Below are 71,574 nucleotides of genomic sequence, written 5' to 3'. Positions count from 1 at the left end.
GCTGCCGACACAGACTCTCAGAACTGGAGGACAGGCAGAATACCAAACGACAGACCGGTGGACACCAAGAAGCCAGAAACTCGACGAGGCATAGGCAAAGCCACCGGACTTCTGGACAGGAACGCTTCACGGCAGGACACGGGATCAGACACAGGAATCGACACAGGGACTGACACAGGAATCGACACAGGAAGCAGCTCGACAGACACTGCTACACAGGAGCTCAGGAACTGGCAGGTACAAGCTCAGAACTCAAGCAGACTGGAAACCTAAAAATATCACCAGCGTCTGTGAATTGCACTGAGCCAGCATATAACAGAGAGGCCTAATTAATAATGTCATGCAGCTGCCCTGTTGCATGACTCCAAACTGACAAGATGCAATTAGCAGCCAGGTGAGGCTGAACACATGGGAACAAGCTGCAATTACACAGACTCACCAGCGGCAGCAACCAAGAGTATTCTTAAACAGAGCAACGGGAAATCCTGGCCTGCAAAACAACTTATAAACATAAAATAGGAATGAACCACTACCTGTGGTTCATAACAGTATCCCCTCCTTAAGGGTGAGCTCCGAGCACCCCATGACACCCACGGGGAACATGAACAGAAGAATAACATAAAATACCTAACTGACATGCAAAACAGGAATGAGCCAACAATGGGAGATGAGAGGGGGTTGTGATTCGGACAGAGATAAGACATGGAGATGTTGGGGTGAGGCGGACAGCTATCAGAAATAAAGAGACCAGGTGGTGAGGAGGACAGAGATGAGAGACATAGAGACTGGGAAAAGAGGGCAGAAATGAGAGACAGGACAAGGTGAGGGGGCACAGATAAGAAACTGGGAGATGGGGGAATGAGGGGACAGAGATGAGAGAAGGGCCAGGAGCGGGATATCGATAAGAGATGGGTGGGAGGACAGAGGGGTGAGGCAGGCAGAGATGAAGAGAAAGGGTGGAGAGGGGGACAGAGATGATAGACGAGGAGGAGGTGAGGGGGCAAAGATGAAAAAAAGTAAGAAGGGTGAGCGGACAGAGATAAGTGACTATAACATGGGGGGCTGAAGGGGACAGAGGTGAGAGTCAGGAAGATGGGATAGCAAGGGGAACAGAAAATGGATATAGGGAGACAAACACAGAAATGAGAGACAGAAAAATGCGGATGAGATGAGGGGAACAGAGATAATAAATGAAGAGAACAAGAGGTGAATGGTATAGAGATGAGAGACAGGAATACATGCAGTGAGGGGGAAGAAATGAGAGACAGTAAGGCAGGGGGAGTTAGGGGGACAGAGATGAGAGACAGAAAGACTTTGGAGGGATGATGGGGACTGGGAAAGAAAGAAAACATGCAATGCTGGTCATGATAACCAGAAATCCAGTATATGATAGGTCCAAAGTACTAATTATAATGTTAATATTTTTGCTTTCAAAAAGTTATCAGTCAGATAGACATTAATGACAAAACAAAATTAAGATAAATGGGAGTGTTACTGGTTGGGGAGTTCTCCTTATTCTCATGGTTTCTGTACTTGTTTTTTAATTTTGTTGATTGTTCATGTTTTGTGAACTGCTGACCAGGGCTGTTTCTTGCCAATTTGGCTCCCAGTGCGAGATTTAAAAATGCGCCCCCCCCCCGTAGATATAAAGAGGAAAAGTGTGCGCTCCCGGCAAGGGGGCGTGGCCTCGTTAGAACGGGCGTGGCTTTGTTAAGATGGGCGTGGTCTCATCTGATCTCATCATCACGGCCACCACAGGATATTTAAAAAAAAACACATTATTTTACACATTACAGCAGGCACGCGACCCCATTTTACACAGCACGACAGGCAAGTGTCCCCATTTTACACAGCACGGTAGGCAAGAGTCCCCATTTTACACATTGCGGCAGGCAAGAGTCCCCATTTTACACATTGCGGCAGGAAAGTGTCCCCATTTTATACGTTGCGGCAGGCACGTGCCCCCATTTTATACAGTACAACAGGCAAGTGTCCCCATTTTACACATTGCGGCAGGCAAGTGTCCCCATTTTACACAGTACGGCAGGCACGTGTCCCCATTTTACACAGTACGGCAGGCACGTGTCCCCATTTTACACAGTACGGCAGGCAAGTGTCCCCATTTTACACAGTACGGCAGGCAAGAGTCCCCATTTTACACATTGCGGCAGGAAAGTGTCCCCATTTTATACATTGCGGCAGGCACTTGTCCCCATTTTACACAGTACGGCAGGCACGTGTCCCCATTTTACACAGTACGGCAGGCACGTGTCCCCATTTTACACAGTATGGCAGGCAAGTGTCCCCATTTTACACAGTACGGCAGGCAAGTGTCCCCATTTTACACATTGCGGCAGGCACGTGTCCCCATTTTACACAGTACGGCAGGCACGTGCCCCCATTTTACACAGTACGGCAGGCACGTGTCCCCATTTTACACAGTACGGCAGGCAAGTATCCCCATTTTACACATTACGGCAGGCACGTGTCCCCGTTTTACACAGCACGACAGGCAAGTGTCCCCATTTTACACAGTACGGCAGGCAAGTGTCCCCATTTTACACAGTACGGCAGGCACGTGTCCCCAATTTACACAGTACGGCAGGTGGTGGTTGGGAGGGAGAGAGAGGGAGAGGGTCTGACTTACGTTTGAAGCGGTTCTTCCCGCTCTTCAGCCGCCTCTCCCTCGTCTGCGCGGCTCCCCCTTCTCCCTCCTCCCGAGTGCCCAGCTCGGGGGGCGGGGTTTCGAGGAATGACGCGATTGCGTCGTGACGTCACGACGCAAACGCGTCATTCTGCGAAACCCCGCCCCCCGAGCTGGGCACTCGGGAGGAGAGGGAAGGGGGGATTCAAAGTGCTGAAGAAGTGCCGCAGCGGGCGCCCCGTGCGGTTGCATGGCTCGCCCGCCGCAAGAAACGGCACTGCTACTGACGGTAATAAAGTATTATTATTATTATTATTATTATTATTATTGTTATTATTATTATTATTATTATTATAATGCTTTACTCCAGATTATCACAACTGCAGCCAGGCTCAGGTTACCCAGACTACAGACAACACAGAAAGCTAACGATAATAGTAATTTACTAATTTGCAGTATAATAAACAGTAAAAACTATAGTGCATTGCCACTAAAAGAGAGAAACCCACATTAAAAACAAATAATAAAGTAATACAAATTAGTTTGTTTGGAGAGTAAAATAGCCCATAATAATACGCTTCCAGATAGTGCTTTAGACAAATATAGAAATTGGAATTGTGATGACAGTTCCTCTTTATAACTGATTTGTTCGTCTGCGGTGACAGCCCCAGATCCTCCCCACCGGGGACAGGGGACCTAGGAATGCTGCGCTGTTAATAGACCATTCATCACTCTTCTTTCTGTTTGTATTCTTGGAAGCTTTCATCATCTGCATGTGCACAGGTTGGAAATTATAGATGCTATGTAAATATATGGTGACAACAGGTAATTACTTATGTTCTGCCTCACAGCATCTGATGCCCCCGGGAGTTTGTAATGAACATCAGGTAGCAGATTACCCTGAATGTGTAATTAGCATTGGCCACTCAACCAGAAGGGACCTCCACATGGGGAAAGGATGGCACGGCCAAGGTGGTTATCTGCCAGAGGCCAGCGTGTATACAGTCAGCCTGAGGGTGCCATGGGGTGGTGACTGTATACTTACCTCTTGTTTCATGCCAAGATTCACATGACGCATTTCCCCACACGGTATCGGGAGAGGAACCATTAGTATAAGTGTGATTACCATTTATTAGGCCACAGCTGCCAGCTCATCATCATTACTTCCTTTGTAGAGGGGAATTTCGAATAATTAACATGTATTGATTAATGAGAACTGCCAGAGACAAACACAGGCTCTGTTGTTTTATTTGCATACCGGTCTAATTATATATAAGTATAGAATATAGGAATCCTGCCTTAATATAGTGAACAAAGTAAGTTGCAAAAAAAAATAATTTTAAATTGGCTATTGTGACTCTCAGTGGCCATGAGAGGTACTGCAGCTCTTTTTTTTTTTTGAGGGTTAATTCAAACCGAGGCTATAAAGTTTTTTTTTTTTTTTTTTGGGCTTGCTATTTCATACTCATAGTATCACCTAATTCAAAGAGAGTGCAGTTTTCGCCAAAGGTTCTGTGAGTAGTAAAGTTGTACACAAAACTAGAAAAAAGTAATGCAATGGGGGTGCACCCTTGAGCAGACGCAGTCCAAGATATTTTCCTGTATCCTCTCATCCCTCTTAACGCAGCCAGAAAAATCATTGGATAATTAATTAATGGATGCTTCAAAAAGTCAAACATGCAATGAGTAGGTCTTTTGTTTGTGTCTGCCCAATATTTTATAGGGAGAACAAAAATAAGGAAGAAATGGAAAGTTCAGAATTTCGATATAGACATTAGGTTGGCATGTAAAATGCCGACATTCACAGATATCAACATGGTTGAAACGACGGCATGTTCATAATGTGGTCATTTAACCTGCTGACACCAGAATGTTGAAGATACATTTGTGAGTTATTTTTAAAAGACACAATTAGGTTTAGGTGTAAGGTTTAGGTGCTAGGGTTAAGTATAGGGTTAGGGTTAGGTTTAGGTGTAAGGGTTAGGTGCTAGGGTTAAGAATAGAGTTAGGGTTAGGTTTAGGTGTAAGTGTTAGGTACTAGGGTTAAGTATAGGGTTAGGTTTAGGTGTAAAGGTTAGGTGCTAGGGTTAAGTATAGGGTTAGTTTTAGGTGTAAGTGTTAGGTGCTAGAGTTAAATATGGGGTTAGGTTTAGGTGTAAGGGTTAGGTGCTAGGGTTAAGTATAGGGTTAGGTTTAGGTGTAAGTGTTAGGTGCTAGGGTTAAATATGGGGTTAGGTTTATGTGTAAGGGTTAGGTACTAGGGTTAAGTATAGGGTTAGGTTTAGGTGTAAGGGTTAGGTACTAGGGTTAAGTATAGGGTTAGGTTTAGGTGTAAGGGTTAGGTACTAGGGTTAAGTATAGGGTTAGGTTTAGGTGTAAGGGTTAGGTGCTAGGGTTAAGTATAGGGTTAGGTTTAGGTGTAAGGGTTAGGTACTAGGGTTAAGTATAGGGTTAGGTTTAGGTGTAAGGGTTAGGTACTAGGGTTAAGTATAGGGTTAGGTTTAGGTGTAAGGGTTAGGTGCTAGGGTTAAGTATAGGGTTAGGTTTAGGTGTAAGGGTTAGGTACTAGGGTTAAGTATAGGGTTAGGTTTAGGTGTAAGGGTTAGGTGCTAGGGTTAAGTATGGGGTTAGGTTTAGGTGTAAGGGTTAGGTACTAGGGTTAAGTATAGGGTTAGGTTTAGGTGTAAGGGTTAGGTGCTAGGGTTAAGTATAGGGTTAGGTTTAGGTGTAAGTGTTAGGTGCTAGGGTTAAGTATGGGGTTAGGTTTAGGTGTAAGGGTTAGGTACTAGGGTTAAGTATAGGGTTAGGTTTAGGTGTAAGGGTTAGGTACTAGGGTTAAGTATAGGGTTAGGGTTAGGTTTAGGTGTAAGTGTTAGGTGCTAGGGTTAAGTATGGGGTTAGGTTTGGGTGTAAGGGTTAGGTACTAGGGTTAAGTATGGGGTTAGGTTTAGGTGTAAGGGTTAGGTACTAGGGTTAAGTATAGGGTTAGGTTTAGGTGTAAGTGTTAGGTACTAGGGTTAAGTATAGGGTTAGGTTTAGGTGTAAGGGTTAGGTGCTAGTGTTAAGTAAAGGGTTAGGTTTAGGTGTAAGGGTTAGGTACTAGGGTTAAGTATAGGGTTAGGTTTAGGTGTAAGGGTTAGGTACTAGGGTTAAGTATAGGGTTAGGTTTAGGTGTAAGTGTTAGGTACTAGGGTTAAGTATAGGGTTAGGTTTAGGTGTAAGTGTTAGGTACTAGGGTTAAGTATAGGGTTAGGTTTAGGTACTAGGGTTAAGTATAGGGTTAGGTTTAGGTGTAAGGGTTAGGTACTAGGGTTAAGTATAGGGTTAGGTTTAGGTGTAAGTGTTAGGTGCTAGGGTTAAGTATGGGGTTAGGTTTAGGTGTAAGGGTTAAGTATAGGGTTAGGTTTAGGTGTAAGGGTTAGGTGCTAGGGTTAAGTATAGGGTTAGGTTTAGATGTAAGTGTTAGGTGCTAGGGTTAAGTATGGGGTTAGGTTTAGGTGTAAGGGTTAGGTACTAGGGTTAAGTATAGGGTTAGGTTTAGGTGTAAGGGTTAGGTACTAGGGTTAAGTATAGGGTTAGGGTTAGGTTTAGGTGTAAGTGTTAGGTGCTAGGGTTAAGTATGGGGTTAGGTTTAGGTGTAAGGGTTAGGTACTAGGGTTAAGTATGGGGTTAGGTTTAGGTGTAAGGGTTAGGTACTAGGGTTAAGTATAGGGTTAGGTTTAGGTGTAAGTGTTAGGTACTAGGGTTAAGTATAGGGTTAGGTTTAGGTGTAAGGGTTAGGTGCTAGTGTTAAGTAAAGGGTTAGGTTTAGGTGTAAGGGTTAGGTACTAGGGTTAAGTATAGGGTTAGGTTTAGGTGTAAGGGTTAGGTACTAGGGTTAAGTATAGGGTTAGGTTTAGGTGTAAGTGTTAGCTACTAGGGTTAAGTATAGGGTTAGGTTTAGGTGTAAGTGTTAGGTACTAGGGTTAAGTATAGGGTTAGGTTTAGGTACTAGGGTTAAGTATAGGGTTAGGTTTAGGTGTAAGGGTTAGGTACTAGGGTTAAGTATAGGGTTAGGTTTAGGTGTAAGTGTTAGGTGCTAGGGTTAAGTATGGGGTTAGGTTTAGGTGTAAGGGTTAAGTATAGGGTTAGGTTTAGGTGTAAGTGTTAGGTGCTAGGGTTAAGTATGGGGTTAGGTTTAGGTGTAAGGGTTAGGTGCTAGTGTTAAGTATAGGGTTAGGTTTAGGTGTAAGGGTTAGGTGCTAGGGTTAAGTATAGGGTTAGGTTTAGGTGTAAGTGTTAGGTGCTAGGGTTAAGTATGGGGTTAGGTTTAGGTGTAAGGGTTAGGTACTTGGGTTAAGTATAGGGTTAGGTTTAGGTGTAAGTGTTAGGTACTAGGGTTAAGTATAGGGTTAGGTTTAGGTGTAAGAGTTAGGTGCTAGTGTTAAGTATAGGGTTAGGTTTAGGTGTAAGGGTTAGGTGCTAGGGTTAAGTATAGGGTTAGGTTTAGGTGTAAGGGTTAGGCGCTAGGGTTAAGTATAGGGTTAGGTTTAGGTGTAAGTGTTAGGTACTAGGGTTAAGTTTAGGATTAGGTTTAGGTGTAAGTGTTAGGTACTAGGGTTAAGTATAGGGTTAGGTTTAGGTGTAAGGGTTAGGTACTAGGGTTAAGTATAGGGTTAGGTTTAGGTGTAAGGGTCAGGTGCTAGGGTTAAGTATAGGGTTAGGTTTAGGTGTAAGTGTTAGGTACTAGGGTTAAGTATAGGGTTAGGTTTAGGTGTAAGGGTTAGGTACTAGGGTTAAGTATAGGGTTAGGTTTAGGTGTAAGGGTTAGGTACTAGGGTTAAGTATAGGGTTAGGTTTAGGTGTAAGTGTTAGGTGCTAGGGTTAAGTATAGGGTTAGGTTTAGGTGTAAGTATTAGGTGCTAGGGTTAAGTATAGGGTTAGTTTTAGGTGTAAGTGTTAGGTGCTAGGGTCAAATATGGGGTTAGGTTTAGGTGTAAGGGTTAGGTGCTAGGGTTAAGTATAGGGTTAGGTTTAGGTGTAAATGTTAGGTGCTAGGGTTAAATATGGGGTTAGGTTTATGTGTAAGGGTTAGGTACTAGGGTTAAGTATAGGGTTAGGTTTAGGTGTAAGGGTTAGGTGCTAGGGTTAAGTATAGGGTTAGGTTTAGGTGTAAGTGTTAGGTACTAGGGTTAAGTATAGGGTTAGGTTTAGGTGTAAGGGTTAGGTACTAGGGTTAAGTATAGGGTTAGGTTTAGGTGTAAGGGTTAGGTACTAGGGTTAAGTATAGGGTTAGGTTTAGGTGTAAGTGGTAGGTGCTAGGGTTAAGTATAGGGTTAGGTTTAGGTGTAAGGGTTAGGTGCTAGGGTTAAGTATAGGGTTAGTTTTAGGTGTAAGTGTTAGGTGCTAGAGTTAAATATGGGGTTAGGTTTAGGTGTAAGGGTTAGGTGCTAGGGTTAAGTATAGGGTTAGGTTTAGGTGTAAGGGTTAGGTACTAGGGTTAAGTATAGGGTTAGGTTTAGGTGTAAGGGTTAGGTGCTAGGGTTAAGTATAGGGTTAGGTTTAGGTGTAAGGGTTAGGTACTAGGGTTAAGTATAGGGTTAGGTTTAGGTGTAAGGGTTAGGTACTAGGGTTAAGTATAGGGATAGGTTTAGGTGTAAGGGTTAGGTGCTAGGGTTAAGTATAGGGTTAGGTTTAGGTGTAAGGGTTAGGTACTAGGGTTAAGTATAGGGTTAGGTTTAGGTGTAAGGGTTAGGTACTAGGGTTAAGTATAGGGTTAGGTTTAGGTGTAAGGGTTAGGTGCTAGGGTTAAGTATAGGGTTAGGTTTAGGTGTAAGGGTTAGGTACTAGAGATGAGCGCCTGAAATTTTTCGGGTTTTGTGTTTTGGTTTTGGGTTCGGTTCCGCGGCCGTGTTTTGGGTTCGAACGCGTTTTGGCAAAACCTCACCGAATTATTTTTGTCGGATTCGGGTGTGTTTTGGATTCGGGTGTTTTTTTCAAAAAACCCTAAAAAACAGCTTAAATCATAGAATTTGGGGGTAATTTTGATCCCAAAGTATTATTAACCTCAAAAAACATAATTTACACTCATTTTCAGCCTATTCTGAACACATCACACCTCACAATATTATTTTTAGTCCTAAAATTTGCACCGAGGTCGCTGTGTGAGTAAGATAAGCGACCCTAGTGGCCGACACAAACACCGGGCCCATCTAGGAGTGGCACTGCAGTGTCACGCAGGATGTCCCTTCCAAAAAACCCTCCCCAAACAGCACATGACGCAAAGAAAAAAAGAGGCGCAATGAGGTAGCTGTGTGAGTAAGATTAGCGACCCTAGTGGCCGACACAAACACCGGGCCCATCTAGGAGTGGCACTGCAGTGTCACGCAGGATGTCCCTTCCAAAAAACCCTCCCCAAACAGCACATGACGCAAAGAAAAAAAGAGGCGCAATGAGGTAGCTGACTGTGTGAGAAAGATAAGCGACCCTAGTGGCCGACACAAACACCGGGCCCATCTAGGAGTGGCACTGCAGTGTCACGCAGGATGGCCCTTCCAAAAAACCCTCCCCAAACAGCACATGACGCAAAGAAAAAAAGAGGCGCAATGAGGTAGCTGACTGTGTGAGTAAGATTAGCGACCCTAGTGGCCGACACAAACACCGGGCACATCTAGGAGTGGCACTGCAGTGTCACGCAGGATGTCCCTTCCAAAAAACCCTCCCCAAACAGCACATGACGCAAAGAAAAAAAGAGGCGCAATGAGGTAGCTGTGTGAGTAAGATTAGCGACCCTAGTGGCCGACACAAACACCGGGCCCATCTAGGAGTGGCACTGCAGTGTCACGCAGGATGTCCCTTCCAAAAAACCCTCCCCAATCAGCACATGATGCAAAGAAAAAGAAAAGAAAAAAGAGGTGCAAGATGGAATTATCCTTGGGCCCTCCCACCCACCCTTATGTTGTATAAACAAAACAGGACATGCACACTTTAACCAACCCATCATTTCAGTGACAGGGTCTGCCACACGACTGTGACTGATATGACGGGTTGGTTTGGACCCCCCCCAAAAAAGAAGCAATTAATCTCTCCTTGCACAAACTGGCTCTACAGAGGCAAGATGTCCACCTCATCTTCACCCTCCGATATATCACCGTGTACATCCCCCTCCTCACAGATTATCAATTCGTCCCCACTGGAATCCACCATCTCAGCTCCCTGTGTACTTTGTGGAGGCAATTGCTGCTGGTCAATGTCTCCGCGGAGGAATTGATTATAATTCATTTTAATGAACATCATCTTCTCCACATTTTCTGGATGTAACCTCGTACGCCGATTGCTGACAAGGTGAGCGGCGGCACTAAACACTCTTTCGGAGTACACACTTGTGGGAGGGCAACTTAGGTAGAATAAAGCCAGTTTGTGCAAGGGCCTCCAAATTGCCTCTTTTTCCTGCCAGTATAAGTACGGACTGTGTGACGTGCCTACTTGGATGCGGTCACTCATATAATCCTCCACCATTCTATCAATGTTGAGAGAATCATATGCAGTGACAGTAGACGACATGTCCGTAATCGTTGTCAGGTCCTTCAGTCCGGACCAGATGTCAGCATCAGCAGTCGCTCCAGACTGCCCTGCATCACCGCCAGCGGGTGGGCTCGGAATTCTGAGCCTTTTCCTCGCACCCCCAGTTGCGGGAGAATGTGAAGGAGGAGATGTTGACAGGTCGCGTTCCGCTTGACTTGACAATTTTGTCACCAGCAGGTCTTTCAACCCCAGCAGACCTGTGTCTGCCGGAAAGAGAGATCCAAGGTAGGCTTTAAATCTAGGATCGAGCACGGTGGCCAAAATGTAGTGCTCTGATTTCAACAGATTGACCACCCGTGAATCCTTGTTAAGCGAATTAAGGGCTGCATCCACAAGTCCCACATGCCTAGCGGAATCGCTCCGTGTTAGCTCCTTCTTCAATGCCTCCAGCTTCTTCTGCAAAAGCCTGATGAGGGGAATGACCTGACTCAGGCTGGCAGTGTCTGAACTGACTTCACGTGTGGCAAGTTCAAAGGGCATCAGAACCTTGCACAACGTTGAAATCATTCTCCACTGCACTTGAGACAGGTGCATTCCACCTACTATATCGTGCTCAATTGTATAGGCTTGAATGGCCTTTTGCTGCTCCTCCAACCTCTGAAGCATATAGAGGGTTGAATTCCACCTCGTTACCACTTCTTGCTTCAGATGATGGCAGGGCAGGTTCAGTAGTTTTTGGTGGTGCTCCAGTTTTCTGTACGTGGTGCCTGTACGCCGAAAGTGTCCCGCAATTCTTCTGGCCACCGACAGCATCTCTTGCACGCCCCTGTCGTTTTTTAAAAAATTCTGCACCACCAAATTCAAGGTATGTGCAAAACATGGGACGTGCTGGAATTGGCCCAGATTTAATGCACACACAATATTGCTGGCGTTGTCCGATGCCACAAATCCACAGGAGAGTCCAATTGGGGTAAGCCATTCCGCGATGATCTTCCTCAGTTGCCGTAAGAGGTTTTCAGCTGTGTGCGTATTCTGGAAAGCGGTGATACAAAGCGTAGCCTGCCTAGGAAAGAGTTGGCGTTTGCGAGATGCTGCTACTGGTGCCGCCGCTGCTGTTCTTGCGGCGGGAGTCCATACATCTACCCAGTGGGCTGTCACAGTCATATAGTCCTGACCCTGCCCTGCTCCACTTGTCCACATGTCCGTGGTTAAGTGGACATTGGGTACAGCTGCATTTTTTAGGACACTGGTGACTCTTTTTCTGAGGTCTGTGTACATTTTCGGTATCGCCTGCCTAGAGAAATGGAACCTAGATGGTATTTGGTACCGGGGACACAGTACCTCCAACAAGTCTCTAGTTGGCTCTGCAGTAATGATGGATACCGGAACCACGTTTCTCACCACCCAGGATGCCAAGGCCTCAGTTATCCGCTTTGCAGTAGGATGACTGCTGTGATATTTCATCTTCCTCGCAAAGGACTGTTGAACAGTCAATTGCTTACTGGAAGTAGTACAAGTGGGCTTACGACTTCCCCTCTGGGATGACCATCGACTCCCAGCGGCAACAACAGCAGCGCCAGCAGCAGTAGGCGTTACACGCAAGGATGCATCGGAGGAATCCCAGGCAGGAGAGGACTCGTCAGACTTGCCAGTGACATGGCCTGCAGGACTATTGGCATTCCTGGGGAAGGAGGAAATTGACACTGAGGGAGTTGGTGGGGTGGTTTGCGTGAGCTTGGTTACAAGAGGAAGGGATTTACTGGTCAGTGGACTGCTTCCGCTGTCACCCAAAGTTTTTGAACTTGTCACTGACTTATTATGAATGCGCTGCAGGTGACGTATAAGGGAGGATGTTCCGAGGTGGTTAACGTCCTTACCCCTACTTATTACAGCTTGACAAAGGGAACACACGGCTTGACACCTGTTGTCCGCATTTCTGGTGAAATACCTCCACACCGAAGAGCTGATTTTTTTGGTATTTTCACCTGGCATGTCAACGGCCATATTCCTCCCACGGACAACAGGTGTCTCCCCGGGTGCCTGACTTAAACAAACCACCTCACCATCAGAATCCTCCTGGTCAATTTCCTCCCCAGCGCCAGCAACACCCATATCCTCCTCATCCTGGTGTACTTCAACACTGACATCTTCAATCTGACTATCAGGAACTGGACTGCGGGTGCTCCTTCCAGCACTTGCAGGGGGCGTGCAAATGGTGGAAGGCGCATGCTCTTCACCTCCAGTGTTGGGAAGGTCAGGCATCGCAACCGACACAATTGGACTCTCCTTGTGGATTTGGGATTTCGAAGAACGCACAGTTCTTTGCGGTGCTTTTGCCAGCTTGAGTCTTTTCAGTTTTCTAGCGAGAGGCTGAGTGCTTCCATCCTCATGTGAAGCTGAACCACTAGCCATGAACATAGGCCAGGGCCTCAGCCGTTCCTTGCCACTCCGTGTGGTAAATGGCATATTGGCAAGTTTACGCTTCTCCTCCGACAATTTTATTTTAGGTTTTGGAGTCCTTTTTTTTCTGATATTTGGTGTTTTGGATTTGACATGCTCTGTACTATGACATTGGGCATCGGCCTTGGCAGACGACGTTGCTGGCATTTCATCGTCTCGGCCATGACTAGTGGCAGCAGCTTCAGCACGAGGTGGAAGTGGATCTTGATCTTTCCCTAATTTTGGAACCTCAACTTTTTTGTTCTCCATATTTTATAGGCAGAACTAAAAGGCAGCTCAGGTAAACAATGGAGATGGATGGATTGGATACTAGTATTGGATACCTGCCGACTGCCGACACAGAGGTAGCCACAGCCGTGAACTACCGCACTGTACACTGGTTGATAAAGAGATAGTAGTATACTCGTAACAACTAGTATGACACTATGACGACGGTATAAAGAATGAAAAAAAAACCACGGTTAGGTGGTATATATTATAATAATAATACAATTATGGATGGACGGACTGCCTGCCGACTGCCGACACAGAGGTAGCCACAGCCGTGAACTACCGCACTGTACACTGGTTGATAAAGAGATAGTAGTATACTCGTAACAACTAGTATGACACTATGACGGTATAAAGAATGAAAAAAAAACCACGGTTAGGTGGTATATATTATAATAATAATACAATTATGGATGGACGGACTGCCTGCCGACTGCCGACACAGAGGTAGCCACAGCCGTGAACTACCGCACTGTACACTGGTTGATAAAGAGATAGTAGTATACTCGTAACAACTAGTATGACACTATGACGACGGTATAAAGAATGAAAAAAAAACCACGGTTAGGTGGTATATATTATAATAATAATACAATTATGGATGGACGGACTGCCTGCCGACTGCCGACACAGAGGTAGCCACAGCCGTGAACTACCGCACTGTACACTGGTTGATAAAGAGATAGTAGTATACTCGTAACAACTAGTATGACACTATGACGACGGTATAAAGAATGAAAAAAAAACCACGGTTAGGTGGTATATATTATAATAATAATACAATTATGGATGGACGGACTGCCTGCCGACTGCCGACACAGAGGTAGCCACAGCCGTGAACTACCGCACTGTACACTGGTTGATAAAGAGATAGTAGTATACTCGTAACAACTAGTATGACACTATGACGACGGTATAAAGAATGAAAAAAAAAACACGGTTAGGTGGTATATATTATAATAATAATACAATTATGGATGGACGGACTGCCTGCCGACTGCCGACACAGAGGTAGCCACAGCCGTGAACTACCGCACTGTACACTGGTTGATAAAGAGATAGTAGTATACTCGTAACAACTAGTATGACACTATGACGACGGTATAAAGAATGAAAAAAAAACCACGGTTAGGTGGTATATATTATAATAATAATACAATTATGGATGGACGGACTGCCTGCCGACTGCCGACACAGAGGTAGCCACAGCCGTGAACTACCGCACTGTACACTGGTTGATAAAGAGATAGTAGTATACTCGTAACAACTAGTATGACACTATGACGACGGTATAAAGAATGAAAAAAAAACCACGGTTAGGTGGTATATATTATAATAATAATACAATTATGGATGGACGGACTGCCTGCCGACTGCCGACACAGAGGTAGCCACAGCCGTGAACTACCGCACTGTACACTGGTTGATAAAGAGATAGTAGTATACTCGTAACAACTAGTATGACACTATGACGACGGTATAAAGAATGAAAAAAAAACCACGGTTAGGTGGTATATATTATAATAATAATACAATTATGGATGGACGGACTGCCTGCCGACTGCCGACACAGAGGTAGCCACAGCCGTGAACTACCGCACTGTACACTGGTTGATAAAGAGATAGTAGTATACTCGTAACAACTAGTATGACACTATGACGACGGTATAAAGAATGAAAAAAAAACCACGGTTAGGTGGTATATATTATAATAATAATACAATTATGGATGGACGGACTGCCTGCCGACTGCCGACACAGAGGTAGCCACAGCCGTGAACTACCGCACTGTACACTGGTTGATAAAGAGATAGTAGTATACTCGTAACAACTAGTATGACACTATGACGGTATAAAGAATGAAAAAAAAACCACGGTTAGGTGGTATATATTATAATAATAATACAATTATGGATGGACGGACTGCCTGCCGACTGCCGACACAGAGGTAGCCACAGCCGTGAACTACCGCACTGTACACTGGTTGATAAAGAGATAGTAGTATACTCGTAACAACTAGTATGACACTATGACGGTATAAAGAATGAAAAAAAAACCACGGTTAGGTGGTATATATTATAATAATAATACAATTATGGATGGACGGACTGCCTGCCGACTGCCGACACAGAGGTAGCCACAGCCGTGAACTACCGCACTGTACACTGGTTGATAAAGAGATAGTAGTATACTCGTAACAACTAGTATGACACTATGACGGTATAAAGAATGAAAAAAAAACCACGGTTAGGTGGTATATATTATAATAATAATACAATTATGGATGGACGGACTGCCTGCCGACTGCCGACACAGAGGTAGCCACAGCCGTGAACTACCGCACTGTACACTGGTTGATAAAGAGATAGTAGTATACTCGTAACAACTAGTATGACACTATGACGACGGTATAAAGAAAGAAAAAAAAATACCACGGTTAGGTGGTATATATTGTAATACAATTATGGATGGACGGACTGCCTGCCGAGTTCCGACTGCCGACACAGAGGTAGCCACAGCCGTGAACTACCGCACTGTACTGTGTCTGCTGCTAATATAGACAGGTTGATAAAGAGATAGTATACAATACATACAACAATATACTACTATACTGGTGGTCAGGCACTGGTCACCACTAGTCACACTGGCAGTGGCACTCCTGCAGCAAAAGTGTGCACTGTTTAATTTTAAATTAATATAATATTATGTACTCCTGGGGGCTCCTGCTATAACAACCTGCAGTGCTCCCCAGTCTCCCCCACAATTATTATAAGCTTTGCCTTTTATACATTGATGTGCAGCACACTGGGCTGAGCTGAGTGCACACAGACTGAGTCACACTGTGTGACTGGCTGCTGCTGTGTATCGTTTTTTTTCAGGCAGAGAACGGATATAGCAGAGAACGGATATATTAAAATAAATAAAAGTTAACTAACAACAACTGCACTGGTCACTGTGGTAAACTCTGTCTGACTCTGCACAATCTCTCTCTCTCTTCTAATCTAATTTCTAATGGAGAGGACGCCAGCCACGTCCTCTCCCTATCAATCTCAATGCACGTGTGAAAATGGCGGCGACGCGCGGCTCCTTATATAGAATCCGAGTCTCGCGAGAATCCGACAGCGTCATGATGACGTTCGGGCGCGCTTGGGTTAACCGAGCAAGGCGGGAGGATCCGAGTCTGCTCGGACCCGTGAAAAAAACATGAAGTTCGTGCGGGTTCGGTTTCAGAGAAACCGAACCCGCTCATCTCTATTAGGTACTAGGGTTAAGTATAGGGTTAGGTTTAGGTGTAAGGGTTAGGTGCTAGGGTTAAGTATGGGGTTAGGTTTAGGTGTAAGGGTTAGGTACTAGGGTTAAGTATAGGGTTAGGATTAGGTGTAAGGGTTAGGTGCTAGGGTTAAGTATAGGGTTAGGTTTAGGTGTAAGTGTTAGGTGCTAGGGTTAAGTATAGGGTTAGGTTTAGGTATAAGTGTTAGGTGCTAGGGTTAAGTATGGGGTTAGGTTTAGGTGTAAGGGTTAGGTACTAGGGTTAAGTATGGGGTTAGGTTTAGGTGTAAGGGTTAGGTACTAGGGTTAAGTATAGGGTTAGGTTTAGGTGTAAGTGTTAGGTATTAGGGTTAAGTATAGGGTTAGGTTTAGGTGTAAGGGTTAGGTGCTAGTGTTAAGTAAAGGGTTAGGTTTAGGTGTAAGGGTTAGGTACTAGGGTTAAGTATAGGGTTAGGTTTAGGTGTAAGGGTTAGGTACTAGGGTTAAGCATAGGGTTAGGTTTAGGTGTAAGGGTTAGGTACTAGGGTTAAGTATAGGGTTAGGTTTAGGTGTAAGTGTTAGGTGCTAGGGTTAAGTATAGGGTTAGGTTTAGGTACTAGGGTTAAGTATAGGTTTAGGTGTAAGGGTTAGGTACTAGGGTTAAGTATAGGGTTAGGTTTAGGTGTAAGTGTTAGGTGCTAGGGTTAAGTATGGGGTTAGGTTTAGGTGTAAGGGTTAAGTATAGAGTTAGGTTTAGGTGTAAGTGTTAGGTGCTAGGGTTAAGTGTGGGGTTAGGTTTAGGTGTAAGGGTTAGGTGCTAGTGTTAAGTATAGGGTTAGGTTTAGGTGTAAGGGTTAGGTGCTAGGGTTAAGTATAGGGTTAGGTTTAGGTGTAAGTGTTAGGTGCTAGGGTTAAGTATGGGGTTAGGTTTAGGTGTAAGGGTTAGGTTTAGGTGTAAGTGTTAGGTACTAGGGTTAAGTATAGGGTTAGGTTTAGGTGTAAGAGTTAGGTGCTAGTGTTAAGTATAGGGTTAGGTTTAGGTGTAAGGGTTAGGTGCTAGGGTTAAGTATAGGGTTAGGTTTAGGTGTAAGGGTTAGGTATTAGGGTTAAGTATAGGGTTAGGTTTAGGTGTAAGGGTTAGGCGCTAGGGTTAAGTATAGGGTTAGGTTTAGGTGTAAGGGTTAGGTACTAGGGTTAAGTATAGGGTTAGGTTTAGGTGTAAGGGTTAGGTGCTAGGGTTAAGTATGGGGTTAGGTTTAGGTGTAAGGGTTAGGTACTAGGGTTAAGTATAGGGTTAGGTTTAGGTGTAAGGGTTAGGTGCTAGGGTTAAGTATAGGGTTAGGTTTAGGTGTAAGTGTTAGGTGCTAGGGTTAAGTATGGGGTTAGGTTTAGGTGTAAGGGTTAGGTACTAGGGTTAAGTATAGGGTTAGGTTTAGGTGTAAGGGTTAGGTACTAGGGCTAAGTATAGGGTTAGGGTTAGGTTTAGGTGTAAGTGTTAGGTGCTAGGGTTAAGTATGGGGTTAGGTTTAGGTGTAAGGGTTAGGTACTAGGGTTAAGTATGGGGTTAGGTTTAGGTGTAAGGGTTAGGTACTAGGGTTAAGTATAGGGTTAGGTTTAGGTGTAAGGGTTAGGTACTAGGGTTAAGTATAGGGTTAGGTTTAGGTGTAAGGGTTAGGTGCTAGGGTTAAGTATAGGGTTAGGTTTAGGTGTAAGGGTTAGGTACTAGGGTTAAGTATAGGGTTAGGTTTAGGTGTAAGGGTTAGGTACTAGGGTTAAGTATAGGGTTAGGTTTAGGTGTAAGGGTTAGGTGCTAGGGTTAAGTATAGGGTTAGGTTTAGGTGTAAGGGTTAGGTACTAGGGTTAAGTATAGGGTTAGGTTTAGGTGTAAGGGTTAGGTGCTAGGGTTAAGTATGGGGTTAGGTTTAGGTGTAAGGGTTAGGTACTAGGGTTAAGTATAGGGTTAGGTTTAGGTGTAAGGGTTAGGTGCTAGGGTTAAGTATAGGGTTAGGTTTAGGTGTAAGTGTTAGGTGCTAGGGTTAAGTATGGGGTTAGGTTTAGGTGTAAGGGTTAGGTACTAGGGTTAAGTATAGGGTTAGGTTTAGGTGTAAGGGTTAGGTACTAGGGTTAAGTATAGGGTTAGGGTTAGGTTTAGGTGTAAGTGTTAGGTGCTAGGGTTAAGTATGGGGTTAGGTTTAGGTGTAAGGGTTAGGTACTAGGGTTAAGTATGGGGTTAGGTTTAGGTGTAAGGGTTAGGTACTAGGGTTAAGTATAGGGTTAGGTTTAGGTGTAAGTGTTAGGTACTAGGGTTAAGTATAGGGTTAGGTTTAGGTGTAAGTGTTAGGTACTAGGGTTAAGTATAGGGTTAGGTTTAGGTACTAGGGTTAAGTATAGGGTTAGGTTTAGGTGTAAGGGTTAGGTGCTAGTGTTAAGTATAGGGTTAGGTTTAGGTGTAAGGGTTAGGTACTAGGGTTAAGTATAGGGTTAGGTTTAGGTGTAAGGGTTAGGTACTAGGGTTAAGTATAGGGTTAGGTTTAGGTGTAAGGGTTAGTTACTAGGGTTAAGTATAGGGTTAGGTTTGGGTGTAAGGGTTTGGTGCTAGGGTTAAGTATAGGGTTAGGTTTAGGTGTAAGGGTTAGATACTAGGGTTAAGTATAGGGTTAGGTTTAGGTGTAAGGGTTAGGTGCTAGGGTTAAGTATGGAGTTAGGTTTAGGTGTAAGGGTTAGGTGCTAGGGTTATGTATAGGGTTAGGTTTAGGTGTAAGGGTTAGGTGCTAGGGTTAAGTATAGGGTTAGGTTTAGGTGTAAGTGTTAGGTGCTAGGGTTAAGTATGGGCTTAGGTTTAGGTGTAAGGGTTAAGTATAGGGTTAGGTTTAGGTGTAAGTTTTAGGTGCTACGGTTAAGTATGGGGTTAGGTTTAGGTGTAAGGGTTAGGTGCTAGTGTTAAGTATAAGGTTAGGTTTAGGTGTAAGGGTTAGGTGCTAGGGTTAAGTATAGGGTTAGGTTTAGGTGTATGTGTTAGGTGCTAGGGTTAAGTATGGGGTTAGGTTTAGGTGTAAGGGTTAGGTACTAGGGTTAAGTATAGGGTTAGGTTTAGGTGTAAGTGTTAGGTACTAGGGTTAAGTATAGGGTTAGGTTTAGGTGTAAGGGTTAGGTGCTAGTGTTAAGTTTAGGGTTAGGTTTAGGTATAAGGGTTAGGCGCTAGGGTTAAGTATAGGGTTAGGTTTAGGTGTAAGGGTTAGGTACTAGGGTTAAGTATAGGGTTAGGTTTAGGTGTAAGTGTTAGGTGCTAGGGTTAAGTATAGGGTTAGGTTTAGGTACTAGGGTTAAGTATAGGGTTAGGTTTAGGTACTAGGGTTAGGTACTAGGGTTAAGTATAGGGTTAGGTTTAGGTGTAAGTGTTATGTGCTAGGGTTAAGTATGGGGTTAGGTTTAGGTGTAAGGGTTAAGTATAGGGTTAGGTTTAGGTGTAGGTGTTAGGTGCTAGGGTTAAGTATGGGGTTACGTTTAGGTGTAAGGGTTAGGTGCTAGTGTTAAGTATAGGGTTAGGTTTAGGTGTAAGGGTTAGGTGCTAGGGTTAAGTATAGGGTTAGGTTTAGGTGTAAGTGTTAGGTGCTAGGGTTAAGTATGGGGTTAGGTTTAGGTGTAAGGGTTAGGTACTAGGGTTAAGTATAGGGTTAGGTTTAGGTGTAAGTGTTAGGTACTAGGGTTAAGTATAGGGTTAGGTTTAGGTGTAAGAGTTAGGTGCTAGTGTTAAGTATAGGGTTAGGTTTAGGTGTAAGGGTTAGGTACTAGGGTTAAGTATAGGGTTAGGTTTAGGTGTAAGGGTTAGGTACTAGGGTTAAGTATAGGGTTAGGTTTAGGTGTAAGGGTTAGTTACTAGAGTTAAGTATAGGGTTAGGTTTAGGTGTAAGTGTTAGGTACTAGGGTTAAGTATAGGGTTAGGTTTAGGTGTAAGGGTTAGGTGCTAGTGTTAAGTATAGGGTTAGGTTTAGGTGTAAGGGTTAGGTACTAGGGTTAAGTATAGGGTTAGGTTTAGGTGTAAGGGTTAGGTACTAGGGTTAAGTATAGGGTTAGGTTTAGGTGTAAGGGTTAGTTACTAGAGTTAAGTATAGGGTTAGGTTTAGGTGTAAGGGTTTGGTGCTAGGGTTAAGTATAGGGTTAGGTTTAGGTGTAAGGGTTAGATACTAGGGTTAAGTATAGGGTTAGGTTTAGGTGTAAGGGTTAGGTGCTAGGGTTAAGTATGGGGTTAGGTTTAGGTGTAAGGGTTAGGTGCTAGGGTTAAGTATAGGGTTAGGTTTAGGTGTAAGGGTTAGGTGCTAGGGTTAAGTATAGGGTTAGGTTTAGGTGTAAGTGTTAGGTGCTAGGGTTAAGTATGGGCTTAGGTTTAGGTGTAAGGGTTAAGTATATGGTTAGGTTTAGGTGTAAGTGTTAGGTGCTACAGTTAAGTATGGGGTTAGGTTTAGGTGTAAGGGTTAGGTGCTAGTGTTAAGTATAGGGTTAGGTTTAGGTGTAAGGGTTAGGTGCTAGGGTTAAGTATAGGGTTAGGTTTAGGTGTATGTGTTAGGTGCTAGGGTTAAGTATGGGGTTAGGTTTAGGTGTAAGGGTTAGGTACTAGGGTTAAGTATAGGGTTAGGTTTAGGTGTAAGTGTTAGGTACTAGGGTTAAGTATAGGGTTAGGTTTAGGTGTAAGGGTTAGGTGCTAGTGTTAAGTATAGGGTTAGGTTTAGGTGTAAGTGTTAGGTACTAGGGTTAAGTATAGGGTTAGGTTTAGGTGTAAGGGTTAGGTGCTAGTGTTAAGTATAGGGTTAGGTTTAGGTGTAAGTGTTAGGTACTAGGGTTAAGTATAGGGTTAGGTTTAGGTGTAAGTGTTAGGTGCTAGGGTTAAGTATGGGGTTAGGTTTAGGTGTAAGGGTTAAGTATAGGGTTAGGTTTAGGTGTAAGTGTTAGGTGCTAAGGTTAAGTATGGGGTTAGGTTTAGGTGTAAGGGTTAGGTGCTAGTGTTAAGTATAGGGTTAGGTTTAGGTATAAGGGTTAGGTGCTAGGGTTAAGTATAGGGTTAGGTTTAGGTGTAAGTGTTAGGTGCTAGGGTTAAGTATGGGGTTAGGTTTAGGTGTAAGGGTTAGGTACTAGGGTTAGGTTTAGGTGTAAGTGTTAGGTACTAGGGTTAAGTATAGGGTTAGGTTTAGGTGTAAGAGTTAGGTGCTAGTGTTAAGTATAGGGTTAGGTTTAGGTGTAAGGGTTAGGTGATAGGGTTAAGTATAGGGTTAGGTTTAGGTGTAAGGGTTAGGTACTAGGGTTAAGTATAGGGTTAGGTTTAGGTGTAAGAGTTAGGCGCTAGGGTTAAGTATAGGGTTAGGTTTAGGTGTAAGGGTTAGGTACTAGGGTTAAGTATAGGGTTAGGTTTAGGTGTAAGTGTTAGGTGCTAGGGTTAAGTATAGGGTTAGGTTTAGGTGTAAGGATTAGGTACTAGGGTTAAGTATAGGGTAGGGTTTAGGTGTAAGGGTTAGGTACTAGGGTTAAGTATAGGGTTAGGTTTAGGTGTAAGTGTTAGGTGCTAGGGTTAAGTATGGGGTTAGGTTTAGGTGTAAGGGTTAAGTATAGGGTTAGGTTTAGGTGTAAGTGTTAGGTGCTAGGGTTAAGTATGGGGTTAGGTATAGGTGTAAGGGTTAGGTGCTAGTGTTAAGTATATGGTTAGGTTTAGGTGTAAGGGTTAGGTGCTAGGGTTAAGTATAGGGTTAGGTGTAAGTGTTAGGTGCTAGGGTTAAGTATGGGGTTAGGTTTAGGTGTAAGGGTTAGGTACTAGGGTTAAGTATAGGGTTAGGTTTAGGTGTAAAGGTTAGGTGCTAGGGTTAAGTATAGGGTTAGGTTTAGGTGTGTTAGGTGCTAGGGTTAAGTATGGGGTTAGGTTTAGGTGTAAGGGTTAGGTACTAGGGTTAAGTATAGGGTTAGGTTTAGGTGTGTTTGGTGCTAGGGTTAAGTATGGGGTTAGGTTTAGGTGTAAGGGTTAGGTGCTAGGGTTAAGTATGGGGTTAGGTTTAGGTGTAAGGGTTAGGTGCTAGGGTTAAGTATAGGGTTAGGTTTAGGTGTAAGGGCTAGGTACTAGGGTTAAGTATAGGGTTAAGGTTAGGTTTAGGTGTAAGTGTTAGGTACTAGGGTTAAGTATGGGGTCAGGTTTAGGTGTAAGGGTTAGGTACTAGGGTTAAGTATCGGGTTAGGTTTAGGTGTAAGGGTTAGGTACTAGGGTTAAGTATAGGGTTAGGTTTAGGTGTAAGGATTAGGTGCTAGTGTTAAGTATGGGGTTAGGTTTAGGTGTAAGGGTTAGGTGCTAGGGTTAAGTATAGGGTTAGGTTTAGGTGTAAGGGTTAGGTGCTAGGGTTAAGTATAGGGTTAGGTTTAGGTGTAAGTGTTAGGTGCTAGGGTTAAGTATGGGCTTAGGTTTAGGTGTAAGGGTTAAGTATAGGGTTAGGTTTAGGTGTAAGTGTTAGGTGCTACAGTTAAGTATGGGGTTAGGTTTAGGTGTAAGGGTTAGGTGCTAGTGTTAAGTATAGGGTTAGGTTTAGGTGTAAGGGTTAGGTGCTAGGGTTAAGTATAGGGTTAGGTTTAGGTGTATGTGTTAGGTGCTAGGGTTAAGTATGGGGTTAGGTTTAGGTGTAAGGGTTAGGTACTAGGGTTAAGTATAGGGTTAGGTTTAGGTGTAAGTGTTAGGTACTAGGGTTAAGTATAGGGTTAGGTTTAGGTGTAAGGGTTAGGTGCTAGTGTTAAGTATAGGGTTAGGTTTAGGTGTAAGTGTTAGGTACTAGGGTTAAGTATAGGGTTAGGTTTAGGTGTAAGGGTTAGGTGCTAGTGTTAAGTATAGGGTTAGGTTTAGGTGTAAGTGTTAGGTACTAGGGTTAAGTATAGGGTTAGGTTTAGGTGTAAGTGTTAGGTGCTAGGGTTAAGTATGGGGTTAGGTTTAGGTGTAAGGGTTAAGTATAGGGTTAGGTTTAGGTGTAAGTGTTAGGTGCTAGGGTTAAGTATGGGGTTAGGTTTAGGTGTAAGGGTTAGGTGCTAGTGTTAAGTATAGGGTTAGGTTTAGGTATAAGGGTTAGGTGCTAGGGTTAAGTATAGGGTTAGGTTTAGGTGTAAGTGTTAGGTGCTAGGGTTAAGTATGGGGTTAGGTTTAGGTGTAAGGGTTAGGTACTAGGGTTAGGTTTAGGTGTAAGTGTTAGGTACTAGGGTTAAGTATAGGGTTAGGTTTAGGTGTAAGAGTTAGGTGCTAGGGTTAAGTATAGGGTTAGGTTTAGGTGTAAGGGTTAGGTGATAGGGTTAAGTATAGGGTTAGGTTTAGGTGTAAGGGTTAGGTACTAGGGTTAAGTATAGGGTTAGGTTTAGGTGTAAGGGTTAGGTGATAGGGTTAAGTATAGGGTTAGGTTTAGGTGTAAGGGTTAGGTACTAGGGTTAAGTATAGGGTTAGGTTTAGGTGTAAGAGTTAGGCGCTAGGGTTAAGTATAGGGTTAGGTTTAGGTGTAAGGGTTAGGTACTAGGGTTAAGTATAGGGTTAGGTTTAGGTGTAAGTGTTAGGTGCTAGGGTTAAGTATAGGGTTAGGTTTAGGTGTAAGGATTAGGTACTAGGGTTAAGTATAGGGTAGGGTTTAGGTGTAAGGGTTAGGTACTAGGGTTAAGTATAGGGTTAGGTTTAGGTGTAAGTGTTAGGTGCTAGGGTTAAGTATGGGGTTAGGTTTAGGTGTAAGGGTTAAGTATAGGGTTAGGTTTAGGTGTAAGTGTTAGGTGCTAGGGTTAAGTATGGGGTTAGGTTTAGGTGTAAGGGTTAGGTGCTAGTGTTAAGTATATGGTTAGGTTTAGGTGTAAGGGTTAGGTGCTAGGGTTAAGTATAGGGTTAGGTGTAAGTGTTAGGTGCTAGGGTTAAGTATGGGGTTAGGTTTAGGTGTAAGGGTTAGGTACTAGGGTTAAGTATAGGGTTAGGTTTAGGTGTAAAGGTTAGGTGCTAGGGTTAAGTATAGGGTTAGGTTTAGGTGTGTTAGGTGCTAGGGTTAAGTATGGGGTTAGGTTTAGGTGTAAGGGTTAGGTACTAGGGTTAAGTATAGGGTTAGGTTTAGGTGTGTTTGGTGCTAGGGTTAAGTATGGGGTTAGGTTTAGGTGTAAGGGTTAGGTGCTAGGGTTAAGTATGGGGTTAGGTTTAGGTGTAAGGGTTAGGTGCTAGGGTTAAGTATAGGGTTAGGTTTAGGTGTAAGGGCTAGGTACTAGGGTTAAGTATAGGGTTAAGGTTAGGTTTAGGTGTAAGTGTTAGGTACTAGGGTTAAGTATGGGGTCAGGTTTAGGTGTAAGGGTTAGGTACTAGGGTTAAGTATCGGGTTAGGTTTAGGTGTAAGGGTTAGGTACTAGGGTTAAGTATAGGGTTAGGTTTAGGTGTAAGGGTTAGGTGCTAGTGTTAAGTATAGGGTTTGGGTTAGGAGTAAGGGTTAGGTACTGAGGATAAATATAGAGTTAGGTTTAGGGGTAGGTTTAGGTGCTAGGGTTAAGTATAGGGTTTGGTTTAGGGTTAGGGGTAGGTTTAAGTGATAGGGTTAAGTATAGGGTTAGGTTTAGGCTAAAATAAACAAAAAGCTGTATGTTGACATTCTGGCGCCAGCATGTTAGATGTTGACATTATAAATATGTTGACACTTTAGCCATGTTGACATTCGTGAATGTAAACATCTTCACTGTTGACATCCTGACTGTCAACATTCAGAATATGTCAACATTTTGATGTCGACAGCCATACCGCAGCCTTTTGAACAGACATGACAGTTATTAATAGAGAGGCAGGTTGCAAAAACATTTTGACAGCGAGAGCCACCCAAGAGATAGATTCCTTTCCCACTAATGTGAGGTGGGGGTCAGGAGCTCACAGGTTTCACATCTCATCCCCAGATCCATAACTGTATCACAGAGTAACGGACCCGAGACTGCAGAGCTACACAGAGGTAAAGCCCCAAATATTTATTTATCATAGTGTTTCCTGTAGTTTATACCTTACTAAGCCACTCTAAAAGGATTGTGTCTTCTTGTCTTGTCTGTATGAGTTCTTCTGGCCAATACAGTGAGGAGTTTTTCTTTATCCTCCCATTGATCATCATTTTGTGTGTGCATTAAGCTGATTACAACTTATAATTAAAAATCTAGTAATGTAACTTTTCTATTGAATCGACATTTAATGAACAGTAATATTGTTATATTGCCACGTAGCCATCCGGCAATATTCACACAATATAACCATTTCCTACATTCTATTGTACAGTTTCTGTCTGCTTATTCAATTTACTGTGCTATCAAAGTACTGTGCAGAGAGGGAGAGAGATAGAGGGGGGGGGGGGGGGGGAGAGCATGAGGGATGAGAGACAGAGAGAGAGAGAGAGAGAGAGAGAGAGAGAGAAAGAGAGAGAGTGGAGAGAAAGAATGGAGAGAAAAAGCAGAAAGAGTAGAGGGAGTGGTGAGAGGGAGAGGAGACAGACAGTGGAGAAAGAGAGAGAGAGAGGGGAGAGAGAGAGAGAGAGAGAGAGAGAGAGAGAGAGAGAGAGAGGGGACAGTTAGCAAGAGTTGAGAGGAGAGGAGAGGAGAGAGAGTGTGGAGAAAAACAGTGGAGAGAGGGAGAGGAGAGACAGAGAGGAGACAGACAGTGGAGGAGGAGAGAGAGAGAGAGAGAGAGAGAGAGAGAGAGAGAGAGAGAGAGAGAGAGAGAGAGAGAGAGAGAGTAGAGACAGAGTGTGTGGAGAAAAAGAGGAGAGAAAGAGTGGAGAGAGGGAGAGGAGAGAAAGAGAGGAGATAGAGAGTAGAGAGGGAGAGGAGACAGTGCAGGAAGAGAGAGAGAGAGAGAGAGAGAGAGCATAGAGACAGAGTGTGTGGAGAAAAACAATGGAGAGAGGGAGATGAGAGAAAGAGAGCAGATAGAGTGAAGAGAGGGAGAGGAGAGAGAGAGAGAGAGAGAGAGAGAGAGAGAGAGAGAGAGAGAGAGAGAGTAGAGACAGAGTGTGTGGAGAAAAAGAGGAGAGAAGGAGTGGAGAGAGGGAGAGGAGAGAAAGAGAGGAGATAGAGTGGAGAGAGGGAGAGGAGACAGGCAGTGGAGGAAGAGAGAGAGAGAGAGAGAGGAGAAAACGAGGAGAGAAAGAGTGGAGAGAGGGTGAGGAGAGAGAGAGAAAGAGAGAGAGAGAGAGAGAGGTACAGTATGTAGAAAGTTTGATAATAACTTCCGTGAAAAAGGTACCACAGTACTCAGTTAAAGTTACAATCTGACACATGGCTAGACTTTTTTTTTTTCTTTCACAGTGGGGATAAATCTTAATGCTATCTTGTTTCCATATCAGGGCCGTTTCTAGACAATTTGGCTCCCAGTGCGAGATTTAAAAATGCGCCCCCCCCCCCCCCCCATTGCTATAAAAAAAATTGCGCCCCCCCCCATATAGCTATAAAAAGAAAAAGTATGCGCGCGCCTCCGGCGCGCGCGCTCCCGACAAGGCGTGGCCTCATCTGATATCATCACGCCCACCACAGGGGGGAAAAAATGAAAAAAGTCCCCATTTTACACATTACAGCAGCCAAGTGTCCCCATTTTACACAGTGCGGCAGGCAGGTGTCCCCATTTTACAGAGCGCAGCAGGCAGATATCCCCATTTTACACAGTACGCAGGCAGGTATCCCCATTTTACACAGTGCGGCAGGCAGATATCCCCATTTTACACAGCGCGGCAGGCAGGTATCCCCATTTTACAAAGTGTGGCAGGCAGGTATCCCCATTTTACACAGTGCGGAAGGCAGATATCCCCATTTTACACAGTACGCAGGCAGGTATCCCCATTTTACACAGTGCGGCAGGCAGGTGTCCCCATTTTACACAGTGCGGCAGGCAGGTGTCCCCATTTTACACAGTGCGGCAGGCAGGTGTCCCCATTTTACACAGTGCGGCAGGCAGGTGTCCCCATTTTACACAGTGCGGCAGGCAAGTGTCCCCATTTTACACAGTACGGCAGGCAAGAGTCCCCATTTTACACATTGCGGCAGGAAAGTGTCCCCATTTTATACATTGCGGCAGGCACTTGTCCCCATTTTACACAGTACGGCAGGCACGTGTCCCCATTTTACACAGTACGGCAGGCACGTGTCCCCATTTTACACAGTATGGCAGGCAAGTGTCCCCATTTTACACAGTACGGCAGGCAAGTGTCCCCATTTTACACATTGCGGCAGGCACGTGTCCCCATTTTACACAGTACGGCAGGCACGTGCCCCCATTTTACACAGTACGGCAGGCACGTGTCCCCATTTTACACAGTGCGGCAGGCAGGTGTCCCCATTTTACACAGTGCGGCAGGCAGGTGTCCCCATTTTACACAGTGAGGCAGGTGTCCCCATTTTACACAGTGAGGCAGGTGTCCCCATTTTACACAGTGAGGCAGGTGTCCCCATTTTACACAGTGAGGCAGGTGTCCCCATTTTACATAGTGCGGCAGGCAGGCGCCCATTTTACACAGTGCGGAAGGCAGGTGTCCCCATTTTACACAGTGCGGCAGACAGGTGTCCCCATTTTACACAGTGCGGCAGGCAGGCCCCTATTTTACACAGCGTGGCAGGCAGGCCCCCATATTACACAGCGTGGCAGGCAGGCCCCCATTTTACACAGCGTGGCAGGCAGGTGTCCCCATTTTACACAGTGCAGCAGGCAGGTATCCCCAGTGTGGCAGGCAGGTATCCCCAGTGTGGCAGGAAGGTGTCAAGTGGTGGGGGGGAAGGAAGGGGGAGAGAGTATATATACTTACATGTTCCGCTCTTCGGATCCCGCCGCCGGACGTCCCTCGCGCCGGCCGCCCCCGCCGCCGCCTCCTTCCAGGCTTCTCTCCTCCCTCTCCCCGAGCGCTCCTGCTCGGGGGGCGGGGCTTCGTGGAATGACGCGTTTGCGTCATGATGTCACGACGCAAACGCGTCATTTCGCGAAACTCCGCCCCCTCGAGCAGGAGCGCTCGGGGAGAGGGAGGAGAGGGGGAAATAACACTTAAAGTGCCGCGGCGGGCGCCCCGTGCGGTTGCACGGCTCGCCCGCCGCTAGAAACGGCACTGTTCCATATAATTAGATATGTATAGATAAATAGATAGATAGATAGATAGATAGATATGAGACAGATAGATATGATACAAAGAATAATTGCCCAGATGTGGTAAACCTTAACAAGAGATAAAGTGAAGCTGGATAAAGAGAGATAATGGGGGTAATTCCAAGTTGATCGCAGCAGGAAATTTTTTAGCAGTTGGGCAAAACCAAGGCCCTCATTCCGAGTTGTTCGCTCGCAAGCTGCTTTTAGCAGCATTGCACACGCTAAGCCGACGCCTACTGGGAGTGAATCTTAGCTTAGCAAAATTGCGAACGAAAGATTCTCAAAATTGCGAATAGAAATTTCTTTGCAGTTTCTGAGTAGCTCGACACTTACTCTGCCACTGCGATCAGTTCAGTCAGTTTCGTTCCTGGTTTGACGTCACAAACACACCCAGTGTTCGTCCAGACAGTCCCCCGTTTCTCCAGCCACTCCCGCCTTTTTCCCAGAAACGGCAGCGTTTTTTCACACACTCCCATAAAACTGCCAGTTTCCGCCCAGAAACACCCACTTCCTGTCAATCACACTCCGATCACCAGAATGAAGAAAAAACCTCGTAATGCCGTGAGTAAAATACCAAACTTCTTAGCAAATTTACTTGGCGCAGTCGCAGTGCGAACATTGCGCATGCGCAATTAGCGGAAAATCGCTGCGATGCAAAGAAAATTACAGAGCGAACAACTCGGAATGAGGGCCCATGTGCACTGCAGGGGAGGCAGATTTAATATGTGCAGAGAGAGTTAGATTTGGGGGGGGGGGGGGGGGGTTCAATCTGCAATCTAATTTGTAGTGTAAAAATAAAGCAGCCAGTATTTACCCTGCACAGAAACAAAATAACCCACCCAAATCTAACTCTTTCTGCACATGTTATATCTGCCCCCCTGCAGTGCACATGGTATTGCCCAACTGCTAAAAAAAATCCTGCTGCGATCAACTTGGAATTACCCCATATGTACCATCCAACAAGCTAATAACTGCCATTTTTCAAACACAGCCTGTAACATGACAGTTAGGAGCTGGTTGGATGCAGTGGTGCAAGTAGAAAAAATGTCTTACGGGTACTGTGTGCGCGTGCCGTAGCCGCACACGCCAAAAATGGGTGTGGCCAAATGTCACATGGGGGCGTGGCCAATGAAAATGGGGGCGTGATACACATATGGGGGAGGGGCAGATACACATATGACCCCAATAGTGCCAGATATATATTGCCCCAGAGTGCCAGATATACATTGCCCCACAGTGCCAGATATACATTGCCTCACAGTACCAGATACACATTGCCCCACAGTGCCAGATACACATTGCCTCATTGTGCCAGATACACATTGCCTCATTGTGCCAGATACACAAATGCCCCCAGAGTGCCAGATATACATTGCCCCACAGTGCCAGATACACTTTGCCCCACAGTGCCAGATACAGAAATGCACCCACAGTGCCAGATATGCCCCCAGTGCCAGATACACATGTCCCCCCAGTGTCAGATATGCCCCCAGTGCCAGATACACATGTCCCCGCAGTGCCAGATATGCCCCCAGTGCCAGATACACATGTCCCCCCATTGCCAGATATGCCCCCAGTGCCAGATATCCCCCAGTGCCAGATACACGTCCCCCCATTGCCAGATATGCCCCCAGTGCCAGATATCCCCCAGTGCCAGATACACGTCCCCCCATTGCCAGATATGCCCCCAGTGCCAGATATCCCCCAGTGCCAGATACACATGTCCCCCCATTGCCAGATATGCCCCAGTGCCAGATATGCCCCCAGTGCCAGGTATACATGCCCCCAGTGCCAGGTATACACGAAGCTCCCCCTTCCCCTGCTGCTCACTGCTGCTGCTGCTGCTGTGCTGTCCTGTGTGTGTGAGGGGAGGAAAGCGCAGCCTGCGCCTCTCCTTCCTCTCAGTGTCCGGAGGGTGCGGGTGGCTCAGTTCAATTCAGCACTGATCCGTGAGCCAATCAAAGCTCGCGTCCGCGAGCTCTGATTGGCTCACGGGCAGCACTGAATTAAAGAAGACATTGAGGGGCAGGAGAGGCCCAGGCTGCGCTCTCCTCCCCTCACATCAGCGGAGGTGAGCGGCGGGGAGCGGCGATGCGGTGGTGAGCGGCGGGGAGCGGTGGTGAGCGGCAGGGAGCGGCGGTGCGGTGGTGAGCGGCGGGGAGCGGCGGTGTGGTGGTGAGCGGCGGTGAGCAGCAGAGGGAGGGAGCGACGGGGAGCGGTGAGGAGCGGTGAGGAGCGGCGAGGAGCGGCGGCCCATCGGTGTGGGTACGGCGTACCCACGGCTAAATTCTTAAGGGTACGTCGTACCCACCCATACCCGCACACTTGCACCGCTGGTTGGATGGTACATTTACTAAGCAGTGATAAGAGCGGAGAAGTGAGCCAGTGGAGAAGTTGCCCATGGCAAAGAATCAGCACTGAAGTAACATCTATAATTTGCATAGTATAAAATGATACAGAGCTGCTGATTGGTTGATGGGGCCACTTCTCCACTGGCTCACTTCTCCGCTCTTATCACTGCTTAGTAAATAAATGCACCCCTTTATCTCTCTTTTTCCAACTTCACTTTATCTCTTGTTAAGGCTGAATACATTTCGGCCAATATGAGAATGAGATAGGAGATAGGTAGGTAGATAGATAGATACAGGGGGACATCACTAAGTATTGGATGTGCATCCTTTTTGGAGGCATAAATATATGTATTTCCATACTGTGCTTATGCACATAAATACTTCCATATATAGGTCGTCAACTTGTAACCACTTACGCCTGGAAAGGTGGAATAACCGGTGCAGCAAGGGCATGCTCGTGTAATTGTACAGTTCTGATGGGACGTATCTCCAGCCATGCTCCCTAGGAGGCCTGGCGTAAAGGCTCATAGTGGTGGTGATGATGGTGAGGACACCAGCAGCCTCCCTCCCCCAATTTTCCAATAGGGACATGAGGGGCACATGCCTCGTGGGGAAGGGGCATGACACAACTGATCCCAGACATTGCCCATGCTCTGATGCCCCTTCCCACGTTTATATATATATATATATATATATATATATATATATATAGATATATATATAGATATATATATAGATATATATATATTACAAATGAGTGAATCAGTGCGCTCGTCAAATTTATGCGTAATATCTCACTGTAAAAGTGCAATCTGCAGTCAGAAATAAGTAGGTCAAATGACCAGTCCAGTAAGTAAGTGTTGTTCAACTAGTTCAAGGTTTGATTTACCAACAGTCCACACTCTCCCCGTTTTATCGGGTGGCTGCTCAGTTCTTCAAAATGTGCCACTAGGTATTCGTGGCCCAAACGGAAATCTGAAAATAGAGGAAGAAACAACAGAGCGCCTATAGTGTAGTATCCTTTAGTGAAGTTTTCGTCACACGCAAGAATAATATTGCGTACCGGATTACGGCTTGACACAGTGCCTGTCGATCCCCTGGTCTTTTAAGTCCAAGTCCATAGCCTTAGGACAATATTGTCCTAAGGCTATCCTATGACCACATCCCTCTGAAAAGGACCAAGAAAAAATCACCAATATTGATATGCACGAATCATTATTTTATCTGGTACGCATATAACCTTATGTGATATACTAAATTTGACCCCACTTACTGAGTAATTACTACGCTATATAGCGAATCCTTGTCTCCTGACTCTATATAGATTCCGACAGAGACTTGGACTTAAAAGACCAGGGGATCGACAGGCACTGTGTCAAGCCGTAATCTGGTACGCAATATTATTCTTGCGTGTGACGAAAACTTCACTAAAGGATACTACACTATAGGCGCTCTGTTGTTTCTTCCTCTATTTTCAGATAGATATATATATGTTTATATGTATACTAGGTGATTCATCGCACCCTACGCTCCCTTAACCCTTGCACGCCCTTGTGGGGTGCAATATTTTTATTATATGGAGTATTACCTCCAATCATAATTGTGTGAGTGGTTAAATATTGCATGGACAAAGGGCGTGTGATGGTTAAGGGGTCGAAGCCCCTTGCAACGGCGTGAACAACGCTTGCAGGACACAATGAATCACCTAGTAGGTGCTGTGATTGGGGGAGTGGCGGGTGCAGGGGAGACGCAGATGGGGTCCCGAGGGTGGGGAAGGGGCGGTTGCGGGGGTGCTGCGGGTGGGGGAGGGGCTGGTTCGGTGGTTCTGCGGGTGGGGGAGGGTGCGTAGGTGCCGTGGGTGGAAGTCCGGAGCCACCGCGGGTGGTGGAGGAGCAGTTGCGGGGGTGCCCCTTGTGGGGGAGGGGCGGGTGTGGTGGTGCGGCAGGTGGGGGAGAGGTGGGAGCGGGGTGCTGTGCATGGGGGAGGGGGTCCGGAGCCACCGCGGGTGGTGGAGGGGATGTGGGGGTGCCGCGGATGGGGCCCGGAGGTACTGCGAGTGGAGGAGGGGCGGGTAAGGCTTCACCTCCTGGAAGCAGCTAAGCTGCTGTCCTCCCTTTGGCGGTGGCTCTCCCGGAGACTCACACAGCAGCCAAGCAGCTAGTCACTATTGTGAGCGCCAGTGTCCCAACGCGCCGCATTACAGGGAAGAAGATGCACTCAATAAACTACAGCTCCCAGCAACCCTAAGGGCTGGAATGCTTTGGAGCTAAGGGCTGCTGGGAGCTGTAGTTTATTTAGTGGGTCTATTTCCCTGTAATGCGGCGCGTTGGGACACCGGCGCTAACAATAGTGACTGGCTGGCAGAACTGACTGACTCGCTGAATCAGTGTAAAAGGTGAGAGTGCTGTGCAGTGTCAGTGACACTGCACACCCACTGCACTGCACAGCACTGTCACCTTTTACATTGATTCAGCGTCCAGACATTACCCTCCACGATATCACCCTCTCTATCCGTTGCATTAGCCATCTCAGGGCTTCCAGGCCGGCAGCCCAGGTGCTGTGTTGCAGAGTCAGGGCCTCTGGGGATCGGGGCACAGCTGTGGCGGGGAGGCACTTCTGTGACATCATGCACAGAGGAGGCTCTGGGGCTCAGAGAGTATGCGGTGCAGGGAGGGCTATGAAAGCCTTCCGCTGCGCCACTTTCATACACATCTATGCCGGTGGCCGCAGCAGCTTTTGTTCCACCTGCGCCACGGCTAGGGAGTGGGGATTGTAGATGGCGGAGGGGGCAGGCGGACTGGCAGCAGGACATAGGACGCTGCAGTAAAAGGATTTTCCCCCCGCTATCTACAGTGCAGAGACTTCCTGCAGATGCAGTGACATACCCTCCAGCTGCACCTTTTTGGCAGGTACAGCACCTATTTTTTATGGTCTGTACCGATTTTTGGCTCTCCAAGCTTCCATTGAAAGTATAGGAAAAGGGGTGTGACCACGCCACTTTACCCGTGACCACGCCCCCTTTTCAAAGTTGTAGCAAATTTTTTGTGTAAATTGTTGGAGGGTATGTTGCTGCAGACGCAGTGGGCCTATTTTGGGGTGTGGGCCTGGAGCTGCAGCTCCATCAGCCCCATTGTTAATCCTGCTCTGGGAACACACAGCAGCAAAAGGGCAGAGCCTCCCATTGGATGCAACCGGTGTGGGAGGGTGTTTCTCGCCCAATCAGCTGTGGACTGGGTGTGATAGACCTTCCACTAACCCAATGAGAGCTCGTAGCCACGTCCAGCGTTATACACACAGGCACAGAGTCACAGATCTGGGCTATTATATAGGAGATATAATACACACAGTGGTGGATCTTGCCACGGGCAAGCAGGACTTTTGCCCAGGGCGCCGCCTTCCGGAGGGCGCCGGCACCATCTGGAGGGCACCGCACCATGGCAAGATCCGCTACTGTGCCTCCCGCTGCCGCTGTGTCCCCCGCTGGTCCCCCGCTGTGAAAGGAACTAGACGCTACCCGTCTAGTTTCCCTTCGTGGAGAGGACCTTTGCTATGCGGTGCGCGATGACGCCATCGCGCACCGCACAGCATTGTGGGACTGGCATTGTGCTATGGGAGAGACGTCATGACGTCTCTCCCATAGATCAGAGGAGAGGAGCGGCGCCGGCGGAGGTCTGCAGCGGTCGGGAATTTTTTTTTCTTTCAGTGGCGCTACTCTACAGGGGGCACAAATGGGGCGTAACTGACCACGCCCCCGTAGGAAGCCACACCCCTATTGTTTGCCCGGGGCGCCGCAAGGGCTAGAACCGGCCCTGAATACACAGTTACAGGACACTGCCAGAAATTGTATTTGGACACAAATCCTCTTTATACCACATTGATGCATATAACTTGAGAGCTCATTGTTATTCAGCTACAATACCCTTTATTAAAGAACACATTTCCATATACTGCCATACCCAGGATTCAAACCCATAACTGGTAAATTCTAATCAGACACCCTACTCATTGAGCTATTTGATCCTGTATAAAAACTATGAACACTAAATGAAGCTACTGGTGCTTAGTAAAAAAAAATAATCAGCATTGTAGTTGAGCAGATCTATGTAGTGTGCAGCCACACATCCAATCCCTTGCAGCAACACACTGCATAGATCTGCTCAGCCGCAATTCAAGTTGAGTTCATGAATGTTGTATAGGTATTAGCGACAGGAGGGGTGGGGGCAGGAGACAGGGGCGGTCAGGAGATGCTGGGCTTCAAAAATGGGGGAAACTGCAAGTGAAAGTGATTAAAACAGATAACTGACAAGTGTCACCAACAGCGCCCCCTACCCTGCAGCGCTATGTGCGGTGCCCCCTCCGCACACACCTAGTTATGGCCCTGGTTACTATGGGCAACTTCTGCAGCCTCCCACTAAGACTGTGAAGCTGCATCCCTGCACTTCCTTTGGGCAAAAATATAATTTATTGCTGGACTTACTCCTGACCTAAAAATGATGTCATGACGTTACGTCCATAGCACTTCTGTGACCAGGGCCGGATCTGGGACTAAAAATAGGCCCTGGCATTTTTGAAGCACACAGGCCCACCTCTGTGACTCCTCCCCTTACTATTCCTGACTCTTCCCACTTATTAGTCTATGCTCTTACAAATATAATTAATATTCTAACAACATACAAGTGTACATCATTCTCTATTAAAATACACACAACCAGTGGTTGAAGTGGAAATTTTTAAGTGGGGGTATGGAAATGCGAAGTTTGCAATTAAGCGCGCGCAGCTCCAGAAAAGGGGGCGTGACCACTCAAAAGGGGCGTGGTCTTCAGTGTAGTTTACCACACCATACAACCCTTATACGCATTATGCACCACAATAGTAGGACCCCTTATACTATCTAGTACTGGTGCCTCTTTCACATTATACCACACAGTATGAGCCAAAATTCACATTATAGCACCCGGTATGAGCCGAAATTTACATTATAGCACACGGTATGAGACGAAATTTACATTATATGCCCCCAATAGTGCAGTGCCAGATCCACAATTGCCCCCACAGTGCCAGGTATACAAATGCCCCCACAGTGCCAGATCCACAATTGCCCCCACAGTGTCAGATCCACAATTGCCCCCACAGTGTCAGGTAATACCTGACACTGTGGGGGCAATTGTGGATCTGACACTGTGGGGGCAATTGTATACCTGACAGGTATACAAATGCCCCCACAGTGCCAGGTAAACAATTGCCCCCACAGTGCCAGGTATACAAATGCCCCCACAGTGCCAGATCCACAAATGCCCCCACAGTGCCAGATCCACAAATGCCCCCACAGTGTCAGGTAATACCGGACTGGCGGCTTCTGATTGGCTGCCGGTCTGCGAGCTCTGATTGGCTCATGAACCGGCGGCTGGTTTGAAGTCCGCTATACGCCACCGCGCCAGACACAGCCGCGCTGGCTGGCGCTCTCCTCTCCTGACAGCTGAGACACGCTGCCGCCGGACTGAGCGGCAGCGTGTATCAGTGAGCGCTGGACCGGCCCACGTGGCCATCGGCCCTTCTGGCGTTTGCCAGAAGTGCCAGATGGCCAGTCCGGCCCTGTCTGTGACACAACACCATGATGGCTCTGCGACAGAGCAATGAGCCAGGAGCTCGAACATGGGCCCTCATTCCGAGATGATAGTAGCTGTGCTAAATTTAGCACAGCTACGATCATTCTCACTGACATGCGGGGGGGGCGCCCAGCAGAGGGCTAGTCCGCCCCACATGTCAGTGCCACCCCCCCTGCAGAAGTGCAAAGGCATCGCACAACGGCGATGCCTTTGCACTTCAAGAGTAGCTCCCGACCAGCGCAGCTTTAGCGTGCTGGCCGGGAGCTACTCGTCGTTCCCCGGCCCGCATCGGCTGCGTATGATGTCACGCAGCCGCTGCGGCCCGCCCCCGCACAGTCCGGCCACGCCTGCGTTGGCCGGACCGCGCCCATGAAATGGCGGCCAAACACCGCCATTCCACCCCCTCCTGCCCAGCGACCGCCTCTGCCTGTCAATCAGGCAGAGGCGATCGCAGCCCAGCTATGACCTTCGGCCGTCTGGCATGCGCCGGCGCACTATGGTGCCGGCGTATGCGCAGTGGGTACCTGTTCGCTCAGCTGCGATAAAAAGTAGCTAGCGAACGAGTCAGAATGACCCCCATATAAAGCAAAGCTGGGGATATTTGCCGCCTTCCCCCTTAGCCAGTGTCAGGGGCTGCCACGGCCCCCAAGAAGTTAAAATATGAGGGTAGCTGAGCCGGGCAGTGCCCCATCCCTCTGCTCCACCATAGGTCCCCATGACAAATGCCATCCTGCCCAACTCATCATTACCGCCCTGCGTACCACTGCAAAGTACATTACAGAATATTAATGTAGACGTTCGGGGCACAAATATGCGTCACATTTCTAAATCAGACCCAAGTTGTATCTGTTATGTTTACATCAAATACTAATCTGCATATTATTTTAAAATAGAACCCATGGGTGGTTAACGATTATTTTACATGAAAATAAAAAGGGAGGAAATGTAAGTAAAAGTGAATAAGGATTAGGGGAAAGAGGGTGAATTCAGGGGAATGGAATAGCTGCAAACAAGTATATAACTTCATTCCCTTTTGACTATAATATTGTACAATGGAAAAGCTTATACAGGTTTACATTGAACATATCTCACTATAAAATGCAGGTGCAATCAAATAATTGAATAATTATAATAGAGATATACCCAATGATATCTTAGAATGATACACGGCAACTCCTAATGAGTACCTCTGAAATACTCTATAAAATCACATATCAATAAATAGTAATACACTCTGTGGAATATGGTAATTAAAATACATATACCAATACCATAAACAGATTAAGGGGGAGGCACAGGGGATGCTGTACGCCAGGACCCCCGGCCAGAACACACTGATATCACTAGCTCTCCCTCTTGGGCAGCAGCAGAATCAGGCAGCCAGAATGCGAGCAGGCCAGTATGCAGTGCAGGCAGAGACACAGGAGTATCAGGTTTCAGAGACACACACACACACACACACACACACACACACACACACACACACACACACACACACACACAAACACACACACACACACACACACACACACACACGCAGATCCCTCCTGAGTCCTATCCCAGTGTGTAAGTAGTACAGAGGATGCTGATATTCTTGCAAGATAATTTATAGACTTTATTTTTCTATGTGTATGTGTAAGGTTATCTAAATTGGCTTTGTCCCACTGTAAGAAAACTTTACAAAATAATTGTCTCTCAATTAGGTGGAGCTATAAACAGTACCCAGGCATTCAACTATTAGATTACATCTATTATATACAATCCATACCTCCCAACTTAACCCATTCCAAGAGGCACAACATGCTCTGCTCCTGGACTTCCCTCTTAGTGGACGGGATGTACTAATGTACATCGCCGCCCATTGCCACGATGCTGATCGCATATGTACTAACATATGCGATCAGCATTGCGGAGGACAGCTCTTCCGATAAGAGCTGTCCTCCGCGATGCACAGCGGCAGCCTGACTTCCGGGATTCAGCCCCAAAAGTCAGTCTGCGTATGCACGGGGTGACGGGGGCGGCCGCAGGGCATGCTGGGAGGGATCCGATCGGATCCCTCACACAGCGCCGCGGAGAGAAGCCCATAGGCTTCTATGGACTATCGCCAGCTAAAGCTGGCGAACCCCGCCGTGGCGCTGACCTGGCGGCCGGGGGATAGTACATCAGGAAAATGCGGTAAACAGGGGGTTTACCGCATTTTCCGCTTAGTACATCCCGCCCAGTGTATAATTGGTGTCACCTGTGTTGAACACCTTTCTTATCCATTAAATAGTTCAACACAGGTGACGCTAATCCTATATTAAGAAGGAAGTCCAACAGCAGAGCATTTTATCCTTCCTGGAATGGGTCATGTTTGGCAGGTATGCATAATCTAATATACACACTGACAACCCCTTCCCCTGGGACCCCCTGTCTTAAGTGCCAAAGTTCATCCAGAGTAGCCACAGACTCCGTGATATTAGCTAGCCAATAGAGTTTTGCCTTAGTAGCCAATAGCAGTAAGTTAACTCAAATCTGATGCAATTGCTACAAGTCAGATGTATTCCTGCATACATCCTGTAGCCAGCATTTGTAGTAAGGTGGTCCAAATTTGTTGGGGGAGAAAGGAGTAAAATCACAGTCTTTTGAGCTCCCACCACCACTAAGTTCCAGCACAGGGAAAAGCTGTGGAATAGTTGATATGGTAACCACCAGAATAAGGAAGGTACTCTCTCAGACCTCGTCCTCTTACCAACTCTGACCCCCAAACCAAGCTGATCAGATGATGCTGGAGAGGTGGGGGAAGGTGTGTACTGATTGTACATATCTATATTATCTCCTATTGCAATACTACTTATGTACAGTAGAGCCATGTTTCCCTGAGCCAGTCAGATCATGGGATATAGGGCCTAATTCAGAGCCGTTTGCTGCAACGGCAGCGATCGCACCCTGAAGCGCTATGTGGTGTGCGCACACGCAGCGGACGCACTGCGCATGTGCAGAGGCGGTCGTTGGGCGGGAGGGGGCGTGTCAGTGGTGTTTGAATGCCATTGGGGGGGAGCAGTCCAGACAATGCACTGCAGGCGTGTCTGGACCGTTGCTGGGGCAGGCTGCAGCAGCTGCATGACATCACACGCAGCCGCTGTGACCCAAAACATGGTGGGTAGCTGCCTGCGCAGAGTCAGGGAGCTACTGGCCTGGTACGAAAGCATAGCCGCCTTGCGATGCTTTTGCACCTCTGCGTGGGGGGGCTTTAGGGCTTGGCATGTGGGGCGGACTAGCCCTGTGCTGGGTAACTGACAATCACTTGTGCAGTTCCAGCCTAACTTTGGGTTTCAAATACTAAAATATATTTAGCTCACATTAAATGTAATAGAGATGTCATAAAGCCCTGAAGCCCAGCTCAGCTGCAGCGTGAAACTCAATCAGAGAGAGGAGCCCGGTCTGGTCAGACCGTGTTGCTGTCGTAGCGGTTACTCCTCCGGCTCAGACAGGCTTTATGTCCATGTTTGTATGGATTACCAAACCACTCTCAGCGATTAAATGCTTTTCTAGTTTAGCATTGGATTTCTTTTACACGATGATGTGACATAGGCTGTTCTGCTTCTCAGGCAGATGGAGTGGAGTTTATTGCAGCAGGCAGAGCACTTTGAGGCAGAATGTGGTTGTCTTTTTTTTTGGCATGTGTTTGTATTAGAGATGTGTGATTCCATTCTTTGGAAATCTAATCTCACCCGAATATTGCGGATCCAAACCAAACTGAGTCCCAAATGAGTCCCGGTTCAAATCTTCCCGCAATTCGGAAATATGCCTCAGCGCCATGGCAATGGGAAGAGTTACAAGTACTCCTAATGCCTCACCATCCAGTACATGTCCCATTTGCACCTGCATTACCCGTCATTGTTGGGTCACATATGCGTATTGCGCTTGAAGTACGGACTTAGGTTACCAGTATAGAAATGTCAATTCTAAAAATAAAAAAATATATATACTGTATTAAAAAATATAATATAATTAGCAGAGGAAAAAATGCTTTAATTCAGGGTTTCCCAAAGTCCACCATTACCGTATACGTTTTAAAAGAAAACTTTCATAAAGGAGCGCAATTGTAAGTCAACAATAATATGCAATTTAATTAGTCAATCAAGACATGTCAAACATCCAATATATAAGAGCATATATAATCTGGAAAAGAGCTAAAGAGTTAAATAAAAAACTGTAGATGTCAAATAGTAAAAACTCACGATTCATTCTCAGATAAAAGTTTTACTAGTTCTTCCAATATTAATAATGGACTCCAGAATATAACTCAAAATCAGACCGCTATGTGGAGGTAATTCAGACCTGATCGCTAGGCTGCGTTTTCGCACAGCGGGCGACCAGGTCTAAACTGCACATGCGTATGCACCACAATGCACAGGGACGTCGTACGGGTACAAAGCGGATCGCCGCTCAGTGATGAGTGTGTGCGAAGGATTCATTCGCACGGGCGATCGCAAAGAGATTGACAGGAAGAAGGCGTTTGTGGGTGGCAACTGACCGATTTCAGGGAGTGTCTGGAAAAACGCAGGCGTGTCCAAGCGTTTGCAGGGAGGGTTCCTGACGTCAGTTCCGGTCCCGGACAGGCTGAAGTGATCGCAGCGGCTGAGTAAGTCCTGGGCTGCGCAGAGACTGCACGAGATCAGTTTGCACAGCTCTGCTACACAAGCGATCGCACAATTGCAAAGCGAAAATACACTCCCCCTGTATGCGGCGACTATCTGATCGCAGCGCTGCAAAAATCGCCTGCTAGCGATCAGGTCTGAATTAGGCCCTGTGTACACTGAATAGTCTTTGGGGCAGATGTATTAACCTGGAGAAGGCATAAGGAAGTGATAAACCAGTGATATGTGCAAGGTGATAACGGCACCAGCCAATCAGATCCTAACTGTTAATTTACATATTGGAGCTGATTGGCTGTTGCCTTTATCACCTTGCACATATCACTGGTTTATCACTTCCTTATGCCTTCTCCAGGTTAATACATCTGCCCCAATGATTGTTCCTTAGTGCCAATATAGAGCCATTCCACTTGTAATTAATTAGAAGTTGGTAAATTCATATATTCACTTGGTTTAATTCAAACAAGTGGTGCAGTATATCCAGTAGTGGATCTTGCTATGGGCACGCAGGATTTTTGCCCGGGGTGCCGCCTACCGGAGGGCACAGACTTCCGGAGGGCACGACCACCGTCTGGAGGGCGCCGCTGCCGTGTCAAGATCCTCTACTGGTGCCCCCCAGTGCTCAGTAGATGCGGTGCAGTGTGGTGCGCGATGAAGCACCGCACTGCATTGTGGGAGTGGCACATAGACACTAGGGGTCATAATTGACCTCTAGTGTCTATGCGGTGCTATGGGAGAGACGTCATGACGTCTCTCCCATATTTCAAAGGAGCGGCGCCGGCGGCCGGAGACAGAGGGTAGCAGCGGTCGGGAAGCAGGAGCGGGGATTGTAAGTATTATATTATTTTTTTTTAAGTGGCACAATTAGGGGGAACAACTCTACAGGGGGCACAGTACTGTGGGCACGGCGCAACTAGGGGGCACAACTCTACTGGGGGCATAGTAATGGGGGCACGGCGCAACCAGGGGGCACAACTCTACTGGGGGCACAACTCTACAGGGAGCATAACTGACCACGCCCCTTCTCCGTGAAGCCACACCCCTATTTTTTTCACTCGGGGCGCCACAAAGTCTAGATCCAGCCCTGAGTATATCATCCTTTATATAAAGTGTCTTATATTGTGGCCAAAGTAGCCAGTATGGCAGCGCTTAGCTCAACGCCCCCCGTGATGAATGAAGAGTGGCTGTCCCTTTAATGCGATCTAGACACAGCCTACTGCGGCAGAAGCAGCACAGCCGTTCTCACAGGCTTTGGGGGGGGGGGAGGGGGAGAAGCAGCTGTCTCCCTATGTTCTTAAGGTGGGTACACACTAGGCGATGTGCTCTATGAGCAACGTCACCTAGTGTTTCCCCCTCCTGGGCCGGGCGGTCGGCGGCAGGGCGTATGCACTGAGCGATATGACGACCATATCGCTCAGTGACATCATGCCGCGGCCTGGCCGTGCAGGTAGCTCTAGGATGACAGTCTAAACTGAGCTGCCTGCATGGCCAACAGCGAGGGTCGTTAATGACCCGCAGGGCCGCGCATCCCTCGTCATCGTCATACACACTTGCCGAGAAAGTAAACAATGTCGCTCAGGAAGGGTGAATAAGAGCAACGTTGTTTACTTTCTCGGCAAGTGTGTATGCACCTTTACTGGTGCTGAAACTATTCAACAAAATTCATAATAGTTAGTTCCAAAAAGCCAACATTTTGCCATGTTAAGCTTATATTTCTTCAGTTTAGTCTTTTTATTAAAATTAAATTCTTCCAATGGAGCTCTGCATCGCACCCGCTGCTGCTGCAGAGTCACTTGGCTCTGTCCCAGGAGCCATGCTGACACCTGCAATAGGGGACAGTACAGCTCCTGCCCGGTGCACCTGCCACTACTGCAGAGTTACTCGGCTCTGTCCCTGGAGCCATGCTAACACCTGCAATAGGGGACAGGACAGCTCCTGCCCGGTGCACCTGCCGCTGCTGCAGAGTTACTCGACTCTGTCCCAGGAGCCATGCTAACACCTGCAATAGGGGACAGGACAGCTCCTGCCCGGTGCACCTGCCACTGCTGCAGAGTTACTGGGCTCTGTCCCAGGAGCCATGCTAACACCTGCAATAGGGGACAGGACAGCTCCTGCCCGGTGCACCTGCCGCTGCTGCAGAGTTACTGGGCTCTGTCCCAGGAGCCATGCTGACACCTGCAATAGGGGACAGGACAGCTCCTGCCCGGTGCACCTGTCGCTGCTGCAGAGTTACTGGGCTCTGTCCCAGGAGCCATGCTGACACCTGCAATAGGGGACAGGACAGCTCCTGCCCGGTGCACCTGTCACTGCTGCAGAGTTACTGGGCTCTGTCCCAGTAGCCATGCTGACACCTGCAATAGGGGACAGGACAGCTCCTGCCCGGTGCACCTGCCGCTGCTGCAGAGTTACTGGGCTCTTTCCCAGGAGCCATGCTAACACCTGCAATAGGGGACAGGACAGCTCCTGCCCGATGCACCTGCCGCTGCTGCAGAGTTACTCGACTCTGTCCCAGGAGCCATGCTAACACCTGCAATAGGGGACAGGACAGCTCCTGCCTGGTATCGTTCAGCCTGTGCTGTAGCAAGCAGCTTTGCAATGGCAATCCTTACTGAATTAGGCATTATGAGATGAATGTACCATGCTTGTGTTAGGAGGTTAGGTACAGTAAGTGTCCTAATAGCTGTGTATTCATAGGGGGGTACGAGGACAGTGTCCCACCCTGGCTATATGTAGGTGTCTCTCACTCTCTGTTTGTATGTTTCCTTATGTCTATCCCATGCATGTTTAAATTGCTCTATTGTCTTAGCGTCTACTTGTCCACTACCCTTTCTGTGAAGTAATTTTTCCTCATATTTCTCCTGAACCTCCCCCCCTCCAGTCTCAGTGCATGTCCTCGTGTCCTATTGCTTCTCTTCATTTGGAGAATGTTTCCCTCCTGGACTTTGTTAAAACCCTTGATATATGTGAAAGTTTCTATCATGTCCCCCCTTTCCCTTCTCTGCTCCAAACTATACATACTGAGATTTCTTAGTCTTTCTGGGTATGTTTTGTGATGTAGGCCATGCAACATTTTAGTTGCCCTTCCTTGTACAGTCTCTAATGTATTAATATCCTTTTGAAGATATGGCCTCCAGAATTGAACACCGTATTCTAGATGAGGCCGTACCAATGACCTATACAGTGGCATTATTACTTCTTTCTTTCTGCTGCTGATTCCTCTCCCAATGCAGCCAAGCATCTGACTAGTCTTTCTCATTGCTTTGTTACATTGCTTACCTGCCTTTAAGTCATCTGAAATAGTGACTCCTAGATCCCTTTCCTCCTCAGTAGTTCCCAGTATAGTGCCATTAATACTATATTTAGCCTTTGGATTTTTGAGACCCAAGTGCATGATTTTGCATTTTTGGGCATTAGCTTAGCCAATGTGCTACAAATGACTGTGTATTAGGAGTTGGCATGTCCTCTGCGTGTGGTAAGATTCGTGTGAAGTGACAAAGAGACAAATGCATGAAAGGTCACACTTTGGATAACCCCCATTTGCAGCCTCCTGGTATCAGTCAGTGGTCAGTGTGCTGAGGACAGAGTTATGCCTGTCACACATCATTAGTCCTGTGAGATTCCTGGCCACTGCAGGAAGTCACTAATTATAGGACCTCATGTGGCTGAGTGACTGGTGATGAGCGCAGAGTGATAAGTGTGTTTTGTCTGTCTGTGTTTGGGGTGCGGACAAACCAATCAAGTGTCACGTTCATAATAATTAATGGGGTGGATTAAAAGGTTATTAAAAATAGATTGAGGTATAAATCAGTGATATCAGTGCACAGTGCAAGCATTGTCTCTGTTCTATTACAAACAAGAGGTAGGTGTTCCTTTTATCTCTGTATTATGAGACCAGGTAGGTGTTCTTATTGTTCTCTGTACGGTAAGAATAGGTGGGTGTTCCTGATATCCCTGTACTGTAAGAATAGGTCAGTTTTCTTATTGTCTCTGTAGTGTAAGTAGAGGTAGGTTTTCCTGTGTCTCTGTACTGTGAGACCAAGTAGGTTTTCTTATTGTCTCTGTACTGTAAGAATAGGTAGGTGTTCTTGTTATCTCTGCACTGTAAGGCCAGGTAGGTGTTCTTGTTATCTCTGCACTGTAAGAATAGGTAGGTGTTCTAATTGTCTGTATACTGTGAGACCAGGAATGGTGTTCCTGATATCTCTGTACTGTGAGGCCAGGTAGGTGTTCTTATTGTGTCTGTACTGTAAAAGAGGTAGGTTTTCTTATTGTCTCTGTACTGTAAGAATAGGTAGGTGTTCTTATTGTCTCTGTACTGTAAGGCCAGGTAGGTGTTCTTATTGTCTCTGTACTGTAAGAATAGGTAGGTGTTCTAATTGTCTGTATACTGTGAGACCAGGAATAGTGTTCCTGATATCTCTGTACTGTGAGGCCAGGTAGGTGTTCTTATTGTGTCTGTACTGTAAAAGAGGTAGGTTTTCTTATTGTCTCTGTACTGTGAGACCAGGTAGGTGTTCCTGTTATCTCTGTACTGTGAGACCAGGTAGGTGTTCCTGTTAACTATGTACTGTGAGGCCAGGTAGGTGTTTTTATTGTCTCTGTACTATAAAAAAGAGGTAGGTGTTCTTATTGTCTTTGTACTGTGAAACATAGTAGGTGGTATTATTGTCTCTTTACTGTACGTAGAGGTGCTCCTGCTATCTCTACTGTGAGACCAGGTAGGTGCTCTTATTGGCTCCATACTGTAAGAATAGGTAGGTGTTCTCTTTCTCTCTGTACTGTGAAATAAGGTAGGTATTCTTATTGTCATTGTGGGAAGAAGTGTATGTTCTCATTGTCTCTTGTGTTGTTGGAGGAGGTTGGTTTTCTTATTTTCTCTGTACTGTTAGAAGAAGTAGGTGTTCTCATTGTCTGTGTATTGGGGAAAGAGGTTTGTGTTCTCATTGTCTGTGTATTGGGGAAAGAGGTTGGTGTTTTCTCATTGTCTGTGTATTGGGGAAAGAGGTTGGTGTTCTTATTGACTGTGTATTGGGGAAAGAGGTTGGTGTTTTCTTATTGTCTGTGTATTGGAGAAAGAGGTTGGTGTTCTCATTGTCTGTGTATTGGGGAAAGAGGTTGGTGTTTTCTTATTGTCTGTGTATTGGGGAAAGAGGTTGGTGTTCTTATTGACTGTGTATTGGGGAAAGAGGTTGGTGTTCTCATTGTCTGTGTATTGGGGAAAGAGGTTGGTGTTCTCATTGTCTGTGTATTGGGGAAAGAGGTTGGTGTTCTCATTGACTGTGTATTGGGGAAAGAGGTTGGTGTTCTCATTGTCTGTGTATTGGGGAAAGAGGTTGGTGTTCTCATTGTCTGTGTATTGGGGAAAGAGGTTGGTGTTCTCATTGTCTGTGTATAGGGAAAAGAGGTTGGTGTTCTCATTGACTGTATTGGCAAAATAGGTTGGTGTTCTCATTGTCTGTGTATTGGGGAAAGAGGTTTGTGTTCTCATTGTCTGTGTATTGTGGAAAGAGGTTGGTGTTCTCATTGTCTGTGTATTGGGGAAAGAGGTTGGTGTTCTCATTGTCTGTGTATTGGGGAAAGAGATAGGTGTTCTCATTGTGTATTGGGGAAAGAGGTTGGTGTTCTCATTGACTGTGTATTGGGGAAAGAAGTTGGTGTTCTCATTGTCTGTGTATTGGAGAAAGAGGTTGGTGTTCTCATTGTCTGTGTATTGGGGAAAGAGATAGGTGTTGTCATTGTTTGTGTATTGGGGAAAGAGGTTGGTGTTCTCATTATCTGTGTATTGGGGAAAGAGGTTGGTGTTCTCGTTGTGTGTGCATTGGGGGAAAGAGGCTGGGGTTCTCTAGTAGTCTGTGTATCATGAGTAGAGGTTGGTGCTTCATTGTCTCTATATTATGGGCAGAGCTAGGTGCCTCATTGTCTCTGTATATTGGGTAGAGGTTGGTGCTCACATAGGTTCTGTATCATGGTTAGAGGTACAGTAGGTGCTCTAGTAGTTTGTGTATCATGGGTAGAGGTAGGTGCTCTAGTAGTCTTTGTACCATAAGTAGAGGTAGGTGCCCCATTGTCTCTGTATCATGGGTATAGGTAGGTGTTCTCATAGTCTGTGTAATGGGTAAAGGTAGGTGTTCTCACAGTCTTTGTACCACAGGTAGATGTAAAGTAGTCTTCTCTCATTCTCATGTAGTCTGCTCCTATCCAGCCATAAACACGGTGTCATCATGTCCCAGAAGAAAGTGTCCTCTAAGAACGCACCATATAAGAAGAAGTCTATGAAGCCGCAGGCTGCAGCCAGCAGCTATTACACCGACTCTCTGGGGTTCATGGCCATGGACTGCAATGTGCCTGGCCTGTCCAGCGTGATCCTTCAGAAGCTGAACATGAAGAGCTACGAGGAGTACAGGTGCCCGTTGTCTTCTTACTGACTCCTCACTTGTGTCTCATCAACTAATCCTTCCTCATTAGTTTATAAATATATCTCTTGCACATCTGACCTGGTTTCTCTTTCTCCCTGTACTTCACTTTTATTCTCTATGGTTATGTTGTACGTGATACATATTGCTTCTCACCTCAGCCAACTTTTTTAAGTAGTTTTGTCTTGTTTCCTTTGCCCTTAATGTCTCCTTATCTCTCCCCGATCCCCCCAGGTCTGCTCTTGGTGGTAACAATCTTGCCTCTAATTTTGGTATCCGGACATATTCTGAGATGTTTCAGAGGATGGAAGACACCTATAAATTCTGTGCTCAGTGCCAGAAGCTACCATCCGGCCTTGCAGACCCCCGCAGCATGAGGCGCTGTAAGAGGTAGGTATGGCCATAATTGTGGCAACACAGATACAGCATTAGGGATAATAAGTTCTAGTGTGTGATCTGTTTATTAGAATCGATAAAGTAGAAATTGCTCCTTTATTGTCCTCCTAGACCTCTCATGATATAATAGATCTCATAATATAATAGATACTTTTCAAACTCCTCAGAGGGGACATGTAGGTGGCTAGTACAGAGAAAGTCTCATTGGGGGTAATTCAGACATGATCGCTTGCTACCGTTTTTTTGCAGCGTTGTGATCAGGTCAGAACTCCGCATGCATTTGCACCACAATGCGCAGGTACGTCGCACGGGAACAAAGCTGATTGCCGCTCAGCGATGGGTTTGTGCGAAGAATCCATTCGCACGGCCGTTTGCAAATGCGATTGACAGGAAGAAGGCGTTTGTGGGTGGTAACTGACCGTTTTCAGGGAGTGGTTGGAAAAACGCAGGCGTTCCCAAGCGTTTGCAGGGAGGGTTCCTGACGTTAGTTCCGGCCCCGAACAGGCTGATGTGATCGCAGCAGATGAGTAAGTCCTGGGCTGCGCAGAGACTGCACAAGATCTGTTTGTACCGCTCGGCTGCACATGCGTTCGTACACTTGCAAAGCAAAAATACACTCCCCTATGAGCGGTGACTATCTGTTCGAAACAGTGCAAAAATTCCCTAGCGAGCGATCAGGTCTGAATTACCTTCATTGTGCAGCAAGGACTGAGGTCACAATGATGCGATTCATCACAAATTGCATCATCAAGCTTCCCCATTGAAGTGGGCAGAACCTGGGACTCTGGTCCACCCCCCGAGAGCTCCCTGAAAATGGGCAGCCCGAGGGCTTGATGATGCAGTTTGCTGGTTGATGATGCAGGTACAGTAGGGCTTGGGGGCTGGCACCAAGGGCAGTCGATATATGTGACTTAATTGGGGTGAAGGAAGGCGTTATATGACTATTATAAAGCACCATGTGGTATACCGAGTACTGGTATACGTGTAACACCCCAGAAGTATCACGCTGCTCAATAATTATGAGTGGGTTGGGGCTGAAGTGCTGGTGGTCGGGATGCCGGTGGTCAGAATACCGACGCTGCATCCCGATGGTTAGTATCCAGACAGGGGTCTGGCAAGTATGCTAACCCACCCCTCCTAACCCTCTAACCCTCCCCAACCTCAGCCTAAACCTAACCCTACCTGCCCTCACGTCCTAACCCTCCCCGGTGGTGTCTAAACCTAACACCCCCCCTTCCCGCAGCCTAAACCTAAAACTCCCCCCCCCCCAGCCTAACCCTATCTCTCCCTCGTGGGTACCTAGACCTAACCTCCCCTCCCCTCAGCCTAAACCTAGCCCCTCCTTCCCGCAGCCTACTCCTCCCCCTGCAGCTTAAAAGTAACCTCCCCCCACCCCAGCGGCTTACCTCACCATTCAGGATCCCCGCTGCCGGGATGCCGGCGCCGGCATTCCAAGCAGTGTTGGGATTCCGGAGTTAGTATTTCGACTGCTGGGATCCTGACCGGATCCCTTGTAAGGAACTAGTATTTTGGACTCACGGGGCTGCTAGCTGTTGTGTGGACCCCCTTACCTTTCACCCCATTTTTCCATTATCCCCCCTTCCCATCCTCCCACCCCCATTGGGGGGTGAAGCTGCTGGTAATTGCAGGGCTCATCATATCCCAGACGTGACCCATCTGTGGCTTCCTCGTCTGGCTCCAGTCTATGTTGCCACACACCAGGTTTCCTTCTCCGTGGACTGTGTGTAGCGACTGGCCGGTTGGGATGCCCATCGATCATTTGCCAACAATGGTCAATGGATTTGAGCAGAAGCAATGGTTCTCCACCATTGATGGCCCAGCGTTTTTTTTTAATCCCCAACGAGGGCCACAATGCCCCATCTCCTACCTGATTGGCCCGCTACGTTCCACCTCCAGCCAGTGCACTGATGGCCATCAATGGTGTCTTGACATCCATGTACTCTACCGTTGGAACCATCAATGTTAGACCCGTCTATGGTCATCCCTGCTGGCAGTTGCAAGGAGCTTTTTGCCTTTAGCTTCCACCACCAGGAACCCTCCATGTGTATGGTGTCCAGGTCACCTGCGTTAAATGGACCCCATACACAATTCCGAGTATATAAAAGATATCACGACTCATTGTTGATATAGCTATTACCTGTTGACGTCACTTGTGTATTAGGTTTACATGTTCTGCACCCTATTTGGCCTCCTTTGTGCTGTTTGTACTCGTCCCACCACCTGTGCTCGCCCCCTTCCAGGTGCCAGAATGTGTATTACTGCAGCTCGGAGTGTCACAGAGAGAACTGGCCATTACACAAGAAGTTCTGCAGGAAACTGAAGCTCGCGGCCATAGACCGACTGCTGGAGTGGCTGATATTTACAGGTAGTGATTACATGGAATGTTCCACACATAAAAACTAATTATTAGGAGGGGGCCTGTCATACACCTCTCTGTCATAAACCCCGTATGCAGTGCGGCAATAAAAAGGGGAGGGGTCCATGCAGCTGCTACAGGGCCCAGCCGTGAGGGAGGCCAGAGTAGCCCAACCTGGCACCCTTCACTAAAACAACTTACCCGGCCAGCTTGTAGGATTGCGGGTGTCAAACAGGAGCCGGTAGCTCCTTGTTCCCACAGCCCACTTTCGTTTCATTAGTTTCCCAAGTGATAGGGCAGGTGCCCAAACACTGAGGTAGAAGAGATAAAATGTAGTATCCTTCTTTGCTATGGTCCTGATTCGGAGGTGCCCATAGATATGAAGGATTTGCCTCTACCCTCCCATTCACAGGAATAAATAATAAAAAAACACATAACATACCCCTCCTGCAGTCCCATTCCGTTTCTCCACGTTTCCATACAGTGAATGGCTGTCAGCACTCTGATTGGTCCATAGCTCTACCTATCCACCAATCAGCATGCTGACAGCCAGTCACTGTCTGGTTGCAGGCTGGGTGGCAGGTAGAGAATGCTACACTCTGATTGGTCCATAGCTCCAGCCATCGCCCATCAGCATGCTGACAGTCATGCACTGTCTGGCTGCAGGCTGGGAGGCAGGTAGAGAATGCTACACTCTGATTGGTCCATAACTCCAGCCATCCACCAATCAGCATGCTGACAGCCATTCTCTATCTGGCTGCAGGGATCACAGCTGCGATTTCATTAGCATCCATAACTGAATCAGGCCCAGTATTAGAAAAAATGTCCTGGAAACGTGCTGGTCGATGACTGGGAGGTGGTTATTCAGATGCACGGAGATGGCCCGTGTTATGAGTGTGATATGTGAGTGTCACTGGTGTGTTATCTGAGTCCCACGGACGGGGCTGCTGAAATGTTTGCCTATACCGGCACTCCATCGTTCACATTGGAGGCCATACTCAGACTGAGAATCTGCCCCTGCAAGAGGGCTGGTGTCAAGCTGGATACATCAGAACGAATACCTGTCAGCCCCGATTGCCTGTACACACTGGAACGATATTAATGCGACGGAACGATCACTGTTCCGTCCTTCTTTAGCATACTGCAGGACGCTTGCGATATCGTCAGGTTTAATGTTCAGCACATCAAACCTGATGACGTCGCTAGCAATTCCGGGCACCCGCATATCGGGCATACGCAGTTTTAATAATGCAACTGATAGCGTCTCCTGGGTGTCTCCTGGCACAGTCATACGCACAGGTCTACACAAGAACGGGCTTTGTAGCACCATAAAGGCGAAGACATGTGACCGCCAGTTGCCCCTGTCACAGGAAGCAGGAGGGACACAAAAGCCAATCAGGGAAGAGGGTGGGGTTTAGTGGGTCACCAAGGGGGCAGGGCTAAGCTCCATACCCCCATCGCTGAGTAAAATAAATAAAAATAAACTATCGCCGCCTCACAGACAGCGGCATATCTATAAAGGGTGCAAGGTGTGCACAGTAGGCTAGCCCTAATCCCCAACCCCCTTACCCTCCTTACCTGCAGCCTGACCTTAACCATCGTTGCTGAGTGAAACGCTCGCATGTTAGTGGGGGGGGGGGGGGGGGGGGGGGCAGAACCCATAATGCAGGGTGGACTTGCACTGTGCTGGGCGTCCCCCCGCATGTTAGTGTAAAGGGTTGCAGTTGTGCAATTTTTCGCACAACTACAACCCATGCTAAATTAGGCCAAGTGTTAATAATCCGGCGTCAGTATTCCGATGTGCTCGGATCCTGAACGCTGGGATCCTGACTGGATCCTGTAGTATACAATGCCAGTACAGCCTGTCTACCAGCAATGTTCTAGTCTACCAGCAATCACAATGTACTCAGTCCATATAGTTGTTGTGATCTATGATGTTTCTCTTTGAGTGGTGTCCGTTGACCACGTTGTGGCTTTCTCATAGGGGACATTCCTTTCACAACATCTCCTTGGAGTAAGACCATCACAGATGTGAAGACCTGGGAAGACTGGTTCTCCATGCAGGAGAATTTGGAGGAGAAACTGGATAATATCATGGCCGGGCGTTACATGGGAATTCTATGGGCCAATGCTGGAAAACCGAAGCCAGAAAACAGTGAACTCAGAGAGTCCATCAAACGCTTGACAACAGACTTTTTCACTAGACCAATGACCATTGGCTTTGCTATGAACACCTACCGCGTGGACCCATACACTGGACCGATCACTGTGCACGTGGTTGGGGCTTCCCATATAGAAACCTTATGCATTAAGGCCACGGACTATGACGAGCTTGCCAAGATGTTCCCAGGAAACCAAGGCCTAGAGGTCGTCATGGTAGGACCAGAGGTAGTAGATGGACCAGTTATGAGACCGCCTTTGACCGCATTTGGACCACGTGGGAAAGTGTACTTGAGTGGCTACAGAGGCCTGTATCACGTCTTCTGGGAGACACTGGTGGAGAGCCACCGTGCAGCAAGGCCTGATCTTGTGGTGGGCTTCCATCCAGGTATTCTCCTATTGCATCATGTTATATGGCCCACCACATCTGAGGACTTTTTATTTTTCATATAGTGTCTCTGCAATTTAAAATACACAGAACATTGCAACGTTTACGTGCAATCCATATAGTGCAGGCATAGAACATTCCTGACAAGGCAGACATTCTCTAGCAAGAGCTAGACATTAGACACTGACAGGGGAGGAGATACCACTTCACATGGCTTCTCAGAAGATGAGATCAGAGGTGGCAGGTTACCTCTCATTGCTCTGCCCAGGACTTAAATCACTAGTTACAGCTTTATGGGGAGTTTGTAAAATCCTACGTATTTACAACCCTGGTAGAGGTTTAGCTGTGAATCCCTACAAAGCTTGTTTATCCAACCTACTGCCTGCCAGCCAACAGTAGCCTGAGACCTGGGCGCAGCTGGAAAAAATCCTGGATAAGTTCACAGTTTCCGTGAGATGAAGGCCAATAAAACTCTTACAGAGATATAGGGGGACAGCTGTGAATGGGGCACAGCTCAAGAGTCCAGAGATTAATTGCCCCACAGGACTCTAAATAACATGGAGATGGTTAACTGAGGTCACAGCGATGGTGGGATGGGGAGGGAACAGGTATTTGTGGAATGGGGATAAGGAGAGAAATAGTATACACTGGTTATAATAACGAGGTGGAGGAAACAGGTGGCAACGTTTTGATTTACAGTCAAAAGCATCAGTTATTTTGAAGATTAAGGGGGAGACATAGCAAAGGTTGTAGGGAGATAAAGTGGGGAGAAATAAAGTACTACTCCCTCTCCACTTTATCTGTCTCCAAGCTTTGATAAATCTCCCCCTTTGGGGTTTATTCATGAAGCAGTGATAAGAGTGGAGAAGTGAGCCTGTGGAGAAGTTGCCCATGGCAACCAATAAGCTGCTCCGTAAAATTGTATAGTATGCAAATTATAAATGTTACGTCAATGCTGATTGGTTGCCATGGGCAACTTCTCCACAGGCTCACTTCTCCACACTTTTCACTGCTTCATGAATAGACCCCCTTACTGTCGGGGAAAAAAAATAACCATGAAAAATAGCGTTTGTTTAGTCCTCATGCAGGAGCGTAGGGCGGCGCGTGCCAAGTGCATGACAAGTCATTGTCACCAACCTGTTTTTGTACAGTGCGCATGTGCGGCATCTGTGTGAATACACCCTTCATTAGAACACCCCATCCTTGCCCAATCCTGACTTTCTGGTGGCAAGGCATTACAAGTGTCCGTTGTGCCCAGGTAAATTAAGCGTCACGCTGCGCAGACTGGCGCAGTAGCCATTCTTCATTAGCTCCGAAGTGTTTATGTTCCCTATCACTGCGATGAGGTGCAGCCGCTGAGTTATAATCCCCAGTAATCCCCTCTAGATTAGCAGTGTGTTCTCAGCTCTCTGTAATACCCGGACGACAGCCATCATGGGATCTCACATGAGTAATCTCCATAACTACTCCTATGTAGAGGGCTGCACAGTGTGATTTATTGTAATTGTAATGTGACGGCGCTGCTTCAATCCACATCTTATAACAGATTTGATAACACTGTGTAAATAGCCTAAAGCAGTTTTTGTCATAGGGTACTAACAAAATATGGGGGAGAATTATCAAAACTTGGAGAGAGATAAAGTACCGGCCAATCAGCTCCTTACTTCATGTTGCAGGCTGTGCATTGGTTGGCATTTTTGGGCAGATGTATTCAGGGCCGGCAACAGAAATCTTGGGGCCCGTTACACTGATATCTCTGGGGCCCCCCTCCCCTCTGTCCCACTCCCTAAATATCCCTAACCTGCATGTGCCAATACAGGCATCACCAAATACAAGGCACTAGATTTGTGCATATACTGAAACACTACAATACATAGATGGAAAACACACAACAAAAGTGCACTGTGTCCGTTACTGGAGCACAAACACACTCATACACATACCTACATACATACACATCACATATACTGTATACACACACACACATACTGTGAAGCAGACATAGACTGTCCAGGAAGGACTCACTGTCACCACAGCTAGGGTGTCTCTCTCGTGTGTAGCACTGCGGGGAAGCTGCTGCAATCTTCTCCCTCCGAGTGTCACACACCAGTGGCCAGGCCGGCAGCGGGAGGTTGTGCACAGCTTCTGGACTGCTCCTCAGCGGAGGCAGGAGACAGGGAAGTGCCGGCGGGCCAGCGTCATGACGTCACGACGTTGGTGCCACGGTATGGGACCATACCAAGTGACAGGGTAAGGAGGGGGAGGCGCGGAAGGAGGTATTGCGGCTTCTGACTGGACACTTAATTAATTTTTTAGGTGACTGGCAGCTGGGCAGGCATTCACTTCAAATAGGCAGTGCGTCCTATATTTTATTTCCCTGATTCATGGGGCCCCTCCAACCCTCGGGGCCCGGTACAGGTGTCCCCTTTGACCCCCCCTGTCGCCGGGCCTGGATGTATTAACCTGGAGACGGCATAAGGAAGTGATAAACCAGTGATATGTGCCACCAGCCAATCAGATCCTAACTGTCAATTTACATATTGGAGCTGATTGGCTGGTGCGTTTATCCCCTTGCACTTATCACTGGTTTATCACTTCCTTATGTCTTCTCCAAGTTAATACAATTATCTCTCCCCCACTTTATCTCTCTCCAAGCTTTGATACATCGCCCCCTATATGTGATGTAACCACTAGCAACCAGTCAGATAATGTCTTTCAACTGTCAAACATGTAGAAGAGTTGCCATGGTTACAGTACATTTATGCTGTTTGCAGGATGTTTCAAAAACAGCCTTTGTACCACTGACTATGTAGACCATGTAAAACCCTAGGGGCCGGATGTAATGGCGTCAGAGGTTGCCGGACAATCTTGGACATTTTTTTTAAAGGGGCAATCACTTGCAAGGTATGGTTGTGAAAAACTCATGTCGACCTATAGCACATGTCGACCTATAGACCAGGTCGACCTAGCAACCCTGTCGACCTACTGCATGTCGACCTAATGACTGACAACCTAATGACTGTCGACCTAACAACCGTATCCCATTGTAACAAAACGTATGTTTATACGGCTGGCGTATAGTTGAAACCACATTTCCTACATTCCAGAAAAGACTGAGAGACTCCCCAATGTCATGGGGGGAGGGGCGGGCACGCAATTCATGTCATCAAGCTCCCGCACCTAGCCCTTTGGACTTTCCCTCTGGGTTCCCCAAAAAGTGGTCAAATATGGATCGTCCCGATTTGTCCTTTCCGGACAAACAATAAATCGGACGTATTGCTCAGTGGCCCTCATTCCGAGTCGTTCGCTCAGTAATTTTCATCGCATCGCAGTGAAATTCCGCTTAGTACGCATGCGCAATAATCGCACTGCGACTGCGCCAAGTAATTTTACAATGAAGATAGTATTTTTACTCACGGCTTTTTCCTCGCTCCGGCGATCGTAGTGTGATTGACAGGAAATGGGTGTTACTGGGCGGAAACACGGCGTTTTCGGGGCGTGTGGATAAAAACGCTACCGTTTCCGGAAAAAACGCAGGAGTGGCCGGAGAAACGGGGGAGTGTCTGGGCGAACGCTGGGTGTGTTTATGACGTCAAACCAGGAACGACAAGCACTGAACTGATCGCAGATGCCGAGTAAGTCTGAACCTACTCTGAAACTGCTAAGTAGTTTGTAATCACAATATTGCGAATACATCGGTCGCAATTTTAAGAAGCTAAGATACACTCCCAGTAGGCGTAGGCTTAGCCTGAGCAACTCTGCTAAATTCGCCTTGCGAGCGATCAACTCGGAATGAGGGCCAGTGTGTATGCCCAATTTGCAGTTGCCCTCAGATGCTAGTGAAGTTGTCCAGCCAACCATGCGATAACGCTAGCGACCACGGCGTGATGGGTAATGAAGGAAGCAGAGATATGTCACTCTGACCATCATTACATCGCTCAGTATGTACCCAGGATCCCATACGTCGGCTCGCTGTGCCGACATATCAGCTGGGTACACATTGGCCCTCATTCCGAGTTGTTCGCTCGCTAGCTGCTTTTAGCAGCCGTGCAAACGCTAGGCCGCCGCCCTCTGGGAGTGTATTTTAGCTTAGCAGAAGTGCGAACGAAAGGATCGCAGAGCGGCTACAAAAAAGATTGTGCAGTTTCTGAGCAGTTCCAGACCTACTCCTAGCTTGCGATCACTTCAGACTATTTAGTTCCTGTTTTGACGTCACGAACACGCCCTGCGTTCGGCCAGCCACACCTGCGTCTCCCCAGGCACGCCTGCGTTTGTATCCGACACGCTGCGTTTTTCCACACACTCCCAGAAAACGGTCAGTTACCTCCCAGAAACACCCACTTCCTGTCAAACACTCTGCGGCCAGCAGTGCGTCTGAAAAGCTTCGCTAGACCTTGTGGGAAGCTACTTCGGCTGTTGTGAAAGTACGTCGCGCATGCACACTGCGCCCCATACGCATGTGCAGAAGTGCCGCTTTTTTGCCAAAACGCTGCGCTGCAAACTAAAACAGCTAGCGAACAACTCGGAATGACCACCATAGTCCCATTGTGTACACAGCTTTAGGGGCATATATACTAAGCCTTGGAGAGAGATAAAGTGGAGAGAGATAAAGTACCAGCCAATCAGCTCCAAACGGTCATTTTTCACACACAGCCTGTAACGCGGCAGTTAGGAGCTGATTGGTGGGTACTTTATCTCTCTCCAAGGTTTTAGTATATTATACACTTAAAAGTAAAAATAATAATAATAATACGTGGTATGATTTTTTTTTAAATTCACTTCATATTTTCTTTGGGGGAGATGTATCAAACCTGGGAGAGATATAAAGTGTAGAGAGATAAAGTACCAGTCAGTCAGGTCCTAATCGTCATTTTCAAACCTGTAACATGGCTCACACTGATTGGTTGGTACTTTGGCCCTTATTCCGAGTTGATTATTTCTGATTTCGTTCGCAGCGCTGCGATTAGTTGAAAAAGTGGCACTTCTGCGCATGCGCACGGCCGCAGTACGCACGCGCGAAGTACTTTCACACAAAACTATGCAGTTTACACAAGGTCGAGCGACGCTTTTCTGTCGCTGTTGATCGGTGAGTGATTGACAGCAAGTGGGTGTTTCTGGGTGGTAACTGAGCGTTTTCCGGGAGTGTGCTAAAAAACGCAGGCGTGCCAGGTAAAAACGCAGGCGTGTCTGGGGAAACGGGGGAGTGGCTGGCCGAACGCAGGGCGTGTTTGTGACGTCAAAGCAGGAACTAAACTGACTGAGGTGATCGCAAGGTAGGAGTAGGTCTGGAGCTACTCAGAAACTGCTTGAAAAAATTTCAACGCCGTTCTGCGATCCTTTTGTTCGCACTTCTGCTAAGCTAAGATACACTCCCAGAGGGCGGCGGCTTAGTGTTTGCACTGCTGCGAAAAGCAGCTAGCGAGCGATCAACTCGGAATGAGGGCCATTATCTCTCCAAGATTTGATACACCTCCCTTTATAGAATAGCCCTTAATAACCCCAATGCATGGCTGTCAGGTACGTACCTACAAGCAGTAAGGGCCCCCAAAGGGCGAGTAAAGGCAGTAAGGCCGACACAAGTTATGTCAGCGCTAACTAATGCATCACTCCATCTCCTTCCTCTTCCCATCTTCCAGGTTTCCACGCCTCGCAGGGTCTCACCGAGGGCTGGCTCCCCACCCTGCTCCTCCTTCGTGATTATAACATCCCCTCACTATTCACCATGTACAGGTATGTACTAACACTACCACTGGGGTCCAAAAGGAGATAGATTTGTATAGGTTAAGGCACAATAGCATTAGTCATACCACTAAAGACACACAGCTTACCACCATAATCAGACACGTTTAGTGCCACCAGTTACACAAAAGCTTCCTCGTAGCATTTAGGAATTTATTATTTATATCTATACATTTAAAACGATTTGTTCTTGAAGTATGCAGTCATTTTGCCGACAGTCACTATGTAGACCAGGGGTGGGGAAGCTTTTTTTCTGCCAAGAGCCATTTGGATTTTTTTAACATCATTCGCAGGCCTTTTTTGAAGCATCCTCCTCCTAATGTGTGTGCTTTCCTGGGAAAGTAGGCGTGACCTTACACATAGGTGGTCATTCCGAGTTGATCGCTCGCTAGCTGTTTTTCGCAGCCGTGCAAACGCTATGCCGCCTCCCACTGGGAGTGTATCTTAGCTTAGCAGAAGTGCGAACGAGAGGATCGCACAGCGGCTACAAAAAAAATTGGTGCAGTTTCAGAGTAGCTTCAGACCTACTCAGCGCTTGCGATGACTTCAGACTGTTCAGTTCCTGTTTTGACGTCACGAACACGCCCTGCGTTCGGCCAGCCACGCTTGCGTTTTTCCTGGCACGCCTGCGTTTTTTTGATCACTCCCTGAAAACGGTCAGTTGACACCCAGAAACACCCACTTCATGTCACATAATGCCCCCAGTATAGTGCCAGTTACACATAATGTCCCCAGTATAGTTCCAGTTACACATAATGTCCCCAGTAGTGCCAGATACACATAATGCCCCAGTATAGTGCCAGTTACACATAATGTCCCCAGTAGTGCCAGATACACATAATGACCCCAGAATAGTGCCAGTTACACATAATGCCACCAGCATACACATAATGCCACCAGTATAGTGCCAGGAGGGCACTCACCACCACTGCAGGACAGGTCCCATCCAGATCTTCTGTACACCACCGGTCCAGGTCCTGTGTCTGCTCCACACCGCAGCACAGTCATTCCTTCCAGCTGCCTGTAGCCAGCAGAGCAGACCTTCGCTGAGATCCCTCTCCAAAGCTGCCTCACATCACCGCCTGGAGCCATCTGCCACATACTGCATCATGGGAGATGTAGTTTTCTCCCACTTTACACTATATACAGTGTACAGAGCAAGAAAACTACATCTCCCATTATGCCGTGCACAGTGGATGACTTTGTACACTCTGCGGTTGCCTTGGCCAGGCCGGACCAAATGCTTTCCCAGGCCATGTAAGGCCCGCAGGCTGTTAGATTCCCCACATCTGATGTAGACTGTAATTCTGTTGAAAGTACACAGCATTATGCCGACACGGTTGAAATGCACTAAAGGCATTCTAATGTTGACATTTTAACTTTAAACCCACTACTTTCCCTTTATGTTCCAAGTTATAATGCCAATGCGGTTAAAATACTTCAAGTAGCATTACAACTATTTTGCTTCATACATACTCACTGTCGTTATAGTGACTGTACACAGAACGTATGTGTTTCCATTTCTGACGCAATAGTAGAGTATTACACACTAATCACAGTGTTTTCTTTCTCTCTGACAGCGAGCAGGAGCTGAAATACTCGCTTCAGATCCTGGCAGAGTTGGACACCCGGGTGTTGGGGTCCGGCCTGTCGCCCTTCTGTTCTCAGAAGCCGGAACAGGTGCAGTCAGACCCTAATAAGACCCCCGTCAGCAGCAACGCTTTTTATTTGCTCTTTAAGGGTTCCACGTGGGTGGATGCTGACGCGGACATGGGAGAGCTGGGGGCAGAGGAACAGCACTGAGGCCTCAGCTGTTGGCACGCGCCACGCGTTTCGCTGTACAGACCTGCATTTGATCACAACACCCCTGTTGCCCCTTCTCACTATACATTGTGCTTCTATCTGCATATAGGTGTAATAAGGACAAACCAAGCTACATATCTGTTTCACTCATGGCATCCATTCCTCTACTACAGCTCTGGTTACCAATATGATTCTTATTCTCTACCCAGCGCGATGTGCACATTACCTGCTGCTCGGAGCCGGATTATCTGTTAGGCAATCTAGAATCCTACCTAGGGCTCTAGCGACACCAAGGAGCCCGGATTAGGGTAAAACATCATTCTGTGGGGTCTATTCATGAAGCAGTGATAAGAGTGGAGAAGTTTCCCATGGCAACCAATCAGCATTGAAGTAACATTTACAATTTGCATGCTATAAAATAATACAGAGCAGCTGATTGGTTGCCATGGGCAACTTCTCCACTGGCTCACTTCTCCACACTTTTCACTGCTTCATGAATAGACCTCTGTTGTGCGTTTTCTTGGCAAACGAGAGAACAAGGATCCCAAACCAGCATCCTGCCTAGGTCCCATAGATTCATCCTCTATAACAGGGATAGGGAACCTTTGGCCCTCCAGCTGTTGTTGAACTACACATACCAGCATGCCTTGCTACATCTTTGTTATTTGGCCATGCTAAAACTGTTGCAGGGCATGCTGGGATGTGTAGTTCAACAACAGCTGTAGGGAAATGGTTCCCTATCCCTGCTCTATACCATCCGCTGCTTCTCAGTATTCACCTTGTACAGACCTGGAACCATGTATGATAAAGCCAGAAGGTTAGTTGTCAAGTTGTTGTCTGGCGCTAATGACTTAATTATTACACTTCCGTCATATTGTATTTTTGCGGTGTGCTGAACTATACAGATGGGATATATGCAGGAATTCTACTGTCTGTAATCATTTATAGTTTCTTTTCTGAAGTATCTAGTATTACATTTTACTAGGTTGTTATTATTACATCTTATTATTATTATTATTATTATTATTATTATTATTATCACCCGCGGATGGGTGCTGCAGTTGTGCTGGTGATATCATCATTATACTATAACACAAATAATGCAAATATGTGTATAAATTCGTGTAAGTAGTATCCACAAACAGTGAGTTCTGATGCCATCGCTTGTATTTGGTTTAGTTATGTCATCGCTTTTAAGCGTGAGTTCTGATGCAATCACTTATAATCGGTGGATTCTGATGTCATCGTTTATAATCGGTGCATTCTGATGTCATCACTTATAATCAGTGAGTGCTGATGTCATCACTTATAATCGGTGAGCTCTGGAGTCATCAGTATGGTGATTATTAGTATAACGTGTATTATAAGGAATAATGAGCCCCCTTCTGCATTTGATCATGTCTTTTAGCAGCCGCCTCTGATTTATCTGTCAGTTGTATAAACGCAGGTAACCTACAACCTCATGCCTTTCTATGGTCACATGGCTCCTTTGTGACATATAATGTTCATTTGGGTCAATCCTATTAGATGCAAAGGGAGCAAGGAAATGCCACTGCAGCTCGCCCCTTGTGACCCAATCTCGCCCCGGACTTGGGGATTTTTGGATGCAGCTCTGCCGGCTATGATACGCACTGCTAAATTTTGGGAAAGTATGGTGACAAGAAAAGGATGGCTAAAATCAGCCCGTACTTTCCTTTAAATATATATATTTAAATGAATAAATAGCTCACAGTTTTCTGCCAAATCTTCGTCTGTGTGTCTTTATTTATTACTGTGATATTATAGTGATTAAGGGGCCGAGTCAGACCTGATCGCTAGGCTGCATTTTCGCACAGCGGGTGATTAGGTCTGAACTGCGCATGCATATGCACCGCAATGCCCAGGCGCGATGGGCTGCAGCAACGGAAAGCGCCGGGCAGCGCCGGGATGGTGCGAGAAAAGCGATCGCACAGACGATCGCAAGGTGACTGACAGGAAGAGGATGTTTGTGGGTGGCAACTGACCATTTTAGAGGAGTGTCCGGAGAAACGCAGGAGGGACCAGACGTTTGAAGGGAGGGTTTCTGACGTCAGCTCTGGCCCCGATTATCGCAGCGGCTGAGTAAGTCCTGAGCTGTGCAGAGTCTGCACAAACTTAAGTTTGTGTGGCTCTCCTGCACATGCGATCGCACCCCTGCGCAGCGACTTCCCCCTCCCCCTGTAGGCGGCGACTATCTGATCGCAGGGATGCAAAAAACGCAGCAGGTCTGAATTATCCCCAAAGTGATCTGTACACTACACACCTCATCCGACAGAAGGTTTAGTAAAAATACACATACAGACACCTTCCTCTGAGAATAATATTTATTGTCCGGGGGTAAGTGAATGGACGACTCATTTTAAAAACATACAAATAAAAGGGATATATAAAAGTATAATTTATTGTATCTGTCGAATATTTTTTTTCTGCGCAGTATTTCTGTAAGCGCCATCCTGAGATTGCAGTAACAGAATGGAGGACATACTCGGCACTGATTACTGTGGCTGACAGTGATGTTACCTCTGTCAGGAGCACACTACATATTTGGGGCAACCATGAAACTACCCCTTTATTAGTACCAGCAATACGGTGTTCTGCCTGTAGAAATATTGCCCCACCCTGATCCAGTATGGAAATGCCTGCTCACTGCCATCAGCATGCGCACAAAGGATGCCAGTGCATGCTGGAACTTGTAGTTCCACAACAACCATAGATTCAGTATAATGTGCCACTTTTATATGAGGCTAAATCTCCTTCCTTCTGTGTGTTATTTACAAAGAGAAATGATTATTCTTAACATTGGTAACATTTATTTACGTAGGGCTAGCATATTCCACTGCACTTTACAACTGGAAAAGTCTTCCTTCCACAATGCTGAGTGCTCACTATTCCTGGTACTAAATGGCTGCGTTCTAAATTGTCTGAGTGTGTCAGCAACTGCTCAGCCAATCAGATGCACTTTACCATGCTAGCTACATCAGACGCGGTTTACCATGCTAGCTAACCCTGACGCATTTTACAATGCTAGCTAAATCAGACGTGTTTCACAATGCTAGCTAAATCAGACGCATTTTACAATGCTAGCTAAATCAGACGCGTTTTACAATGCTAGCTAAATCAGACGCATTTTACAATGCTAGCTAAATCGGACGCATTTTACAATGCTAGCTAAATCGGACGCGTTTTACAATGCTAGCTAAATCGGACGCGTTTTACAATGCTAGCTAAATCAGACGCGTTATACCATGCTAGCTAAATCAGACGTGTTTTACCATGCTGGCTACATCAGACGTGTTTTACAATGCTAGCTAAATCAGACGCGTTTTACCATGCTAGCTGAATCAGACGCGTTTTACCATGCTAGCTGAATCAGACGCGTTTTACCATGCTAGCTAAATCAGACGCGTTTTACCATGCTAGCTAAATAAGACGCGTTTTACAATGCTAGCTAAATCAGACGCGTTTTACAATGCTAGCTAAATCAGACGCGTTAAACCATGCTAGCTAAATCAGACGTGTTTTACCATGCTGGCTAAATCAGACGTGTTTTACAATGCTAGCTAAATCAGACGTATTTTACAATGCTAGCTAAATCAGACGCATTTTACAATGCTAGCTAAATCAGACTCGTTTTACAATGCCAGCTAAAGCAGACGCGTTTCACTATGCTAGCTAAACCAGACGTGTTTTACCAAGCTAGCTAAATCAGATGCAGGGGAGTAACTATAAAGGGTGCAAGGGGTGCCATTGCTATGGTGCCAAGAGGTTTGGGGGGGGGGGGGTAGTAGCTGGGCCCAGGTTTAAAGTTACATAGTGATTTCCCTGGTAAGCAATTGTGTCTGATCCATTGCCCAGCCCCAGTTGTGTGACATTGCATTGTCAGTGAGAGGAGTGTGTAGTGGATGTTATAATGGTAAGGGGGCACTGTATTGTGGCATTATATGAACTGGAGGCCACTGTAACGTGTCATAATCGTATCTGCTCGTTGTAATATGGATGCCACTATAATTATAAATAATAATAACTGGGGCACCGTAATGTGGCATAATTTGAGCTGGAGAGCAATGTAATATGGCACAGTATGAATGGAATGGTGGCACTGTATTGTGGCATAATACATACCTCCCAACTTTTTAATGTAGAGATTCGGGAGCCTGACACAGCGTAGCCGTGCTCGACCAGAGAAGGGGGAGTGACCTCAAATGAGTGGGGCATGGCCTATGCGGAGCGGGCATGGACTCGTGACACGGACCCATTAAACGGCATTTTGGGGGCGTGCCCAGTGCTCCCGGGCAGCCCTCTGCTCACCTCTATGCGCTGTATAGATGCAGAGATCACTTGCTGCTTTGCAGAGCAGAGCAGCGGGTGATCAAAGGATTCCCCAATGAACTCCCCTGTAGGACACTGCAGCCCACATGAATCGGGACAGTTGGGAGGCACAATGTGTACTGGCTGCCATACAATGTGACATCATGTAAACTAGGGAACTGCGATAGTTCATAAAATAAGCTAGGGCACCACTATGGGGTATAAAATTAACAACTGCTGTGGGGCCCACAATGTTCTGGTTACTTCGCTGATCAGACGTGTTTTATCATGTTAGCTAAATTAAAACGCAATTGGCTGGCACATGGGTGGAACACAATTCACATTGCTTTTTTTTTTTTCTTTTACTTCCTATTGGATTATTATATATCTATGCTTATAATAATGTTTGTGTCTGTACACAGTATTTGTTTTGAAAAAATATATGAACTATGGAGACAAAAAATAAATTAGTCTGAAATTTTGTTTGTCTGTTTGGGCCTAATTCAGACCTAGCACATCTACGATCAGATACCCAGACATGCGGGGGGACGCCCAGGACAGGGCTAGTCCACCCCGCATGTCAGGCCCGAACTCCCCGCACAAGTACAAAGCACCGCACAGCGGCGATGCTTTTGTACTTGAAGAGTCGCTCCCTGGAGCTACCCGTCGCTGTGCTGGATGCAGCGACTGCATGTGAGGTCACACAGCCACCGCGGCCCGCCCCCTGCACTGTCCAGGCATGACTGAGTTGCTCGAACCATGCCCCCTAAACGGCGGCCAAACGCCGCCGTCCCGCACCCTCCCGCCTTGCGCCCGCCTCTGCCTGTCAATCAGGCAAAGGCGATTGCAGGGCTGAGACAGCTGTCGGCACATGCGCAGTTCAGACCTGATCGGCTGCTGTGCAAAAACGCACGGCACCGATCAGGTCTGAATTAGGCCCTTTGCCTCTTCGTTACGGCATCGCACAAAAAACGATGAGAATAATTTGGATTGCGTTTTCACTATTGGATAGATTAGTCACCTAGGGCAGGATGTACTAAAGGGAAAATGCAGCAAAACTCGGGGGGTTTTACCGCATTTTCATATGTACTAACCCCCGGCAGCCGTGTTATCGATGCTGAGGGTATCACCATCTTTTTGTGGCGATACCCTATAGAAGCCTATGGGCTTCTAACCGCCACCGCATTCCGCCCGCCCCGCGCTGCTCACGATGACTCCCCACCCAGCATTCGTCTGTCCTGTAAGCCTCCATAATGCTGGTGCGGCCCCCCTCCTCCTTCTCCCCCGCAGCACAGCCATTTGTTCTTCCGGCTACAGGGAGGAGGAGGAGGAGCCCAGGAACTCCCTGCAAACGTCACCTCCCGGATCTGGCCGGGTCTGGGAGGTGACGGAGACCACCGCCGACCTCACCACCAACATCGAGTCGAGCCTCAGTATACTGCATTGCGATGTTAATCGCATATGTTAGTACATAATACATATGCGATTAGCATCGCTGCGGCGGACAGCAATGTATTTTTAGTACAACCCGTCCCTAGAAAGAAACTGAGGTATGTGTGATGTGATCTCGATGTGACATCAGGTAGAGGAGCAATAATATAAAAAAAAAGTAAAAACACGCCTGACACTCGGCACATACAGTGTGCAGGCTTGTCGAGCCAAAAATTACTGTATATAATAAATATAATCTGATTGAGATAATATACTTCTAGGGGATCAGTACGAAATCCCGCCGGACGGGATCCCGGCGGTCGGAATACCGACACTGGAATCCTGACCGGCATAATCCCGACAAGGGGGCAAGCGCAACGCAGCCCCTTGCGGGCTCGCTGCGCTCACCACGCTGCGGACGTGGTGCCTCGCTACGCTCGGCACACTAATTTATTCTCCCTCTATGGGTGTCGTGGACACCCACAGAGGGAGAATATGTCGGGACTGTGCCGGACGGGATTACGGTGTCGGTATTCCGACCGCCGGGATTCCATCCGGCGGGATCTTGACCGCATCCCACTCCAAGGGTTTGTTATGAATCATGGAGACAATAACATTTTTTTATCAGAATTTGCACAGGCTCCTCAAGTCCAAAATGACTATATGGATATGAATATAGTATTATTCCCCAGGTTGGCATTAACTGATATGCTGGGGTGTGGGTCTGTCTCTTTAAAAGAGTGAGACAGGGCCTAAACCCATGATAGAAGCATAATATATATATATATATATATATATAAAGGTTGAGTATCCCATATCCAAATATTCCGAAATACGGAATATTCCGAAATACGGACTTTTTTGAGTGAGAGTGAGACAGTGAAACCTTTGTTTTTTTGATGGCTCAATGTACACAAACTTTGTTTAATGCGCAAAGTTATTAAAAATATTGGCTAAAATGACCTTCAGGCTGTGTGTATAAGGTGTATATGTAACATAAATGCATTCTGTGCTTAGATTTAGGTCCCATCACCATGAGATCTCATTATGGTATGCAATTATTCCAAAATACGGAAAAATCCCATATCCAAAATTCCTCTGGTCCCAAGCATTTTGGATAAGGGAGACTCAACCTGTATATATATATACTATATATGTGTGTTTTTTTCTGTTGCTGCTTGTTTCCATATCAAAGCTAGAGGGACATATTTGAGTGTTTTCAGCCACTGGTTTTTTGATTATTCTGCCATAAAGTCACATATACAACTGTATACATTCACCGTACGGAAGCGCTATCTCACCTACAGGGTTAAGATACACAATGTAGAGAAGGTAATAATGATAAGAGTGGTAAAGAGTGATAAAAAGTGGATTTATTTCAGGGAAAAGCAAATATCAGCATGAGGAATTTTCCGGTAATTAGGCCTGGTGTCTAAGCGACCTGCTGCATGTCTGAGGTGACAGGAGCGGGTGTCAGGCGACGATTAAAGGAAGAGGAGCCCTCAGATGTATCTGAGCTGCTGTCACAGCCATTTACTAGCACAATTACAGGAAGAACGATTTACTTGCAAGGCAGGTTTTTTTTTATGTAATAAATCACTGTTTCCTTTGTGTGTCAGATTTATCAAACCTTACAGAGAGAGAGAGAGAGAGAGAGAGAGAGGGGGTGGGATGTACTAAAGCAAAAATGCGGTAAAACCCTCGAAAACGGGGGTTTTACCGCATTTTCATATTTACTAACACCCTACCGCCGCGTTTTCGGCGTCCAGGGTATCGCCATCTCTGGATGGTGATACCCTATAGAAGCCTATGAGCTTCTTTTCGCCGACCGCCGCAACCCGCCGACACCGCCGCAGACGCCTCCCCCCCTCCCCCCCAGCTTACCTTCCTCCAGGCTGCCCTGGACCCGGAAGGTAATCTCCTCCTCCCCCTAGCAACGCAGCCGGACTTCCTTCCGGCTGCAGGGGGGAGGAGGAGGCGCCGGGGGCAGCCTGCTGCTGCTTCCCGGCATCTAGCCTGTGTGGGGACCCCTGGGAAATGACGGAGACCCCCCGCAGACCACCTAACAGGTATTGCGGGGGGCCTCCGTCACCGCATCGCAATGTTGATCACATATGTTAGTACATATGCGATCAACATCGCTGCGGTAACCGGCGAGGGGCGGCGATGTATGTTAATACATCCCGCCCAGAGAGAGAGAGATAGAGTGGAGAGAGTTAAAGTACCAACCAATCAGTTCCTAACTGTCATTTTTCAAAACCAGCCTGTAAAATGACAGGGGGTGATTGGCTGATACTTTATCTCTCTCCACCTTATCTCTGCAAGCTTTGATAAATCTCCCCCTCATCAGTAACCAGACAATTCTGCACCAGATGTCACATATATGTGAATCAAGTGGATAAAGATAAATAAGATAAAGGGTCAGATGTATCAAACCTTTTAAAGCAGACAGAGTTGCCCATAGCAACCAATTAGCGAATAGCTACCATTTTATGGCATGTATTAGATAAATGAAAGCTAGAAGACGATTGGATGGTATTGGCGAGACCACTACTTGTCCTCTGTAGATGGTATGATACATTGCCTCCCATCTAAATTGTGAAATTACTACTTCTGTCCTCTCCTCAAAACTGTGTCACTACCTTCCTATTACCCACAAATCGCTACCTCTCCCCCATCCACAGAGGATGTGATGCACCCTTCTTATTAAACATAAAAGTCTATGTGACGCATGATTGGATGGTTTAAGGAAATCTATCCAATCAGGTGCCACAACTTAATTATTCACCATACAAGGCTTGTTGCAGTTTACTTCTTTTTTTATTTTTTATTTTCTTGTTAACTTTATCATAGTTTTTATAGTGCTGTCTTTAGGGCGCATCTAGAGAGGAGAAGGCCCGTATGCAGGCTTCGTCTGGGCCCCTTCCTCTATGGTAGATGCTAGAATCAAGTGGGCTAAAGGACCTTTTCCGTCAGGGGGAGGAGCCACGACACAAGGGGGAGGAGCTAGGCCAGCGGGATAGTTCCTCTACTATCCACGCCACCAACTATTACCTTTAGTAATCTTTCGGGTACCCTGTTCGCCCGTAGCTCCTCCCCCTGGTGACGTGTCTCCTCCCCTAGGTACGTCAGAAGGTCCCTTCTCCCACTCCGATATAGAATCAAACCCTTTGTATCCTTACAAAGAAATAAGGAACAAATAAGGTTAGTGATAAAAAAAAAAAATAATATATAAAAAAAAAAAAAGGGGCAGACTAGATGGGCCAAGTGGTTCTTATCTGCCGACAAATTCTATGTTTCTATGTTTCTATGTAACCCTTTCTCTATAGCCAGCAGAGCTGTAGCTCTGGGCACTAGGGTCACTAGGGGACCATAGTGCTGTTCCAGAGTCTAAAGCACATGCGGACATTTTCCCAGTGATTTTCCTACTGGGCATGGACGAAACACGGAAAATGGTCAATTTCTGCAACGCTGTGATTTCTGCAGCACTGCTGCTGCACCGTGGGACTATGGAGGGTAAGTAATGAAAGTAACGGATGCAATGTGTGCGGTGTGGGCCCCCTATGGACCCTGAGGGCCCATGTGCACTGCACACACTAAAAATACGTCGGTGTCTATCACCTTTGTTTTAGTACTGCATTTTCCTGCCTTTTTTCTTTTCCTGTTTATCCACCACCTGGGGGGAATTGCGCCCCCTGCCAGATGTAACCTATACAATGTGCCTCACGTGGCTGCCTCAGGTGGTTCTGTCTTGGGCATTATGCACAACACGTGGATCTACCCATTCAGTCACCAGTATATATGTCTGAGTTTCTTGTATGGTTTATGTCACACATTCTAACCTTTGTGGTACACCCGTGGGTGGCATGAAAATTACTAGGAACTGATGGTTATGTCAGGGTTCTGCTTCTAGCTTTAATACACTGCAACTTCCAAATTTTGTGCAGTCTCTTCTGGGCATTGCCTATTCCACCCAGGGTAACCTATGTAGCGCGTCCAAAATGGCTGCCACGCCTGGTACCTTTCATGGGTGGGTTATGTAACCTGTGGAATTTATTACCCAAAATGGCTGCAGCAACCCTGCACTAAGTGCTTTATATATACTGTGTTCATTGTTTTTCGGTTTGTTTAGCTCTTGCTGTAATACTAAACCTCTTTGCTTTGTTTTTGATGCTTGTAAAGTGACTTTGAGTCCTGCTGGAGAAAAGCGCTATATATAAATACAATTATTATTATTATTATTAGCGCACTACACCCTCTAACAAGTAATAGCCCTCTAAGCTGAGGGACTGACAGGATTCGGGATGGGAAGCAGTTATGTACAGGGAACAGGAAGGTGACCAGAACGCAGGTGAGCCCTTCCCAGATACAGGGGCCATTACAGTAACTGCCTCACTTTCACGTTATGTGCACCAACATCCTGACAAACATGCACCTCTGCACTGAAGTTACAGCTAATATAGCACATAAAGCCCCCAGAAAAGGGTAGAAAATACATTTGTGTTTTCCACATCTGTCATACATTCCCACTGTTATACCTGTAAGTGTCCATCTTGTATCACACAAGCAGTCCCGGGAATGAAAGAACAACGGGACCAATAGGTATAGTCAGGGACGGACTGGGCCCAAAAAGTGGCCCTGGCATGCGCTGTGAAAGGGGGTGCGCGGACACTATTCACAGTGGTGTGCCGCGAGTCAGGGGGGTGTGGAATCGTGCCACGCCCCCATTTTTCTTAGAAACCAGCACTTCGGGCGGCAGGGGGAAAAACAGAGAGCTGGAGGCTGCACTGCGCAAGGCCTTGCCGACTGTCTGTGTGACCGAACCGGCCCACCGGCCCTTCTGGCATGTGCCATATGGGCAGTCCGGCCCTGGGAATCATCTACTGCTACCACTTTGGGACATATTTATTAATATTTTGTGGATGTCTGACTTAAAAACAGCCATTTTCCACAAATATTAAGGATCCCCCATGTGTACCATAGAGGGACTGCAGCAGGTGTCTCTAGGTTTTGCTGTGGTACCTCCATTTCCAACCACATATGCAGCCTCCATAGTTGAGTATGGGGGCTGCTGGGCTGGGAACGAGATACCGCCAATGAGGATGCCGGCGGTTAGAATACCGACACCGGCATCCAGAATGCCTACAATCCCGCCAGGTGTGCTAAACTAAACTAACCCTCCCCTCCTGCAGCCTAACCTTACTGCTAGTGCCTAACCCTAACCTTCCCCGTGCAGACTAACCTTAACCCTCCCATCCCACAGCATAACCCCTCCCTCGCAACCTAACCCTCCCCTCCTGCAGCCTAACCCTCGACCCCCTACAGCCTAACCCTAACCGTTTCCCCCCCCCGCAGCCTAACCCTTCTGCAGCCTAACCCTCCCCCTGCAGACTAACCCTAACCCTCCCCTCCCATAGCCTAACCATCCCCCGCAACCTAACCCTCCCCTCCTGCAGCCTAACCCTCTCCCCCGCAACCTAACCCTGCCGCTAGTGCCTAACCCTCCCCCCGCAGTCTAAACCTAAACCTCCCCGGCATACTTAAACCCTTGGGGGGAGGGGTGACTGTGGCAAACTACCCCCCTAGTGCCTAACCCTCCCCACCCCCGGGCCCTATCCCTAGCCCGCACCCCGATACTCGCCTTTGGAATGTCGACTGTCAGTGTTCCGGCATCTGTCTCCTGAACGGTGTCGC

The 71,574-nt window shown here is 46.8% G+C and overlaps 1 protein-coding gene across 2 annotated transcripts; it reads left to right on the top strand.

Annotated features, from left to right (window-relative positions):
- The first annotated feature begins 24,985 nt into the window (after positions 1-24,985).
- MSS51 (MSS51 mitochondrial translational activator) lies at positions 24,986-61,867 on the top strand. 2 transcript variants are annotated; one of them, XM_063935051.1, is made up of 7 exons: positions 24,986-25,092; positions 47,035-47,250; positions 47,495-47,650; positions 49,918-50,042; positions 52,018-52,581; positions 58,218-58,311; positions 59,901-61,867. In XM_063935051.1, exons 2-7 carry the CDS (start codon positions 47,069-47,071, stop codon positions 60,121-60,123), a joined length of 1,344 nt encoding a protein of 447 aa, XP_063791121.1. In that variant the 5' UTR covers positions 24,986-25,092; positions 47,035-47,068; the 3' UTR covers positions 60,124-61,867. The 2 variants fall into 2 exon arrangements, with proteins under 2 accessions (XP_063791121.1, XP_063791122.1); XM_063935052.1 differs by lacking the exon at positions 24,986-25,092 and adding an exon at positions 44,609-44,706.
- The last annotated feature ends 9,707 nt before the right edge of the window (positions 61,868-71,574 follow it).

The sequence above is a fragment of the Pseudophryne corroboree genome, chromosome 7, assembly GCF_028390025.1.
Source record: "Pseudophryne corroboree isolate aPseCor3 chromosome 7, aPseCor3.hap2, whole genome shotgun sequence".
NCBI lineage: Eukaryota > Metazoa > Chordata > Amphibia > Anura > Myobatrachidae > Pseudophryne > Pseudophryne corroboree.
The sequence above is the reverse complement of the archived record's forward strand: the minus strand, read 5'-3'. Positions and strand labels throughout refer to the sequence as shown.

Excerpts from the sequence above, each read along its gene's own strand:
- MSS51 (XM_063935051.1), top strand. The coding sequence starts at position 47,069 with ATGTCCCAGAAGAAAGTGTCCTCTAAGAACGCACCATATAAGAAGAAG. Across the intron at positions 47,651-49,917 it reads AGCATGAGGCGCTGTAAGAG|GTGCCAGAATGTGTATTACT; the intron begins GTAGGTATGGCC and ends GCCCCCTTCCAG. Across the intron at positions 52,582-58,217 it reads TGTGGTGGGCTTCCATCCAG|GTTTCCACGCCTCGCAGGGT; the intron begins GTATTCTCCTAT and ends CCCATCTTCCAG.